At 37.7% G+C, this 72,089-nt stretch overlaps 1 protein-coding gene, 1 long non-coding RNA gene and 1 pseudogene across 2 annotated transcripts; 2 read left to right on the top strand and 1 right to left on the bottom strand.

Annotated features, from left to right (window-relative positions):
- Positions 1-30,401: 30,401 nt before the first annotated feature.
- On the bottom strand, positions 30,402-43,596 carry cmpk1.S (cytidine monophosphate (UMP-CMP) kinase 1, cytosolic S homeolog). Its single transcript, NM_001089240.2, is given in 6 exon segments — positions 30,402-31,524; positions 33,012-33,108; positions 34,547-34,623; positions 35,762-35,914; positions 39,709-39,855; positions 43,371-43,596. Coding segments are annotated over 6 exon segments (651 nt in total). The 5' UTR covers positions 43,515-43,596; the 3' UTR covers positions 30,402-31,491.
- A 1,246-nt stretch (positions 43,597-44,842) lies between these two features.
- Positions 44,843-48,820, top strand: LOC108715586. Its single transcript, XR_001935534.2, has 3 exons — positions 44,843-45,293; positions 47,428-47,535; positions 48,708-48,820. It is a non-coding gene; the product is annotated as an uncharacterized LOC108715586 (long non-coding RNA).
- Positions 48,821-49,146: 326 nt separating this feature from the next.
- On the top strand, positions 49,147-66,850 carry LOC108714988 (annotated as a pseudogene).
- Positions 66,851-72,089: the final 5,239 nt, after the last annotated feature.

Raw genomic sequence — 72,089 nt, 5'->3', positions numbered from 1 at the left:
GCCAGTTAGTCTGAAGTCAGTGGAAGGAAAGCTTTTCGAAGGGTTAATAAAGGATAAGATACTGGACTTCATAGCAAATCATAATCATATGAGTGTGTTCCAGCATGGTTTTATGCATAATAGATCTTGCCAGACTAACTTAATTTCTTTTTATGAGAAGGTAAGCAGGGACCTCGATTCTGGCATGGCAGTGGATGTGATTTACTTTGCTAAAGCATTTGATACAGTGCCACACAAAATGTTACTGGTTAAATTAAAGGGATCCTGTCATCAGAAAACATGTTTTTTCCAAAATGCAACAGTTAATAGTGCTACTCCAGCAGAATTCTGCACTGAAATCCATTTCTCAAAAGAGCAAACAGATTTTTTTATATTCAATTTTGAAATCTGAGATGGGGCTAGACATTTTGTCAATTTCCCAGCTGCCCCTGGTCATGTGACTTGTGCCTGCACTTTAGGAGAGAAATGCTTTCTGGCAGGCTGCTGTTTTTCCTTCTCAATGTAACTGAATATGTCTCAGTGAGACATGGGTTTTTACTATTGAGTGTTGTTCTTAGATCTACCAGACAGCTGTTATCTTGTGTCAGGGAGCTGCTATCTGGTTACCTTTCCATTGTTCTTTTGTTTAGCTGCTGGGGGGGAAAGGGAGGGGGTGATATCACTCCAACTTGCAGTACAGCAGTAAAGAGTGATTGAAGTTTATCAGAGCACAAGTCACATGACTTGGGGCAGCTGGGAAATTGACAAAATGTCTTTACAAAATGTCCCATGACAGTATCCCTTTAAGGAATGTTGGCCTGGAACATAGTATTTGTACCTGGATAGAGAACTGGCTAAAAGATAGACAACAAAGAGTGGTGGTAAATGGAACATTTTCTAATTGGACCAGTGTTGTTAGTGGAGTACCGCAGGGTTCTGTACTAGGTCCCTTGCTTTTCAACTTGTTTATTAATGACCTGGAGGTGGGCATTAAAAGTACTGTTTCTATTTTTGCAGATGATACTAAATTGTGCAGAACTATAGGTTCCATGCAGGATGCTGCCACTTTGCAGAGTGATTTGTCTAAGTTGGAAAACTGGGCATCAAACTGGAAAATGAGGTTCAATATTGATAAATGCAAGGTTATGCACTTTGGAAAAAGTAATATAAATCCAAGTTTTACACTAAATGGCAAAATTTAGATGAGAAGGATCTTGGGGTTTTTGTAGATAAACAAATTGTCTAATTCTGGGCAGTGTCATTCTGTGGCTACTAAAGCAAATAAAATTCTGTCTTGCATAAAAAAGGGCATTGACTCAAGGGATGAAAACACAATTATGCCTCTTTAAAGGTCCCTGGTAAGGCCTCATCTGGAGTATGCAGTGCAGTTTTGGACTCCAGTCCTTAAGAGGGATATAAATGAGCTGGAGAGAGTGCAGAGACGTGCAACTAAATTGGTTAGAGGGACGGAAGACTTAAATTATGAGGGTAGACTGTCAAGGTTGGGGTTGTTTTCTCTGGAAAAAAGGCGCTTGCGAGGGGACATGATTACACTTTATAAGTACATTAGAGGACATTATAGACAAATAGCAGGGGACCTTTTTACCCATAAAGTGGATCACCGTACCAGAGGCCACCCCTTTAGACTAGAAGAAAAGAACTTTCATTTGAAGCAACGTAGGGGGTGCTTCACAGTCAGGACAGTGAGGTTGTGGAATGCACTGCCGGGTGATGTTGTGATGGCTGATTCAGTTAATGCCTTTAAGAATGGCTTGGATGATTTTTTGGACAGACATAATATCAAAGGCTATTGTGATACTAAGCTCTATAGTTAGTATAGATATGGGTATATAATTTATGTGAAAGTATGGAGGGGTGTGTGTATGGATGCTGGGTTTGCATTTGGAAGGGTATGGAATTTTTTCAACCCGATTTAACTATGTAACTATATAACATCAAATATAATCAGTCTCTTGTATCAGCTTCTTAATCAATGGCATGAGCAGAACGGCTACAATTCCTATGATTCACTGGAGAGAACAGTTGCGGTCATAACAGTATCAGCTGAGTGTACCAAAATGCAATGCTGAGAATTTTTGTTTACATAACTATTCCATAATTCATATTAAGGCTGTAAGTCACCCATAAAAGAGTATGCATTTCTGTAGCGCCATAAAGCATTGGACCTATATAAATACATAGACATTTTAAAATTGACCAATATCTGCAAATAAAAAAATTGGTAGCAACAATTCTATTTTATAAAGGAATGCTTTCATCTCATAGATGTCTAAACAACCATGAATGACCTCTGATCCCTGCTTATAACCACTAAATCCACCGTATTCTAAATAGCTTATCCATATGCAAAGTGGATCCTCCAGTCCTACAGGACTCTACAATGGCATTAATAAATATAACATTTTTTTACTGGTTACACTGGACCAGTCTGGTAAATAGGTCTGACTGCACCAATCATGCACACCTATTCAGTATTGGGTTAGTCAGTGGCCTCACACACTTAATTTGGGAATTCACCAATGCACTTTTTTGACTTGGATCATCAACTCGAGTGCAGTCAAACCAGTAATTTCATAAGACAAATGAATTTACAAGGGCAGCCACCAAGAATTATAAAAATGACTAATGGCGCACCACCACTAGAATTCACAAGGATATTACAAGTTACTTTTGACCTGCAGCCTTATGCCTTCAAATAGTCAAAGACCTCTTTGCTGCTCTAAAAACCTACACTAGTAGATTATCCACCATATGGTATATCCCCATCGTTACATTGCGTTCTTTTACATGTTTCAGCAGTCTATATGCAAGACTTTTTGCAGTTCTTATATACATGATTACATCCTTTCTGCAGAACCCTTTTAATCGCCGCAGGTTGCACACTGGCACGAAGGGAATTGCAGGGGAGTTGCACAAAGGGAACTGAACCTTTCTGGTTTTACTGGCTACCTACATATAACTGTGTTTTCTATTGCTTGGAATTATTTACCAATGAAGAATTTCCTGTCGTGGGTCAGTGCATTATTTCTTGGTTATTTCTTATCTTTTTGCCTGACAGAATTGACAGCATTTATTCCTTCTTATCCTTATTCCACTGACCAGGAAACACAGAGCTCAGGTTTTATGTTTAAGGACAATCTTATGCTCAGGTTGTCACCTGGAACTGCTCAAGGCTGAAAAGGCCACATTCTTCACAATCTATTATGGCAAAGCAATCAGCGGTACCAGAGGCAGATATGTGGGCATCCAGTCATAGAGAAAATCTGGACCCCAGTCTTATTATTATTAGTTAGGTGACACAATTCTATAATGTAGGGTTGTCTTATCTCCATCCTACTGCTGTTGTTAAACTGGGAGTTGCAGTTGTATTTATTTAGGATTAAATACAGGGTACTGTTTTATTATTACTTTAAAATATACAGTATGTTTTTCCCCTGTATATTGAAAGCTCTTAAGGGGGTTATTTATTATAGTCCAAATGCCAACAACTCGAAAAATGTGAGTTTTTTTTTACTATAAAATTTACTATAAATTTTTTAGTGGAAAAAACCTCTAATGTTTCAAAATGTATTATACTTCGAGGATGGAAAAAATCTGAATCTGAAAATCCGGCATCTCAGACCTGCCGAGGCTGGATATAGGTCAATGGGAGAAAGTCCCTATTCTATTTGGAAGTTTATGTGGTCTGCACTGGAAATTACCCCAAAAATCCAGCTATTTCTGATTTTTCCGGCAAAAATCCTGAAAAATCTAGCGATTCCAGAAAAAACTCCTTTGCACTATTTTTCTGTGTTTGTCCCTGATCCAATTACATTTTTTAATAATAAATAAGGTCAAATCGTGGATTCTAGCTTAATCTTAATTTTTTTTATTAAAATATTCAGAAACATTCAGATTTTGATAAATAAGGACCTAAATGTATAAATATTTCATATGTTTTGTATTAGACCCTGAACAGAGCACCCTTTATGCAAAATGTAGAAACAATAGCACAATACCCTAGTAATGATAACAATAAGAGACACTATACATCAAGAAAAGCATACGATACAGCCAAGCTGATGTCATAACTGACAAAATTCCAAAGCACACTGTGAAAGTTTGTAACTAGATTGGCCATTTAAATCGAATAGTTTGTTTTCACACTTACTTATCTTGTTTCTTAGCAATACCTGTACTGATTGCAAGTTAATGGTAATTACCAGGAAGGAGATAAGTGTCTGTTGCCTGAAGCCTTAGCACACCTCTGTCTCTGTCCAATTCTATGTCTTTCCATCAGATCGACACTAATCCCCCTATTAGCAGAGTGTCTGACATAAACAATGAACTGTGAATCAAAAAATAAAGAACATGTTTCCTGACAACTTGACTGCCCCAAGCAACATTATAGTGAACTCTCTTTTGCATTTGAGGGTGTGTATGTAAATCTCGCAATACAATTAAAAAGCAGCTTATTTGGTGAAGTTGCCAAATAAGCAGATCTTTCCCAAAATATGCTCATCTAGTGTTGGGTTTTATTGGGATGTTCTGATAGCTTAGCCCTCGCGCCAGATATCAGTAAGGCAGAATGCGAGATGGCCCAATAAATGGCCAATAAGCTGCCAATTATGTCTGAAAGGACCACATTAGCAACTTTTATCAGTCCATGTATAAGTCACTAGTTTACAGTTTGAAAACGCCAGTTTCAAAAATCTGAGTGAGATAACTTTTTGTTTCTTATGTAAGATCACAAAGAAGAATCTGTAAAGTGCTCTTTTTAGAACTTTGGTAAAAAAGTTAAGCAATGCTGTTTTAATTTTTTATTTTTGTCTTATGTACAGTACATTTCTTGCAAACTAACAAAGGGTTTACATGTAATGGCTATACATGACAACCATAACATTTTCAGGATGAAGTTTGATTAAAAATGTTCAAGTTCGAGGAAGTGATTAAAGGTCTAGATTTGATATGTTTTTTAAAGTCCATAACTTTAACAGCACTTCCATAGGTCTCAGACCACTTGCTAACTATAGACCGTGCTATCAGACTGCCAAAATCCCGCAATGCTCCAGCCACAGCACCAAGAGATGTTCTAGTACGATACCATTATTTCCATATAAACGATGCTTTTCTTAAAGAGCTCAGAAACATAAAAGAACTACCAGAACAATTCAGAGCTATCCGTATATTTGCAGATTTATCTGCAGCCACTCTGGCCCAACATTAAGAATTTGCAGAAATAACCACGCTTCTGAGGGCAAATAACATAATAATATACAAATGGGGCTTTCCAACAAAACTGATAGTAACCAGAAATGGGAATACTTTTGTGTTCAATACACCAGAAGAATCTCGTGGGATAACAAGTGAATGGGAGCTAACCAACACATAATCCAATAGAGACCTTCCGGTCAAAAAAAACCCTGGATTAAAAGCAGAATGGGAAAAAACACAACGTACACCTGTAAAATGAAATACCCATCAGTGGTAAAATGGATTACAAGTAGCACAGAGACTGGTGGGATTTTTTTTTCTGGGCTAACTTTCTTTAGTCTATCTAACTGTATATATATACACAAGTTTGAACAAATACACGTCCAAGCTATAACTGCTCCAACTCATAGTTTAATGAGAAAAAATTTGAAAGCTTATATAGAAAATGTTTCATTCTGTATGGATTGCAACAAATATTCCTGATTCCCCAACCTCTCCAATTTCTACGCTCGGTGTCTGGTAGAGAGGTCGGCACCTCTCCGATATGCATGAGAACAAAAGAATCACCAGACACTCAACAGCAGGTGAAGCGGGGCAACCCCCTGCGTGTTTAATTCAAGTCTTGTGATGTAACGTTTCAGGAGCGGACCCCTTCATCAGATGTCAAACCTAACTCAATTAGAATCACAAAACAAACTTAACCCCTCTAAAAATAGAACTAAGGAAATACAACAAATTAGAGAGAAACTTCATAAAATAGATCTCTGAGTTTGAGTTTTATTTAAGGAAATTAAACATCCTACAATATTATAAAGGTAATAAGTCAACAGATCATATCGCAAACTATTTAAAAGCAAAGCAACTAAAATCAAAAATCAAAAATATTAAGTTACAGGATGGCAAGATACTCTCTAATCCATTGACCATTGCTGAAGCATTTGCAAACTATTATTCAGATCTCTACAACCTAAAAAAGGAAAATATAGTAACTCAGCCTGACCCACAAAGTATAGATACATATTTAACAACAATAGATTTACCTTGTTTAAATAAGGATCAAGTTTTTTCCCTGAAAGCTCCAATCTCTCAACAAGAAGTTGAATATACAATAAAATCATCCCCTATAAACAAAGTACCTGGCCCAGATGGAGTACCTGTAATATATTATAAAACATTTTCACAGGTATTAATAGCAAAACTCACAGAGTTATATAATTAAATTTTATGAGGAGAATATTTCCCCGAAGAAATGTTACAGGCCACGATTACAGTAATACACAAGGATGGTAAAGATCCATCAAATGTCACAAACTATAGGCCAATTTCTTTGTTAAATTGTGACTTCGAATTTTATGATAAAATATTAGCAGACAGATTACAAGATATTGTTTGAAATATCATAGACAAAGACCAAGTAGGCTTTAAGAACGGTTGCCAGACATCGGATAATACCAGGCGCTTTATAGATATAATATAATCTAATGTAATCAGACAATCCAAGGTCCCTACTTTGGTCATGTCTTTAGACGCAGAGAAAGCGTTTGACCGAATATATCATGATCTCATAAAAAGAGTCTTAGATAAGATTGGATGTGACAGCACATTTATACACGCAATTTCTGTATTATATCAAAATCCATCAGCCAGAATAATAAATGAAGGCTTGTTATCTCAAAAAGTTAATATCACAAATGGGACTCTGCAGGGATGTCCCCTTTCTCCATTAATATTTAAATTAACAATAGAAATACTTGCTCAAAAAATTAGAACCTCCAAGGAATTATCGGGTGTTCAAATTGGTCTTAAAGATCATCAAGTTAGTCTATAAGCAGATGATATTATTATTGCCTTGTCTAACCCTATAGAGACTGTAAGAAACTTACCCTGGTGGTCTAGTGGGCAGCAGGGTCCACGCCGCGTCCTTGGCGTGGACGCCCGCTGCGCCGCTCCTACCCTGCCCTTGCCGGCGCCATCTTGGATTACTAGGGTGCGCACGGCGCGCCTGTGCACCTCTTAACGTGCGCAATTTCGCGCCGTTGCGCGCTGGCGCAATCACGCCAGCGCGCAACGGCGCGAAATTGCGCACGTTTTGGCGCCAATTGGTTCCCTATTTAAGGCCCATTCAGACCTGTAGCCAGTGCCCGTTATAGGATCATATCCTGTGGTTTCCTGAGCTTTTGCTACCTTTTTCTGAATTTGCTATCCTGACTGATTATCCGTGTTGGACCCAGCCTGTTCCTGACTACTCTGCATTCTGTATCCTGACCCTTGACTGCCTACGACAACTCTTCCTGCTTAACCCCTTGCTTGATCACCTGGTTTGACCCCTTGCCTGTTTGACGATTCTGATATCCGCCTGCCTCAACCCAGCCTGTCTGACCATCCTTCAGCCTTATCCAGTCTGTCTGATTATCTGGTTTTGACCCCTTGCCTGCCTGACGATTCTGTTATCTGCCTGTCCTGATCCGGTCTGTTCCGTTTCCACCTGACGCCTTGTCCTTGACCTTCTGCCCAAAGACTCTTGCTATCCGGTCGTGCCCCTTTGCCAGCCAGAACTCCTCGCCTTGTACCCCTCGTTAAGTCCAGGTGGCACCCAATTAAACTGAGGGCTCCTCCCGAAGCCCAAAGGTGGTAACACTACTGGTGAAGCCGAGCCGAGACCAGGGTCCTTGGCATTTGTTCTGGTATTGGGTGCCGGCCGTGACAGAGACTCTCCCAAAACTTATGACAATACTTCAAGAGTTTGGGAACATATCTTACTATAAAGTAGATGAAAATAAAATCCAGGCATTAATGTTCAATATTTCCAATAAAGACCAATATATCTTGAAACGTCAATTCAAATTTGACTGGCGCAAAGATTACATATCTTATTCAGGCATAAGGTTGACAAAGGACCCTGCAAAATTACTTAATAGTAATTTTAATCCAATACTATTAAAGAAGAAACAGGCAAATGGAAACATTTATTTATTTCATGGTTGGGTAAAATCTCAGTGATAAAAATGATACTGCTTTGGTATCTTCACAGTCCAAATAGTCAGAAATAAAGAGGACCCTCATGAACACCTCTTCCTTAGATACAATACTCTGGACAAATTAAAAATTTAATCAAAGACAACTAATGAACTTACAGTACCTGCAAATGTAAAGACTGGAGGGAAAAAACACCCTATGCTCTCCGATTCCATCTCCTATGGCACCTATTTCCGTTTTGGAACCAATACTAAACATTGATTTGTCAACATGGGTTAAAAAAGCCCCATTAAAACTAATGGACTTGTACTGTGCAGATCAATTTAAATCCTTCATGTGCCTGAAGAATGAACTATACTTGGAAAAAAATGACTTTCACAAATATTTGCTGATACAGAATTACATAACAACATTTCCTTATTCTAAACTCAGACCACTATCGAGCTTTGAAAGCAACTTCCAAGATGGCTCAAGCATAAAAAAGGAATGGCAAAGATGTATGGTATTTTAGGAGAACCAAATGAAATACAGAAAATCCCACACATGATTAAATGGGAACAAAGATTTAAGAAAAACTATACAATAAAGGAATGGCAAAAGGCTATCTCCAAAACACAACACTTTACTAGATGTGTTACGCACTGAGTGCTATTACAAAATCTTATATAACTGGTATTTAACCCCTTCAAGATTATCAAAAATGTACTCTGGAGCTTCAAATTCCTGTTGGAGATGTGACAAGTACATAGGAGATATACTTCATATTTGGTGGTCATGTGACAAAATACAGAGATTTTGGCTTAATGTGAGATCTTTGATCACAGAGATAACACAACAAAATATCCCACAGTCTCCGGGAAGCTATGCTGCTGAATCTATATGAAAAACTTTCAAACAAAAATATAGAATTTCTGACTTTCCAAATACTGAATGCTTGCAGACCTTTGATTGCTAGAAATTGGAAAAAAAACAAGAAGTCCCTAGTTTTACCCAAGTACAAAGAGAGGTGACAAACAATTTAGAATATGAAGAAGCAGTACCGAGGAGTTTAGGGGGGAAAATAACTGTTTTGGAAGCTCACAGACTTTGGATGTCTAAGGTCAATATCTAGTTGATATACAGCTTATATTTATTGTATGAATTGTAATTACCCTGAGAGTCATGCAGATATAATATAGGTTACATTACCCTTTTTTCTGTTTGTTTGTTTGTTTATTTGTTTGTTTGTTTGTTTAATTGTGTGTATATTATTTTGGCTAATGTAATGAGTATGCAGTGTTTTGAACCATTATATATCATATAATGATTATATTGTTGAAAACTAATAAAAATTGTCAGAATAAAAAAAAAATGTTCTAGTCTAGAGCAGTGGGTTCAAAAATTGTTCCCCACCCCAGCGAGACCCAAATCACGAGAGGTTTCTAGTTACAGACTTAACAGCAGCAGGGTTATATCTGGAAAATACAATGTCCAAGCCTGTTGTTTGAATACTGTTGAAACACTTTAGCATTATGACCAACCCTGTTATTAGCTAAGGTGAACCTAAACATATGACTGGAAAGGGGGGGGGGGGTCTTAATTCAAGACGTCTGAAATCCTCTGGTTACTCCACATATTATTTATTTGTTATTTATGAAAAGAAAGCAAAGCATTTCTAGAGGTCACACATTTTCATAAAGTGTTTTTTTATCAAATGAATATTGCCCGAACACCAAAGTATGGAAATTTTTCAAACTGGCAATGATGTGGGAAAACGTATGCGGTGCTTTGTCTTTCCAAAGTTGCGCCATATATGTTTTCCCACTGGTGATTTCCATTATTGCTAGTGGAAAAGCATTTACAGGAGACTAGACATCCATGGTAGCAAAGGTTTACTGAGAGAGACTAATTTCCTGGTCTACCAGTACCCTTAAACTATATCGACAAGCACTGAAGATTGTTCCACTGTTCATCATAGTTTTAGATCAAATAATTGCATTTGACTGGCTATTTGGCCCTGGATTCATTTTCACTTTACTGTCATCTTGTATGAGGCCAAATCCCTAATTAATAGGAATCAAACTGAAGAAACTTGCAGCAGAACTTTTCTATATTTGAAATTTTGCTTCTGTTTCTCATTGCTCGATTTGAGGACTTGAATTGTATTAATATGCTAAAAATCCTACATGCATTATTAATGATATCATTATTTGTATATTCTGCAGTATATTCTGCAGTTCTATGGTATAATGAAATGTTTACAAATCTTGCTGAACAGGCAATGCTTTCAGTGGCTCACATATCTACATTGTAGGGCCTTGATTTCAGTAGAGGACAGTGACTAACCAGACTTCATGTCAGATGTTAACAGATTTGGACATGTGTGGGATTTCTGCAGTCTATCTTTAGAAAAATCTGATGTTGAAAGCCCCGGCTATGAGCAGGTCACCCTTAAACCTCTGAACATCCCAGGCAAAAAAAAAAAGCCTACGGCAAAATGTACTGGGCTTAATCCTTTCTGCCATTCTGCATATTCATGGAACATTGTCATAAAACATCAGGCTGTTTGGTAGGACAAAAGATCTGTCGGCACCCCTCCCTATTCCTCTGATGAAGCAGGAGACAAATGCTGAGTAAACACTTAGAAACCATTCATTGGGTCATTCTCATATTGATGAGAAAGACCTGAATCTTTCTTACAGGCCCAGAACTGCTCAGCCTAATAAAGTACGGCCCATAGCTTGTGAAAAGAGGGGCCTACAGTTGATCAAAACATGGATTATCTCATTTCACTTTCCTTGTATCAAGCAACTGCTTACATTCCGAGTGCACTTGGTCTGACACACAATTACAAAAAAACAGGAACATTTAGCATGGTAATTGTTCCTGAAATTTTACAGATGACCTTGTTCTAATGAGAAAACACTTGTTTCTGGCATTTGGCCCCTTCCCATTGTTTCAGAAAGCTTTATCCGAAAGGTTATTATAGTAACCTCTTGTCTAATATAACCTCTTGTCTACTACTACCCATGGGATATGAGAGTTGCAGTTATTTATTTAAGCACCACCAACCCACTGTAGCCACTGTCAGCCAGAAGTGAAAAAGAAAAATTCAGGGAGAAAGTAACTTGAAAAGAGAAGCAAGTTTATGGCTAATATGTTTTCAGACTACAGGTATGGCACCTGTTATCCAGAATGCTTGGGACCTGGGGTTTTTCCGGATAGCAGATCTTTCCGTAATTTGGATCTTCATACCTTAAGTCTACTTTAAAATCATGTAAACATTAAATAAACCCAACAGGCTGGTTTTGCTTCCAAAAAGGATTAATTATATCTTAGTATATTCGGATAACGGGTTTCCAGACAACAGATCCCATACCTGTATTATAAAAGCAGGTACAGAGAGAAGCCACACTTTTTTATTTGTTTTACTGAGATTATCTGTGTTACTTTCTTTTTATGAGAAGGGAAGTAGGGACCTCGATTCTGGGATGGCAGTGGATGTGATTTACTTAGACTTTGCTAAAGCATTTGATGCAATGCCACACAGAAGGTTATTGGTTAAATTAAGGAATGTTGGCCTGGAACATAGTATTTGTACCTGGATAGAGAACAGGCTAAAAGATAGACTACAAAGAGTGGTGGTAAATGGAACATTTTCTAATTGGACCAGCGTTGTTAGTGGAGTACCGCAGGGCTCTGTACTAGGTCCCTTGCTTTTCAACTTGTTTATTAATGACCTGGAGGTGGGCATTAAAAGTACCGTTTCTATTTTTGCAGATGATACTAAATTAGGAGATAAATTACCAGAAGAAGAGGAGATTTGTTGCTGGGCGACTAATCTCCCTGAATAGCCACGACCCTAAAGCCAACCAATTCAGTAATATATGTTAATATGTGAATGGGTTTATCTCTTTCCTGCCATAAAACTTGTATCACCTAATGGGGGCAGACAGAGGCTAGATAGCCCAAGGCTGTAATTGCTACATTATTCATCAATACCAGCAGCTTAAATGGTAAGGCTATCAATTTAAGTATTTCTTTGCTATAATTATTCAAATACATTAAAATAATGTTTGGCCACTGCTGTATTAGGTACACCATGGCACTGAAAAGGTTAAAGATTATTGATTCTTTTTGAAGATTAGAAAACTTAACAAACATTTGAATATGATGGTAAGCATGTACCTAGCAGATCCTTGAGTCAGGCAGGTGAAACCTTGAGCAAACAAGGGCACTTTAATCCCCTAATGCTCTATTAAAAAGCTGCCAGTCAGTGGAGGTTTGTTGTACCAGATCACACTAAACTGGGACATCTTAAAACCTTGTTTGACATGCCTCTGTTAAGTGCTGTCAGGATTTACTTTCAGATTGTGAAAATGTCTGTGCTACTTCAGCAGAACAAGAAATACCTTTATTATGTTTAAAATATGTCCGAAGCAATTCACACACACAGACACACACACACACATATATATATATATATATATATATATATATATATATATATCTATAGATATATATCTATATATATATATCTATATATATATAGATATATATCTATAGATATATATATATCTATATATATATATATCTATCTATCTATCTCTATATATATATATATATATATATATATATATATAGATATATATATATATATATAGATATATATATATCTATATATATATCTATATATATATATATATATCTATATCTATATATATATATATATATATATATATATATATATATATATATATATACAGTATATACTGTAGGTATCAAAGTCATGCGCCTAAAGGACTGGCATATGTTTCATCATATTAAAATGCCTTTTATATTTTAAAACTCATGTATTCATTCAAAGATATGTAAAATAAAAATGAGTATTAAACAATATCTAAAAAGACAGATTTTTGTTTTTTAAACTGGAAATTCAGCTTTTCTAATCCTGAGAGCAGTATTGTGTTTTCGCCACAAGTGATGTGCCCCCCCAACAGGTCCAGACTGAGAATTAAAAAAGGACCTGGCGTTTCAGGTACACAGAGGCCCAATCAGCCCACATAGAGGCCCAAACAGCCCCACCAGCCCAATAAATAGTGACTTTCTATGGCACCTTATAGCAGCCCCTCCGGCATTTGCCAGAACCCGCAGATTGCCAGTCCGGGCCTGCCCCCCAACCCTCTGTAAAGGTAAGCATTTGGGGGGGCCGCATTGCCCCTGATTGCTGGCAAGAGGGGGTTGGAACAGGCGGTTTATAAAATTGAAAAATTTAAAAAATAATTTCCCTTAAAAGTGCACCCCCCACGATTGTGCCCTAGGTGGGCGCCTACTCTGCCTATCCCTAGCTCTGGCTCTGGGGGTCGGCATCTTGGAAAGTGTCTGCCTCACTCACATGCTCAGTGGGCTCTGAGTAGCTAAGTTTAGGAGTTGACGCAAATTATCAAGCACAAAATTAAGTTGGCCTGTAATATAAGCTGATGCTACAGGGCTGATTATTAAATTCTGATGCTAGTTGCACTGGTTTCTGAGCTGCCCTCATCGTGAAGAACCACCTACGCTGCTGCATGAAAATTCTGTATTTTTAATCTAAAGGGGAGGCCTCTGGTGTGGTGTGTTGATGGGTTTTATATGGAAAATAGATTGCCCACTTTCTGCCTATAATGCCCTCTAATGTATTTGTAAAGACTAATCATGCCCCTCACAAACACCTTTTTTCCAGAGAACACAATCCCAACCTTTACAGTATACCATCATAATTTAAATCTATCATCCCACTAACTAGTTTGGTTGCACTTCTCTGCACTCTCTCCAGCTTATTTATATGGAACCAAAACTGCACTACATACTCAAGGTAGGGCTTTACCAGAGGGTAGTATACTATTAAAGGGATTCTGTCATTCTGCAAATTCACTCTACAATATAAATGTTCATTCCTGATCCAGCAAGTGTATTTTGTTTTAGTTATAATATTGGTGTGTAGGCAGCCATGTCATGTAATTTTACCTGGTCATGTGCTATCACAAAGAGCCGGCAGTTTAGGATGGAACTGATTTCTGGCAGGCTGTTGTTTCTCCTACTCAATGTAGCTGAATGTGTTGGAGTGAGACCTGGATTTTACTATTGAGTGCTGTTCTTATATCTACCAGGCAGCTCTTATCTTGTGACAGAGAGCTGCTATATGGTTATCTTCCCATTGTTCTGTTATGAGTCTTCTGGGGGGAGGGAGGGGATGATACCACTCCATCTTGCAGTACAGCAGTAAAGAGTGACTAAAGTTTATCAGATCACAAGTCACATGACTAGGAGCAGCTTGGAAACTGACAATATGTCTAGCCCCATGTCAGATTTCAAAACGAAATATAAAAAAACGTGTTTGAGAAATGGATTTCAGTGCAGAATTATGCTAGAACAGCACTATTAACTGATGCATTTTTAAAACAAAATTTTCCCATGACAGTATCCCTTTAAGCTTATTGTATGCCCCCTTATATATGTAAAGACTGTCATCATATCTTCCTTAAGCACCTCTTCTCCAGTGTAAACATTCACATTACATTTATTCTACAAATAATTTCAAATTATGTTTTTTTTTCTACAGCTTTATGCCTGAAATGCTTACTTTTTTCCTTTTACTTAAATTCCTTGTCAAGGCTTCAGCACGGTCCTTTCTGTAGCTACGAGCTAAAAATTCTCTCCTGCCATTGTGACCACTCCATTACTATGAAATCTAATAAGGTATAAATGCAGAAAGGAATCGCATAACAAATATTTGCATATCTCGATGTGATCTTTATTAGACATGTATAATATTGGGAAATGTAATTGCATACAGTGCTTTTTTAGACCTGGTTAAAGTTGGTGTGTTTTTTGACCCAAAAATAACTTTTCATTACATACACTGCATAATTTTTTTGAAAAAAATTCCACGAGCGGATAGGGTTGCAAAATATTTTAAATCTAAATACCTACATTTAAGAAATGTGAATATATAACAAATATAAAAAGTGTATCAACTTAATGTATCAGTTTAGATAAGAGTCAGCAACCCGCTTCTTCAGAAAGATACAACAAGGTCAAAAATGGAACTTTAATTTTCATCATTATATAGAAGGGTCACAAATAGAAAACAATAATTGAAAAAAGTATTTATTTCTAGTGAGCTATCTGAATGCAGCTGAATTGATAATATAATAAGTGCTGGAAGGTTAACAACCCCTTTAATAACTTCTATTACTTCCTGACCTTAAAGAGTACTAACCAAGCTCCAGCGCCTGCTAAATGGTTGTTTCCTAGTCATCTAGGGACTGCCGAAAATAGGATCATGTTGAAATCATGACTGGAGATTTAGATTTAGTAAAAAAGGCAAGGACAATTTCTGTTTCTTTTAAAATAACAATTGTATCTATAATTGTTGATACTTTGACATTCTCCTAGTAAAGATGCAGCTTAAGTACATAATGACTTTAGTAAAGAGATTCATCAGTCCCAAGCACAGGCTGCCTCTGTATTGCTAAATAGCTTTACATTTTGAAGTTAAACTTCCATCTGTTGTAACACTTGTCTAACTACAGACAATTTTTTGGAATTAGATTACTAAAATTCTAATTTATTTCATCTGACTGGCTTTGTGGAATGCCTAAAGGCTCCCATTCCAGCATCTACTGATTGCTTCCCAGACGGAGGTGATTGCTTACTCAGAGTTGTTCCCATGCTGAGCAAGCAGGACTGAGCTCGAACTTCCAACCATGTTGTTTTAGTGTCAATTTATGCAAACTGTTAAACCTAAAAGTGCAATAGTATTGAGTCTGTGGTGTTTACTAAAATGCTCTTGATTGGGTATGTGCAAATAAAAATGTTTCTTATATTTATTTTAGGGTTTAGGTATATGTATTCTGAATTCCTCTGTCTCGTTGTATTACTGAAAGTTTTATTTGCTACTTTTGAAGAGCAACACAAATGGAAGAAAGGAAAACTTGCAACATTTTTTACCAGCAATTTACCCCAGTGACTTAACAATTACTGGGGTAAATTGCTGTTAAAGAATATTGTAATACAATATATTGTAATATTGTATTGTATTGTGGGATATGTTATTACACAGTATTAATTCTGCTCTGTTAGATGAGCTCATAGAAAGGATTTTACATCTTCTTTTAGGGTTGGGGGTTCTGAGCCTTTACTATAGCTGTTTTAAGTGTTACATAGTTACATGGTTACATAGTTAAATAGGGTTCAAAAAAGACAAATTTTTTCAAGTTCAACCCCTTCAAATGAAAACCCAGCATCCATACACACACCCCTCCCTACTTTCACATAAATTATATATACCCATATTGATACTAACTATAGTGAGTTTATAGTGAGTTTAGTATCACAACAGACTTTGATATTATGTCTGTCCAAGAAATCATCCAAGCCACTTTTATATATACATATTTAAAAAATAATTTTGGATTATTTTTACTGCTTGCTGCAATATCCTTTTTAGATTGCCTGATTTGCCTGTTTTTTGCATGATTTATTAGCCTCCTTGTACCTTATAAATGATTCGGCTGTCCCAGCTAACTTGAAAGCCTTAAAAGCACGTCTTTTCTTACCCACCTCAACACCAACACTTCTATTGAACCAAAAAAGTTTTTCTTTGCAACAACGTTCCTTGCTTATAAGGGGAATATACTGACATGTTTATACTGTCAAAGTTTGCAAGTCTGAAATGTAGTGTTTTAGTTGCTTCCTAATAGAATTGCCTCTGCAACAGGATCTCAAAGGAGACCATGTTATTCACCTTATATAATACAATTACAGGAACAGGAACACCAATAAATGAAAGTGTTTTAAAGGACCAGTATCATCAAATTTTTTTTAAAAAAATTAGTTAGAATACATCGGAAAAAAACCCACCAACACAAATTAAACTTTAAAATATAGAAATAACTTACCAAAACACCTCTTGCGCTCCTCTTCAGAAAGCGATCGGGCGATCCATCATTTGGCACTCGATTTCTCCTCCCTGCCTTCCTTGTAGGAGATAATAATATGTAATATAAAAATATAATATAATATATAATATATCATAGGCACAAGTAGGCTGGTAATATGTGCTGCCATTGACAAAGATTGCGGCATTGACTAACAAGTGACAAAATTGGGTTAGATACAAAAAGATTTTACTTGGGAAAAGCAGATTCTCATTTATAGTAGAGCAGGAGAATCTAGCATTGTAGAATACAATGGACTGAAGGATGGGAGAGCTGGGCATCTGGAAATTCTAGTTAGAGGATAAGCTAAAGGCATGAATGACATCCATGATTTGTTTGAAGGCAATGAAAGTGAAGCTACATGTTGTAGCTCTTCCACCTACTCCAAAACCTTGTCTGCAAAACAATGATGTATATTTTGATAGGATTTTCTGTTGTTTAATGGCATCAATACACTATTTTCATCACTACATTAATATGGTTGCTACAACTAGAACACAGATACCTGATAAGATAAGATGTGAAGATGATATGAAATGACTGATGCTGGATCCTTTCCTGTAGGGTAGCAGAGCTAATTGTTCCTCTAGCTTTGAAATACAGAATCAGTTTAATGCAATGCATTTTCATATTGCTTTCAAACAAGGCTGATGTTTTTCAAAAAAATAATTGTCTAAGACATAGTTATAGCCAAATAAAATGCAAGTTATAGTTTTTTTTTATCAAAGTATAAACCTCTGAGACTTTGCAATGTTCCAAGAACATAATAAATAAAGTCAGTGATGTGCCAGTCTGTTAATCCTAAATACCATTGCATAGCCTCTAAAACCAGACAATGTTTAATTCTGTGCAGTTTTATGCACAAGTCCGACAGGGCCCCAGAGCTAGTTCCAAAGTAACTGTGAACTAACAACAGATCCATTCATTGAATAGTATTTCATCAAAGCCCTTTCTTTGAGTAACATAATGATATTAGTCCAGGTAAAGATGCTAATAAATTAGTGACCTCACGTCCAGATCTTTCTTCATATTCTTCAGGTGGTGAATTAGGCTTTAATTTGTGGTAACCCACGATTGAGAAAGTGATGATAGATCTTTTGCTCTTTCAGAAGGGGATGAGGTGACACATTTTGGATGTATCTACATAAACTGACGTCATTATCATGGCAACAGGCTGTCACAAGGTACTTAAAATTTCTATTTCCAGTTTGCAAAGACTATTGAAAAATGGGCAGTGCCCTTGCACCCTCCTATGCAAATAACTATATGCATGAAAATTAACAGGCACACCCAAATATGCACCTAAAATGATGCTACTTTTGGTGGGAAGTGATGATTTGGAGTTGAGTATGAAAAGGCATTGTCAGAATTTGTGACAAAAACAATTGATTTCCATGTACAAATAACACTGAGTTACTATGTACCTTTTTGGATTTGCACATTTACAATATGGGGTCTTCAAGAGAAACAACCAGGGCCAGGGATATACATAACAGGTGCCCCGAGGCCCACTGTCATTTATCGCCCCCTTCCCCTCCCTTTTATTCAATCAAATTTTCATAATAGGGACCAGAGTAATGGTGATTGGCGTACCTCCTGCACCTCCCCAGTGTTTTCGAACCAATGTGGGTGTGGTTGGGCAGCATGCCGCCCCCTAAAATCCTGCCGCCCTAGTCCCGGGCCTTGGTGGCCTCTCCACAAATCCGGGCCCGAAAACAACTATGTTCAGAAAACAGTACATATAAAGGCCATGTGCCCCCTGGAGTTATTGTGAATCTATGGATTCCTATATTATAATATTATACTTTTTATATTTTCAGTATTCATAACTGATCAGTATAATGCTGATTTAAGAACAAGGAAAGGCAGATTCACTGTGAGGTGCCAATATGTTTTTTACCAAAATGATGCTCCTTTTAGGAAAAGAAATGCACTGAACAAAAAACTAACGCATCGCCTTTCCCAGTTGTCCTTAATGCAGACATGGGGGTCTATTAAACTGGGTAAAAAAATACAGCAAATACACAGCACATAACAGTGTAAAAAATTGAATTGCATTTATCAAGCTTTGTATTAAGTATCAGCATTAATGATTTCCCATGAAAATTTCAGCATAAAATCTTTGATCACTTGAAAATGCTATAGAAAAAACAGTGATCTTCCATTGCCATTTCTTACTGCCAGAATTTACTTGAAATCTGAATTTTTCCCCACTGACTTGAATGAGTTATAAAAATAGAAAAATAATAGAGCAAAAGAATGGTGTTAAATGCCGCTTTCAGGTGGCCTTACTGAAAATGTAAATCATTTTACACAGCATGATAAACAAGTCCTCTGGATAATAAGACAAAAATGTTAGTAATGCCTGTGCACACACCTGCTGCATTCGGTTTTTCTTCAAATAAGCACTGGCTTATGGGAAACCTTTATCACTTACTGTATGTTAATTGGGGGTGCCAATATGTTAGGGGCTCTTTCGTTCATTTAATGTTAAATTATAAGGGTATTTTTTTAATTTACGTGCTAAAATGGACTTATGCAGTTAACTATGACATCAGATGTTTCTAACCTGTAGTAGACTGATTTGCTACTAATGGTAAGTGCACTGGTACAATTTGTTATATAAGAAATGATTAACCCCTGCAGGTCATATTAAGCTATATGTTTCTGTATACATCTGGAACAATTCTGGAGCACTGTGTGTGGATAAATCTGAAGGAGCGCTCTAGTTTTTTGAAATACATTTCTGTGCTGCTCAAGGGTGAACCATGATTTGTTAACGTTGCAGTAAGGCTGCAGGTGAGTTACCATCCATATTTCCAATTTCCTCTTTTGATCCGAGTGCCAAAAGCCCAATTCATGTAGGTCCTCTCTGAACTTGTTCCAGGTGCTGTTGAGAGAACTTCCCTTTCTACCGCAGATCTTTTAGCTGAAGCCCAAATTAACCTAGAGGTACACTCTTTTGTGGTTTAAAAAATGTATTCCTTCCAAGTGTAGCTTCCTGAGGAGGTCAGAACACAAACTACTGCCAAGACTAAGCACAGTCCTGGGGCCGCTCTTGTGTTTACTTTGAGCTTCTGCTTTCAGAGAAATATAATTCTGCTGAAATAATTGGCAGATACAGTAATATTTCTGTGAACTAGTGTGGAGTCATGGAATTGCTGTTCTTTCCTCTGGTAAATGGAGTTCATAGACCTCCATGAAGCAATGTAAGAAAGAAAAAGCAATGCAGCATAGAAACAAGGACATTTATACTGCTTTTTGGCCAAAGCAACACCCAGACCCCCTACCCTTGCTGAAAATGATTCAAACCACTGATTTAGATAGATGGAGAACCAGCCTCAATTCCAATGATTCATACCCCAGTACAGAGGAACAGGGCAGTCTTAGCCTTCTTGTCAGTCCAATATAAGATATTGTGCAATGGAAAAAAAATCAAGTTTTTCCAGTACAGGTATTGGATCCGTTATCTGGAAACCTGTTATCCAGAAAGCTCCGAATTATGGAATGGTCGTCTCCCATAGACTCCATTGTATCCAAATAATTTAAAAATGATTTCCTTTTTTTCTGTGCTAGTAAAACGGTACATTGTACTTGATTCAAACTAAGATATTATTAATGCTTATTGGATGCAAAGCCAGCCTATTGGGTGTATTTAATTTTTACATCATTTTGACTGACACAAGATAAATGTGTATGTATGGTCTTGAGCTCTTGTTCTTTCTGGTAGGCAAAAAAGGCTTTTTATCAGAGATTTAATGAAAGGCATGGAGGATTGCATAGCTTTCCCACTGTTTGTCTAAGAGATTTAAGCATTAGACCCTACATCTTCATAATGTAGTTTGTAAGTCTCCACTACCATTAAAGTATGCACTCTCAGCATAAAACCCTGAGCCCAAACTGACCAAAGTGAACTGGGGAATGCAGCTTATGTTAACCAAACGGCTCACTAACACAAATAATTGAATGTGGACTTGTAAAACACTTTCATTTAGACATCTTCTCTCTCTAACCTTTTTAAAAGGTGGCAATGCCTATCCATATCCTAATAATAACCATTTATACTGTGCGACAGGTTTCTGAAATAACAAACTGGAGAGTACAAAACAGATTCGCAGCAGTTTGATCATTTTTCTGACAGTTAGGAAATATTTTGGTAAATCAATCCATATATAACATCATTAGAAGGTGCTGGACCTCTATGAATAATTGAATTGAATGTACAGTATTTTTTAAGGTTATTGGTGTTTACCGTGTTTGGCATAGTTCAGCAACAGGACTGAGCACTAATACCGAATAATCAGTACAATCTGAATGTGGAAATTAAATATTTAAATGTTTAAATCCATCAACATTAACTAGTAGGCCAAAGTTTTGGCATTCTTTATCATCAGTACTGTGCTTTATAATCCACAATGCACTTTACATCCATAATCCACTTAACACACCATATTGAAATGACGTTTATTGCCACAGCTGTCTGCTAACATCTGAGATGTACATGTTTTTACATCTCATTCAAAGGCAAAAAAAAAACCCCACTTAGCATCACGTGCAATGTCCGTACATAAGGAAGACAGAAGACTTAAAATTGCAACAGGTACTGAAATGTACAGAATATAAGCATGGAGTCCAAGTCTACTTGAGTCTCATCAGAATTGTGATTTAGCCAAAGTGCTGGTTTTTGAGTCTGAATTTATCCTTGGTCCTTAGTGGTTCTCATTGTCAGGGGGCATGTACTGCGTAACTGAGAAACAGTTTGATGGTTGTAGTTTGATCAAAATGTAATTCGTCAACATTGTGTCACCCAATACCTGAACAAGTGCCAAGCACCCTGGTCTCGGCTCAGCTTCACCAGTAGTGTGACCACCGTTGGGCTTCAGGAGGAGCCCTCAGCTTACTTGGGTGCCACCTGGACTTAACGAGAGTTGCAAGGCGAGATGTTCTGGCTGGCGAAGGGGCACGGCTGTTAGCAGAGTCTTTTGGGCCGAAAGTCACGGTACAAATGGAGCAGGCAAGAGAATCGTCAGACAGGCTGGATCGAGGCAGGCAGATATCCAGGATCGTCAGGCAGGCATGGGTCAAACCGGGTTGTCAATCAAGGGGTTAAGCAGGAAGAGTTATCGTAGGCAGGCAAGGGTCAGGATACAGAATGCAGATTAGTCAGGAACGGGCTGGGTCAAACACGGGTAATCAGACAGACAAGATACAGATCAGATGCACAAGGCTCAGGAAACCACTAGAAACAAGTTCTATCACGGGCAAGGTGCTGTGGACAGAATGGGCAATTTATACTGAGCAGAACTCGCGACATTGCGCGCTGGTGCTCCTGCGCCTTTAAATTCCACAGAGGCGCGCCGTGCGTGCCCTAGAGATTCGGCGCCTGCGGCCTACGCGAGCCCACGAGATCAGGGACTGCGGCCTAACAGAAGCCGCGCGACGCGGCAGGCGTCCCCGCCGAGGGGGCGGCAGGCGTCCCTGCCGTCCCCGAACTAGACCACCAAGTATGTTTCTTACACATTGGCCCTACAAGTTCCTCTGTGACTGTAGCACTATGGTGTAGAGCAGTGATCCCCAACCAGTAGCTCATGAGCAACATGTTGCTCTCCAACCCTTGGATGTTGCTCTCCGTATCCTCAAAGCAGGTGCTAATTTTTGAGTGCCAGGATTAGAAGAAAGTTTTGGTTGCATAAAAAGTATAGTGCCAAGTAGAGCCTCTTGTAGACTGCCAGTTCACATAGGGGCTACCAAGAAGCCAATCACAGCCCTTATTTGGCACCCCAAGTGACGTTTTCATTTTCTTGTGTTGCTCCCCAAATCTTTTTACATTTGAATTTGGCTCACGGGTAAAAAAAGGTTGGGGACCCCTGGTGTAGAGCATACCTGTACATGGAGAAATGAATTGTGATTATTAAAGGGCTTTAATTAACTTTAAAGCCTAATAATCTGAAAGAGAAAACAATCAGGCACTCTTTGCAGATGACGGAGGCTGCACAGTAATTCATTGCATGTCTGGCTGGTACTACATATAAAAAAATCCTACCATGGTAATTGTACATTCCCTGGTTTCAATTTTCTTGTAATTTCCAAGTGAAAAAAATGTTAAATATTTTGCCAAAATCTATGTACAATAATAGTTCAATTATGGTACCTTATGTTACCCTCTAGCATTACATGTGATGTTAGCCCCGTTTCCCTCCACTGCTGTAAATGTGTTTTATATAAAGAGAATATGTTCGGCAGTAATAAAAAACATTCTTTAAGGATTTTTTCTGAAAGCAACAGAACAGTGTATCCTGCAGCTCATGACAAATCTCAGGGTTCCATGTTCTTATAATAAAGCCTGTGTTTGTAGCTTTGCATGGTGGGTAACATTGGCATAGACTAGCCTTTACTAGTTCCAGGCCTTGCCAGTAAAACAAGTGTGAAATGGGAAATGAAAGGTACTAAGAAACATGTAAAATCAGGTTTATTGTAAGAGAGATTATTGATCCAGAGGGTGGTCTTAGATTAAGCCTTGCTTACTAGGTTGGTGGTCCATTCAGTTTTGAGTCACCTGTTTTTTGGCAATTAAATGAAAGTGTTGCAGAGCACCAGAGGTGTGTGAGAGATTACTGAGAAACTATATTACTGTTTTTTGTAGGACAAGGGCAAGTCAGTTTGCATAGTGTCTAACCATGGTACTGAATTTCAGCTTGACAGAAAGATGTACTATGTATATAACATATTACAGGTAAGGGATCTGTTATCTGGAAACACGTTTTCCGAAAGCTCTGAATTACAGGAAGGCCATCTCCATTATAGCCATATAATCAATTTTTTAGAAAATAATTTTCCTTTTCACTGTAAACATAAAACAGTCCTTGTACTTGATCCAGAATAACATATAATTAATCATTACTGGGGGCAACACAAGCCTACTGGGTTTACTCCAGATCCCAAGTATTCTGGATAACAGGTCCTATGCTTACAGTTAGTGGGGATTCATACACTGTGCATATAGCTAGATAGTAGATAAAGTTGATCAATAGAAATATGGGGTCCAGCGGCGCAATTCCTATCACTGCATCTTGAGCAGGTAATTCATACCAGGAACATGTAATGCTTTTTAAGATCTGACTTGGCCCACAGGTGTCTAGTTCCATGGTCCTAAGGCAGATCACTCATCCATAAAATGAACATATACCAGTGGGCAGTAGTTTCCCTGTTTCATATCTTAGGGGCACAAAGAGGATCCTGGGCAATAAGGCCAGGGTCAGGGTTTCTACAAACTACCTAAGAAAAATACATACAGTACATCAACATCAGTGCTGTGTTGGAATATAAATATATATATATATATATATATATATATATATATATATATATATATATATATATATATATATATATATATATATATATATATATATATATATATACATACATTCATACACACAATGAAAATATTGGTGTTATTTTATATGAAATTCTATCTGTTCTTATGCATTATATACTTACACAAGGCAAAGGGGTTAACTACAATTCAAGTACCTGTTTTTTCTTCAGCAGAACATTTCTCAGTGTGCTTCTATCACCGCCTAGTGGCAAGGCTGATGATCTGTAGTTGACTGTAGTAAAGAGAGCTCCATTTGAGAAGTGAGTTTGAACATCCAAAACCAAAAAAACCTCAAAATTAGCCTAAGGTTTGGCACATTGTTTAAATAAGAGAACTGCACATCTTGAAATTCCACCTCATAAAAAAATACACAGTCATTATAATTTACTGTCAGTTAAAAATAAACATTACATACGAAAACACACTTTTCAAACACATTTTGAAACACATTAAAAGAGAAGAATTCTGTTACACGGAAAAGGTTGCACCCACTAATTATAGTGCTACTTATTCTGGGTTAGTCTTGGATGAAATCCCACAAAAGAATGTATAAAAAAAGGCAACTATTATGGTTTCTAGCATAAGATCTGGTTGCCTCAATTCCAAAGAAACATCTTCCCAATTGGGATCATTAATCTGTGCCATTTACACTGTAATGTCCAGTACTGTGTGGCCCCTGGTGGTATTAAAGTGCAACTATAGCAAAAATTTAATAGAAGCTTTGTCATACTGAAATAAGAAACTAAATTCAATCACTTAAATATTCTGAATCTTTTCTGAAATAATCAAGTTCATCTTCACTACCCCTCTCTCAGCATCTGTTTCTCTTTATTCTGTCTTCATGCAGCAGTTGGGTGTCAGATAATCATTGACAGTTAGATCCAATATAACTTAAAGGGGGCTCCTTTCCTAACAGATGTATTAGAGCTCATTTAAATACCTGATTTCAGTACAAACCAAAATCTAACAAAATAATTGCTTTTTGCACAAATCCTGCATGTAGAGAGACATGATGTGGTTTTAATAGAGTGAGCTCTAATACATCTTCTAGGCAAAAGGAGCCCCCCCTATAAGATATATTGGATCTAACTGTCAATGAATATCTGACACCCAACTGCTGCATGAAGAGAGAATGAAGAGAAACAGATGCTGAGGGAGGAATAGTGAAGCTAAACTTGATTATTTCAGAAACGGTACTGAAATTTTGATTGTACAGGTATAGGATCCCTTAACCGGAAACCCGATATCCAGAAAGCTCTGAATTACGGAATGGCTGTCTCCCATAGACTTCATTTTATCAAAATAATCCAAATTTTTAAAAATGATTTCCTTTTTTCTTTGTAATAATAAAACAGTACCTTGTACTCGATCCCAACTAAGATATAATTAATCCTTATTGGAAGCAAAACCAGCCTATTGGGTTTATTTAATGTTTAAATGAATTTCTAGTAGACTTAAGGCATGAAGACCCAAATTACACAAAGATCCGTTATCCGGAAAACCCCAGGTCCCGAGCATTCTGGATAACAGGTCCCATACCTGTATTTAGAACGTTTCTTATTTCAGTATGCTGAAGCTTATATTACATTTTCATTTTTGCGATAGTTCCCTGTTAAGGATGCACATTACACTCAAGTAAATGAATTAGTTGACAGTATATTAATTATATGGAAACTGTGTCATTATTTAGAAGCCTGAATATGGAAAATATACATAATAAACAACATAACAGAAAAGCTTATGGAAGAATCATTAAAAATGGCTTTGTCAGTTTTATGGTGCAGGGCTGGTGCAGTGTTAAAGGGTTGAACCTACACATAACACTTCTCCCAGGACTCAATTGTGAAGTGTTCACTGGCCCAGGGGCCAATCAGAGCAGTCTCACCATATGTGAACAGTAGAGTAGAAATAAAAAAGTAGAATCATTAACATTTATGTAGAATCAAAAAAATCTAGGGATTCAGTCATTGACTTAAATTATTGGGTGGCCAAAATATAAGAAAGAAATGAATAGGTTTGTGAATTTGCTAAATACTATCATTTTGCCTCCTCTACTTCAGGAATCAACTTTTAATGATGCTCCTTTTGGATCATGTAGTCAGCAACAATGGCAAGTTTATATCTGTCACGAGTTGTGGAGCATCTGGGGAACAGTCATTGTGGCCACCAATAAGATTATGTTGCAGTCATAATCAGGGCCGCCACCAGAAATCGCAGGGCCCCATACGAAAAAATTTCCTGGGCCCCTGGGCTGCGCCCACTACAAGCCCCACTCCCCACCACACACTAAACAAAAAAAAAACATTGGTGGCCCCCCCATTGAAAAAAACATTTGTGGTCAGGGCCCCTCCCATAAAAAAAACATTTGTGGTCAGGGTCCCCCATTAAAAAATATTAGTGTGGCCCACCTGCTGTCAGTGAGCTGCCAACTACAGAAGGGAGGAGGGGACCACAGGTGGCTGCATCTTCTTCCAATGACAGCATTTGCTTCCCTTCTTGCCCAGCTAATCAAGAAAGTGCGGCGTGGCCGGGCCCCCTACAACTCTCCCCCCTGATGGCTGCCCTGGTCATAATTGAACAAAGTAATGACAATAGGAGCCTTATACAAATGCAAGTGCAGTGTTATAACTATGAGTTCAAATGCTTAGGACCAATTTACTCTAGTAACTGGCTAATGGTTTTAATGAGACTGGAAAGTAAATAAGAGAAGGGCTGAATAAACAGTGAATTAACAATAACAACGGTATTGCAAACTCACAGAACAATCGTTTTAAAGCTGGAAAGATGCATAAGAAAAAAGCAAAAATATAAAATGAAGACCAATTGAAATGTTCCCAAGAATAGGAGATTCTATTATTTACTTAATATTGACTGAAAAGTCAACTACACCTTTAATGTGAATAAAGTACTCCCTTTTACCCCTAAAATTGGATGATCAATGGATGATCAATGATCTTTATAGATCCCAGGTAAGACAGCTTAAAGTAAATAGATAGGCTGTGCAGAATAAAAAAAATTCTAATACAGCTAGTTAGCCAAAAATACTTCCTGCTTTTGAGCTCTCTAACTCTTAGTCAGCGACTTTAAAGGGCATGTAAAGGCAAAAAAATAAATTCCCATTTTTACTTTTTTTAATTAAAAAGAAACCTATCTCCAATATCCAAAATGTGTACCGTTTTTTTACAAGAAACGTGACTGTATGCAGTGAAATTCTCCCTTCATTTACTGCTGTGGATAGGAATTGTCAGATGGTCCCTAACGGCTGAGCAGGGAAACAATCATACTTATGAACTGCAGGGGGAGCCCCCGCCTTACTTCCCAGCCATGCAGAACTCGAGCAGCTTTGTTTATGACAATCCCTAAGCAGCCCAGACCACACTGAGCATGAGCACAGTCTTAGTCTTGCAAAGATGTTTAACAAAGTTACAAGATGGTGACCCCCTGTAGCCAATTTTGAAAGCATAAATTATTTGTTTGATTAGGCTTGTGGTGCAGTAAGTTCATGTTTATATTTAGTATACAAAATACAGCATTTCTAGCATTATTCTATTTTAGACTTTACATGCCCTTTAAGGGGGGCCACATGGGACACAACTGTTCAGTGAGTTTGAAATTGACCCTTAGCATGCAGCTCAGATTCAAAATCAAACAGTTATGGCACATGTGCCCCCCTCGAGTCACTGATTGGTTACTGCCTGGTAACCAATCAGTGGAAACCAAGAGAGCTGCAAAGCAGGAAGTAGTGTCCTGGCTATTATGTTAGACATCCATTATAGATTACATTTTGGGCTAACTAACTATATTAGAAAAAAATTTTTTATCTTGCACAGCCTATCTTTTTACCCAGTTTTTACTTTTACACTGAATAATTCCTTTAAGCGTGCAGTACAGGTAGTGGTGGTATACTGTATAAGCAAAGGGATTTTTTCTCCCACTGGATTGTGCACCAAGCATGTAAAATACAAATGACATCCAAAACAAGATCAATGTGATTAATGCAAATAAAGTACTGCCTTCTAATTTTTGTACCCCTAAAATTGCATGGTTTAAAGAAAAACTATACCCCAAAAATGAATACTTGAGCAACAGATATTTTATATCAAATTAAGTGGCATATTAAAGGAAAACTTTACCCCCAAAATGAATATTTAAGCAACAGATAATTTATATCAAATTAAGTGTCATATTAAAGAATCTTATCAAAGTAGATTATATATTTAAGTAAATATTGCCCTTTTACATCTCTTGCCTTGAACCACCATTTTGTGATGTCTGTGTGCTGCCTCAAAGATGACCTGACCAGAATTACTGCATCTCTGACTGTAACATTAAGTAGTGTGGAAGCAAAATACAGAGTTCTGTCTGTTAATTGGCTCATGTGACCTAACAAGTATAGTTTGTTTAATATGTTTTTGTGCACTGTGAATCCAACGATCTCAGGGGGCAGCCCTTATTTGTTAAAATGGCAATTTTCTATTTAGAATTACCCAATGGCACATACTACTAAAAAAGTACATTATTATGAAAATGGTTTATTTAAATAGGCAGGGTTTTAAAATGAGCTGTTTTATGCAATATCTTTTTATATAGACCTACATTGTTGGGGGGGGGGGGTATAGTTTTGCTTTAAAGTCTTATCAAACTGGAATATATATTTAAGTAAATATTGCCCTTTTATATCTCTTGCCTTGAACCACCATTTTGTGATGTCTGTGTGCTGCCTCAGAGATCACCTGACCAGAAATACTTCAACTCTAACTGTAACAGGAAGAAGTGTGGAAGCAAAGGACAGAACTCTGTCTGTTAATTGGCTCATGTGACCTAACATGTATAGTTTTTCTGGTATGTTTGTGTGCACCATGAATCATACTTACACTTATTTTTTTAAAATGACAGTTTTCTATTTATGATTACCCAATGGCACATACTACTAATATATATCTTGAATATGTGGTTAGCAAATCTCCCAGTAGAAGTGCATTTCTAAATCAGCTGATGATCCTATTAAGAACTCAAATGAGGTCAGTTGCCCTGGGCACTTACTAAATTAATAAATAGTATAACTCCACTAGTGTCCATTCAAGGGAAAATGGGGGTAAGGCCTATGCTGCCCAGCATTTAGTTCCATCAGAGATTAACCAGACTGTAGAGAGTATACCAATGTGCTCCAACCAACTCTGCTGTGAAGTGATGATGATTCTGTACATGTGAAAATATGTTCAAAATTACAGTATATTTAGCTCAACCTTACTACAACAAAAAAGCTAAATTAGAAATTTAAATGGTAGAAAAGTTCCACCTGATGGATCAGCAGAAGTGTTTCTGCTACATGAAGAGATAGGATTGGCCATTCAGACATGGATAGCACCTAGAATGTTTCAACATATGTTCTGTGCAATAACACTTGGGGGCAGATTTACTAAGCTCGAGTGAATAATTCGAATGAAAAAATATTCGAATTTCGAAGTAATTTTTTGGGTACTTCGACCATCGAATTGGTCGAAATCTTTGAAGTAACAATCGTTCGACCATTCGATAATCGAAGTACTCTCTCTTCGACTTCATGCTTCGCCACTTTAAACCTACCAAAGTCCAATGTTAGCTTATGGGGACCTTCCCCAGCACTTTTCTAAGCTTATTTTGATCGAATAAAAATCCTTAGATCGATCACTTAAAATCGTTCGATTCGAACGATTTTTTCGTTTGATCAAATGATTTTTATTCGATCGAACGTTTCAATATTCGAATACTTCGAGGGTCGAATTTGAGGGTTTTTTAACCCTCGAAATCCGACCCTTGATAAATCTGCCCCATCGTGTGTCGCAATTGAGTCAGTGTGATTTGAAATTACAATTTATGAGCACCCATTTAGGGATTTACCATTAAATGCACCATCATGAGACAAGATTTTATTTCAGAATTCAAGAGATATACAGTATTTGCAGTTTAAAGCTTCCTATTATTTGAAAAGATCCTGCCCTTTCCTCGGTCCCAACAGAATAACTTTGTGCCACAGTTACATCACCTTTCCCCTGAAAATTGGCTAAAACTGAAATGTGTGCATATTGTTTTTGTATTTGACGAGCTCTACAGGTGGATTTTAGTCACCAATTGTTAAAAAAAAACCTATGGCAACTGTTATCAGATTTCTGGCATTGTGAAGGAATCTACCTCTTTCTGTCTCCCATAGAATTCAGGTGCCTGAAATGCCCAGTGCTACTTCTACATGAAAATGCTTTAGTGTACTTTTCAGGCCACAATCATCTGCCATTACTGGTACTTTCAAGCGAATGCCATTAAAGTCTATGAGAAGCAGTAAAACACAAGATATCCCCAAAATGTTTTTTCTATGCATCCTGGACTAGGAATCCCCAATCATAAGCAAACCATTTGTATTTTTGGAGTGATTTTTTTTTGCATCTCTCTAAATGTAATTTAAAATGATTTTAAAGACTCCGTAATTAATACCGGTATATTTCATTAAATAAACCAATCAATATGAACAATTTTAAATGTTTACCATGCAACAGAGGTAGATTTTTTACAATGCTAGCTAATGGCAACAGACTTATGTAGAAGCACTGAAGACTGAAGGGTTTCTCTGTCTGTTATTTATGTATTCATTTGCTGCAGAGGAACCATACATGTCCAAACTTTCTGCACTTAGAGTTAAGGACAAATGAAATAATGCAGGTTATTCCTTATGTGCCAAGGAAGCAAGCACCGCTGGGATACCTTCTCTAATGTGTAGCACAATCTGTCTCTGTGATGGTTTAAGGAAAGCAAAGTAGAGAATATAAATCCGTACCCATTACAACTGGAACATATAGAACTATAACATAATAGATATAAAGTTGACTTAAAAAAATGGAAGGAAAAAAAAATAGAAATGCAACAAATAAACATGGACAATAAAAGTGAATCCAAGGACGCTGTGGAAGATGGCCCAAAAAACGATTATTATCCTTCTCAGTATTATCCTTCTCAGTCGAAAATATTTTGCACTTTGGTAAAAACCTGAAAAATGGAGAAACAACAGGTTAAATCCTTTTAAAATATTTTTCTTGCTACAAACGTGATATATGATATTCTTGTTCTACACATTGTTATTGTCATACAGCAACAGCTTGTGCCTGAACTGTTGTGGTCTTTAAGTCACTTTGAAGTTGCATTATGAAAGCCAAGCTATAGCAGCAGACAGGGATCGCCAAGTGAACAAAAGGCTTGGTATGCAACATGGAACCACCAACTAGAACCCTGCGATGAGGCTTACTGCAAAAGTGGGGGAGTATTGTTCGAATGTAAGGCAATTAAAGGTGTCCCGGCTTTAAGTTAAAGGTCTATTTGCACACATGGCATCTAAGCACATTTGAGAAAAATGTTGCACTAGACTGATTCCTATTCTACCAAATAGACGACTGCTAAATGCGCCTGAAAATATTATTGTAACTGTTCTGGGACCACCATCCATGCTTTCTATTCAACTGAATTGAAAGTGATCTTATATACGCGGAGAACACCACAAGTCCTACTAATAAAGGAATGTACTGGTATGGGATCTGTTATCCATAAACCCCTTAATACAGAAAGCTCTGAAATTACAGAAAGGCTTCCATTCCATATTATCCAAATAATTAAAATGTTTAAAAATGACTTCCTTTTTCTCTGTAATAATAAAACAGTACATTGTACTCGATCCAAAGTAAGATATAATTAATCCTTTTTGGAAGCAAAACCAGCCTGTTTGGTTTATTTAATGTTTACATGATTTTCTTGTAGACTTAAGGCATGAAGATCCAAATAATGGAAAGATCCGTTATCCAGAATACCCCAGGTCCTGAGCATTCTGGATAACAGGCCCAATACCTGTATACCCATTATAAAGCAACTCAGAACTTAAATAGGAGAGAACAGAAAAAAACTATTATGTCAGCTATTAAAGCTGAAACACTATTCCTAAAATAGAAATACTGTGGCATGAAAATGTGGGGCAGTTTATAATTTGTCAGTAACCTGTACCAATGGGTAGTTAACATTTTATATTCCACCCATTGATGTCTGTGCAGAAATTGTACCAATTATTTCCATGACTGGATCCACTTTGTATCAGTTGGCAAGGATTTGGACAGCACACAGACCACAATGCTATTTAACTATTCAAACATATTCTAACAGTGTTACACAGGTATCTGCTTTGAGAAATGTGTCAATCCATTAAAAACTTTTATGTACATTTTGATATATTGTAAAATAAAAAAAATGTTAAGAGTCTTTTCCTTCTGTGGTCCTGCTATTAGGCCTGCTCAAGTATTCTGTAATGAGCCTAAAACTATAATAACAGCTGTGAAAGATTCATACAATCATTCCTATGCTATGCAATAAAGATGCTTTGTTAAGTTTTCATGACAATAAGGTGTGTAAAAAAATGTGCATGTACTTGTTACTGTTTGCCATTATTATCTATAAAAATATAGATGAAGTTATAGCATATTATATCAGTTTACCTCATCTACAGATTTGGAGGCATCCACTTTCCTGACCTTCCCTCTCTTTTCATAAAGGTCGATGATAGGTCTTGTTGACTGCAGGTATGTTTGTATTCTAAGAAAAGAAACATAAATAAATACAAATAAATGCAATGTACTTGGGAGTTTGTGCCATTAGAATCTAGAATATGATAAAGCGTTGCTCTCCAAAAATGTAATGTGATGAAATAATAAATATTAATAACTTGGTTCTATAGTAACATTGTGGAAGGTTCTTTAAAGTAAGAAGAAAAAAAAAAATAACAGGCTGACCACAGCACACACTGAAACCACTAAAGAGCCCTTGGCATTATTGTACACTAGAAGGAGCATATTCAGTCAAATACAATTAAATAAAATCAACCACTTGGTAAAGTATATTGACAATCTTCAAAAATTGTTTGTCATACTCAGGATGAGATTTTCTGATGGCACTTCTTTTTTTCATAGTTTGGCAGTAAAGCAGACCAAAATTCTTGCATTATTTCATTTGCCCTTAACTCTAAGTGCTTCAGTCTTCAGTGCTTCTACATTGGTTTGTTGCCCTTAGCTAGCATTGTAAAAATCTACCTCTGTTTCATGGACTGAAAGAGTGCAAATAGGCACTTGCTTTACACTTCCAGTAAAAGTAATTTTAGATCATGGAAACATACTAAGAATGAGGACTAGTTTATGGCCCATTTTACTGTTAAAATCTTGATTATAATATAGGGTGAAAAAAACAGATGTAGAGAATAACATGGGAACTCAAGTTTTACATGAAAAGGAGAAGGAAAGCTACTGAGGCAGTTTATTGCAAATAGATTATCCACAATATTGCAAGCTAGAACACTATATTTATTCTGTAGAATGCTTTACCATAACGGAGTAAACAGCTCTAGAATATCTCTGCTTGTTAGGATAGTAGCTGCCATATTAGCTTGGTGTGACATCACTTCCTGCCTGAGTCTCTCTCTGCTCACTCATAGCTGTGGGCTCAGATTACAGCAGGTAGGGGAAGAGGAGCAAACTGAGCATGCTCAAGCCCCTAGCCCTGGAGGTATAACCAGTAAGGAAGCTCGATACAAAAACCCATGTGTACACAACAGAAGGAAAGAATTGTGGTGAACAGTAGTGAGGAACGCCGTTACAGGGGGGTAGATGTAGCTTCCGGTCGCCGAAACTAAGTGCCGGTCTGGTGCGGCATTAAGCACATATCTCATGAGATACAAGCGAAGGGGAGGCGACCAGGAAAAAAATCTTCCAGAGTGGAACCAAATGTAAAGTAAAAGTTTGTCTTTATTAATCCATGTTAAAACAATTTATACAAACGGGCAGGGAGAGTAGCTTGACGCATTTTGTGACCAATATGTCACTTCATCAGAACCTTTCTTTCTCTTTTAAGGCGACAATGGACCACAGAGATAACCCAATTTTTTTTTTAGACTTGTGCCAACCATCATCACGAAGCAATGTATATAACAAAACAATCAGTAACATCATACTTTAGGTTCCATGAAAACATAGTAAGTTACCTCTTTTCTAAACTCTCCCTGTTATCATCACTCCGACCGCTGCTCTTCCCTCGCTCCAAGCATCGTTCAATACAGGTCTATTAATAATAAAAAATATAATTATCCTGCAGATATCCATAACTGTAATGAGTTTGTTATTCACATGCATACAAGTACAGTTCCTTTGAAAACATTCATACCTGCACAGAATGAGTCATACTCGGGACATAATCAAATATTAATAACATATACCAATACCATGACTAATTAATTTAGCCAGGGGCATGTTGATTTTGGAAGAATAAAATATTCTAAAAAGAGCGCACTGTATCGGGTGTGGTACCCATGTAATCTGATCATGGTGCCAGGGACCAAATGACTTGTACCATTAGTCGAGTGCCCAAATAAAGTAAATATTCCCTATTATGCTAAGCTCTGCAGTGCATTTCGTAGGAAGGGGCAATGCCAGCCTAAAACAAATAAAATGAGGAAAGAGAGTGACTGGATTATGCCACAGGCTGTGAAAAACTAACCAGCCCTGGTAGTTTTCAGCAGGGCAGGCTGCCATCTTCCCTTACCTACCCCAGCATTGCCTACTCCAAAACCAGACTTTGAGACTTGGCGCATGCACAGCACAACAAAACATTTCAAATTACACTATTTAACAAAAGTTGTTTTTTTATCTGTTCAACTTAAAGCGATAATGAAAATTTAATATAAGCTTCATCATACTGAAATAAAAAAAACCTTGTAAATACAATCAATTAAATATTCTGCATTGTTTCTGAAATAATAGTTTATCATTACTGTCCCTCTCCCAGCCTCTGTTTCTCCTCTTTTTGTCTTCATGCACCAGTTGGGTGTCAGAGAGTCAGACAGTTAGATCCAATATATCTTATAGGGGGCTCCCTTTCCTAGCAGATGTATTATTGCTCACTCAAATAACTGATTCCAGTACAAACAAAATCTAACAAAATAACTGCCTTTTGCACAAATTCTGCATGTAGAGAGACAGGATTTCTGGTGATTTTAATAAGAGTGCTCTCTAAAACATCTTCTAGGCAAAGGATCCCCCCTATGAGATATATTGGATCTAACTGTCAATGACTATCTGACACCCAACTGCTGCATGAAGACAGAATGAAGAGAAACAGATGCTGAGAGTGAAATTGTGAAGATAGTCTTCTCTTAGTAAAGTATATGGCAAAGCCAACACCGGTATAACACTGACATTACCTCATTATCACAATCAAAAAATAGCACAAAAGACACATCTGCTTTTCCATTCATTGTTCTTTCCCAGCCTTGCAAGTTGTCTTCATTTCTAGGGAATCCATCAATTAGGAATTTATGCTTGTTGGCATCAATGGCCATGGTCCGCTCCATTGCCTATAGAGTACATTAAAAAAAAAAAAAAGCAAAGATAGACATGAGACATGATAGTTTTGGTATACAAGCCACATTGGACACTTGTTATAATATTAAATTATTAAGATATGTGGAACAGTGACTTTTGGTCTTAGAATTAGATAAACCATGTTGGAGCAAATGGGCTGCAAAAGTAAGAGAAGTATACAAGTCTTGAGCATGCTGAGAACCAAGAAAAATACAAGTCTTGGACCTGATCAGTGCATATCCCTACAACATCTATAAAACCAGTTGGCGAGCATTTTAAACTAATTGTTCCATATAAAAATAGAAACTTGGTAGAATGCTAGGCTGTGCAAAATATAAAATGTTTCTAATATAGTTAGCCAAAGATTACTAACTATATCAGAAACATTTTTTATATTGCACAACCTATCTATTTACCCAGTTTTTATTTTTACATTGAACTGTTCCTTTAAACAAGAGAACTGCAGTGCCCTAAGGGGTAGCATCTAAGTACTAAAGATTACTGTGGAAGTTCCTTTATAAACTTAGACCTGGATTTATTCCAAATGCAATATTATGAAACAGTAGCACAAATAAAAACAGCAGCAAAATGTGTGGAGGATAATTATATGAAATGCAGAACTGCTATAAAAGGTAGAATAGTTTATGTAATGAGGCATTACTCTGGCAATACATGGGCTGATTTAAAAATAAAATTAGCTTATTTCCAACCAATATTTGCAGATAGTGAACCTAGAAATAAGGCCTCTGACAGATCACGCTTCAGTGCAGCCCATTTGAATAGTGGCATCCATCAGCACATGCATGGGATCATTAAAGAATCTAAACAATATCAGACAAGCGTGTCAAACTGGAATGACACAGATGGATGAAATAAGAAGGTAAATGGCATAACCTATACTCAGGGTAATGTACAGATTAACTAAATTTTAGTGCTTTACTACCAAATTTAAAGGAGAATATGGCTAGAAATAACATTTTTTATGCTGAACTTATTAAACCAAACTAAAGGTCCAGTATCTCCATAGTAATACTGATGCCACCTTCAAAGTTGTCACTGGAATTTCCCATATTGTGTTAGGAGTGTCTGTGACACACACATGCTCAGTAACAAGCTAAGCTTAGGGGTCAACGCAAATTATCAGGAAGAAAATGAGGTTGGCCTGTCATATAAAATGATGTTACAGGGCAGATTATTAAATTCTCATGCCAATTGTGCTGGTTTTTGAACGAACATGTACCAATAATCTTAAATATTTAGTAATCAGGCTTATATTGTGACATTTATATTATGTTTATATTCAGTAGCTTGTGCGTCAGTCCCTAAACTCAGTAAGTGAGGGCCACACAGAACAGAGAATGGGCAGAAAAGAAGATGGGGAGCTAGTGGGGGTGTATTTGGAGACACAGATCTTCGTCGCTAAAGGGCTGCGTATGCTTTGGGCTGGTACAGAAGCCCAAAACATAATGTACAACAGTTCTGCCCTACTGGTTCATTTAAGCTTTAGTTCTCTTTTAAGAGGTTACCAAAAATTATGCTAGTAATAGAATATGCAGTTATTTTGTCATTTTAATTAAAAAAGTCAGATAAGGGCAGAGGAACACACTTCTACATTGTGGTTCAACCAATCAGTTCCCCAGATAATCAGTCATATTGTATTTTTCTGTATTTTTTGTTGCAGTGTGATTGGTAGTCCATTCCATCGTGTCTCAGTAAACAGAGGGAGAAGCAATTCACACAAGAAATTACATAATGCCTTCTCAACTCACTGGAAAAAACATTACTTTGAGCATTGTAGTCTGTCTAGTTGCAGATAAACTTCATATGTGAAGGTAACACTAAGCCATCTTGTATAAAATAACGGCTAACTATGCTGCAATAAAACGCAAAAATGCACTTTGTACCCACTATTTAATTGCTACAATATATCTTACTGGCCGGTATACTAGAGAATGAATTCATTATATAGCAGTGGCTAGACACAAAAAACATATGAAATTGAATCTCTTACATGGCTGCACACTAGAAGATGGAAACAGGATGCAAGTGTGCTTGAAGCATTGTGCAATTAGCTGGTTGTATCTACACCTGTCAATTATATGCCACTATAAGCGTTATAAATGCTGATTAGCAACAGCTTTGCAGATTATTCATTTATACATGGTTCGAGGCATGGAAAAAGTGACTCACAATAAAAAACAGTGTAATTCCCATATTGGAACAAGCTTCATAGTGGCAGGAACTAATTCAGATCAGCTGTTATTATAGCAAACAGTACCTGACCACATTTATATAAAACAAGTTTGTTTTTGCTGAAGTCAATGCAAACACTCAGCTTGTTAAAATGATTTCTATTATAAGGCAGTGCAATTTAGACTGATTAAGCATATTTTTAGAAGTTAGATTCCTATATGACTGTTCACACATGGCTATCAGCCCAATGTTCTGAAATATAAACACCCTGCCTCTACCTAATACACAGACCCAAAATGCATCATCCTGTAAAGGAAACAAATCTAACTGAGAAACTAGTTTAAACATATAAAACGTTACCTTGACCTAGACTAGTCATACTTTTAGGGGCAGATTCACTAAGGGTCGAATTTCGAAGTAAAAAATACTTCGAAATTCGACCCTCGAATTGAAATCCTTCGACTTCGAATATCGAAGTCGAAGGATTTAGCGCTAAACGTTCGTTCGATCGATCGAAGGATTTTTCGTTCGATCGAACGATTAAATCCTTCGAATCGAACGATTCGAAGGATTTTAATCCAACGATCGAAGGAAAATCCTTCGATCAAAAAAAGTTTAGCAAGCCTATGGGGACCTTCCCCATAGGCTAACATTGACTTCGGTAGGTTTTATCTGCCGAAGTAGGGGGTCGAAGTTTTTTTTAAAGGGAAAGTACTTCGACTATCGAATGGTCGAATAGTCGAACGATTTTTACTTCGATTCGTTCGATTTCGTTCGAATTCGAACGAATTTAACCAATTCGATGGTCGAAGTACCCAAAAAATACTTCGAAATTCGAAGTATTTTTCATTCGAATCCTTCACTCGAGTTTAGTGAATCGGCCCCTTAATCTATAGCAAATGGGCAGCGTTGGACAGGGGTACTTGGTGCCCTAGTATAACACTGTCTACCCTTATCATATTTTATGTACTCAAGCAGGCAGTTTTGTGGGATGGGCTTGGACTTGCATGAGCTCGGACTCGGAGTCCTGTTTTCATTTGTAATTAGCCTATCGAGGGATTGTGCTGCACTCAGCCCAGCATGACAAACAACTCAGCAAGATGATTTAATGGTGTTGGAGGGTCGCCGTTTCTAAGGTTCGCTGGGCTTGGGGCATCTTTGGGGGCTTTTACCTGATTATATTTCATGTGCAGCTTCTATTTGTGGATACAAACACGTTCCAATTTTTAGAGGAACGTGTCAGTATCACTTTAAGCTTTCTGAAGAGTAAACATAATTTCAAGCAACTTTGCCATATACATACAATTAAAATGTGTGCAGACGTTTTATGATTTTTAATGGTCTGGAACAGTTCCCTAAGCCTAGCCCCCTGCTCTCCTGCTGATCTGTCTAACTACTTTGCTGAGCTGGCTGACTACTGTTTTATCAACAGCCATCTCTCCTTAGCCTGCATCCTTCAAACCCCACAATTCCCTGCACGTCAGGCGACTAAATCTCCCCGAAACGCTCAGTGTGACCTTACCCTAATATGTTATGCCACATGAAACTCTATCTTATCTCTGTAGAAAATAGCAGCAAATGAATTTCCACATACCCTTTGTAGCAGGCTGATTGTGATCTCCACAGGCACAATCTTCCCATCTCTTATGTAAGATTCAATAAGCTCACCATACTGGGAGTCTGGTTTCTTCCTCTCGTCCCGTAGAAGGTCTCCAGCTGAGAGGTGGGTGTACCCATACTTCTATTAAAGTAAATAGATAATTGTAAAAAACCTGTAAAGCAAAACATAAATACTATCCATTTCTAAACATACTGAGTATAATTCTTAACGGACCCATGACTACAAAAATGGATGGTAACTGTTCTTCAGCAGGCATTAATTTGAAAGAAATGTGTTCAAGGTGTATTTGGATACACATGATAAACATGTTAATACTTTTATAATACACAAAAGCCACATATATCCTGTAAATTATATCCTTATAAATGGTGACTAGTGATGTCATCAGGTGAGTAGTGATAGTCATTTTTGTCATGACAAAAGCACTCTTCCTTTGGCATCATACTTTTATATGGTACTTTATTCACTATATAAGTATGCATTAAAATGTATCCATGGAGCATGATTTTGCCCCATATTTTTGTTTGTGAGGGGGTGGGGCTTCAAAGATCCCCATAGATATTACACATTTCGGAAAATTAGTAGCTGGTAATGGGACCTCCTGATCTAGATTGATATTCTTTGTAATCTACAGTGGCAAACCAGGCACTTTTGGTACAGTATGAGCATATTACCATGTCTGTTATTACTCAGGCACTATCTTTACATCGGTTTTCCAAACCCTGAAGTAAAGAAGAGCGATAGTGCCTAAAGTAAATGAAAACACCATATAGAGGGGGTGGGGGTGGAATAAAATAAAAATGTTGCCTTATGTTAGAAAAACAGTCTGAGCAAGTTTTCAATACACACTCATTGCAGTTTTTCAGTGTTTTTTAATTTATTTGTAAATAAAATTGAAACTGAGAGTAGCATTTGTTCTGTCTGCATGGTCCCTTGTGACCTGACTGGTGATTTTTGCACAAATTATTTCAACATTAGCATCTAGAGAAATTGACGTGTGGGCCCATCAGTCCAGAGCATAGGTCAGAAATGTGTAACTGCCTTTAACCTGGTAGTACAGGTATGGGATAGTCTGGAATGCTTGAGACCAGATGGGCTGGACAAGGGGGATTTCCATAATTCGGATTACTATTTTTTAAAGGATGCTCAAAACATTTTAACATTACAAAACACCAAGCACCACGAACCAGGCACAGACTGAAAATAGGCCCTGGCATTTCAGGTACACAGAAACCCAAACAGACCCCCACAACATAGATGCATGTAGCTTATTTAACATCAATTACAAGGTGCGGTTGGATTTTTACAGAGAAAAAGAAAATTATTTAAATCATAAAAAATTGCTTGTTTAAATAGGACTCTATGATAAACAACATTACTATATTGTAGAGCTTAATAGATAATATGCTTTAGATAATACATTCCAATACCTGTGTAGCTGAAAATTCCTACCATAAATCAATGTGAGCTTGTTTGCTAGAAAGTAAAAAGTCAGGTGAGTAACAAAAAATATCTATAGTAAATGAACATCTTTGTTTCTAAAATGACACTTCTTTACACAATGTCACATTATCTTCAGTGTAAAGTAAATACTTTGTTTTCTGATGACAGTATCCAGGAGTGTAATTATAGAGGAAGCAGACCCTGCTAGCGGGCTGAGGTATCCAAAACAATCCTGTGACGTTTACCTGCTGCTACATGTACCAAAATATGTGAATGCATAAAGCCCAGAGGGCTACGGACTGAAGGCACTTTTTAAAAAAAATCATGTTAAACCTAGTATTTCATGCACCATGGAAGACCAATATAAGAAGCAAGAAACTACTTCTTTGAATGTGGAAAAGAATCAAAATTGGTCCTAAATCCTTACTAACTCTTAATTTACCCTTCCATGCAGATTCCTTCCAGCGGCATTCACGGTAGCCTTCTTCATGTCTTCGGTAATCATCGGAATGAGGCCGGCGAAGCTGCGCATGTGCAGTTGGGAGAAATTCTGTGTCACGACAACTGCGCATGTGCCGAAACTCACGAAAATTGCCAAAGCGCCGGACTCATTCCAAACATTACTGAAGCGGCTGAAGATGGCTGCCGTGAACTCCGCTGAACAGAATCTGCACGGAGGGGTAAGTAAAAAGTTAGGGGCATTTGCCCAGGGGGGGTGGGGGGCAGCTAGGCTGGGGGGGGGGAGGAGGGAGGGGAGTATATGTAGGTTTTTTTTTTTTATTAAGGGTTTGTTTAACCTTTACGTCTACTATAAAATCATGTAAACATTAAATAAACCCAATATGCTGGTCTTAGTTTGGATCAAGTACAAGGTAGTGTTTTATTATAACAGAGAAAAAGGGAATCATTTTTTAAAATTTGGATTATTTTGATAAAATGGGGATACTGCCATTCTTTAATTCATTGCTTTCTGGATAATAGGTTTCTGGATAATGGATCCTATACCTGTATAAAGTAGGACATTTTCTAAAGGAAATACAATATGTTCATATCCTGGAAACCATAATGTGTTGAATGCAAGAGTGTCCATTGAACAACACAAACATGTAGGCAGTGAATCACAGTTGGATCATGATAATCTTCAGTAGTTAATGGGCAAAGCCACTGCTCCTGAGGACAGGCTAGCATTAGAAATCTAAATCTATAGACATTTTCATTCATCTGCCACACCCAGTGAAACATGGAGTTTTAATCTACTTTCCTCCGAAGGCAAATATGTCCTAACGTCCCGCTATGGATAGATTCAAGTGTTAATTATGAATTCGTAGACCAGGTGGCCATACCATACCTCCCAACATTTTGGAAGTAAAAAGAGGGACAAAAATTTTTTTTCCGCATTTAGCACAGCAATATTTGACCACACCCCTTTCTGTGGCCACACCCCCTAATTACCATATTTGTTTTACAAAATTTGGCAGGTTATGAAAGTTTGAAAATATTTCTCCTTATCTAAACTGTGTTTTTGTGTCTCTAAATTGTTACAAAGTATCTTATTTGCACCTGTTAGTTGTTCTGGGCTCTCTGCTAAAAGCCAATTAAGTGACAAACATTTTTTTCTTTTTCTGGCTGTTCAGTGCAGAGAAAATAGGGACTTTCCAGTACAAATGAGGGACTGCGGGTTGAGCAGTCAAAAGAAGGACCGTCCCTCCGAAAAAGGGACAGTTGGGAGGTATGCCCATACACAGGCCGATAAAAGCTTCCGACAGACCAAGTTGTCAGCTTATTGGCCCATGTATGGGGCCCTCCGACGGGCTTCCCCGATCGATATCTGGCCGAAAGTCGTCCAGTATCGGACGTGACTAAAAATCCAGTCAGATCGCGGCCGCATCTGTCCGTTGATGCGGTCCGGCGATCCGACCGCCCGTTACCCATTGTTAGGATCCGATCAGCCAGATATTGGCCACCTCAAGTGAGAGATCCGCTCGTTTGGCGACATGGCCACCTAAATTGCAGACTTCATGGTACGGGCCTTGAATGACATACAGCAGTTCACTCAGCCATATACAAAACGAACACCTCCCATTGATTAAATAAAGAATTATTTGCATGTCCATCCTCAGCCCCAAATGACACGTCACTGGAGGCGCTTCTTTGTGCCCTATCAGGAAATACAATGGCTAAGCAAAGGTTACCTGCACGATCCTTTCACACTGGGTTCCTTTTCCTGCGCCTGGTCCTCCGAGAACAAACACTACCAAGGGCTTCATAATGTGTCGCACACAGTGAAAAGACGCTGCAGAAACTCGGGGCAAAGTTTTAAGCAGGCGATAAAGCATACAGAGGCGGAGGGAGCAAAAAGCCGGCAGTCCGCTGAGGTGTCACATACAGGAAGTGCCATGTAGTTTCCGGAACTCTGCTACACCCATTCCACCTCACTAGCGGATTTGCATTGAATGGGTTGCTTGATGGCACGCCAGCCATCTTTAATGTGGGCATCGAGTATTCCAAATGAGGCTATTTCCACAGCTGGAAAGCGCAATACAGTGTATTGCTGTTGGTTAAATTAGACCTGGTAGTACTGTTTCTCAAATATGTTTTAATAAGTATCCGTATTTTTCGTGTTTTCATTATAAAACAAAACTTACACCGCTCTGTACCACAGCTCTCATTGTGCTGTCTTGCCACGGTGTCCTCAGTATGACACAAAAGTAAAGAACAATAAGGAAGAAGCTCTAGCTTTATTGTGTCTATTTTCTGCAGCTTCTGTAATTGAATTGCATACTAAACACACTGTAAAACAACACACTGTAAAACAACACACTGCTCATATATACGAGTCATATTCAAGTTTTCTTCATCTTGAAACTTAGAAGGAACGTATTTCGTCTGGAGAACTCTTTGGCCTGTGCAATTCTGTCAGTACTGGAGGGGGATGCAGCTATTAATATAAAAAGACAATACAAATAAAGATATATATATATATATATATATATATATATATATATATATATATATATATATATATATATATATATATATAATGCACACAAAAAAACCGCACACACAGGTCTTTGTAGTGAAAAAACAAAGATAGTTTGCTTTATTGCGACGTTTCGGCTCCTAAACTCGAGCCGTCATGATGACGGCTCGAGTTTAGGAGCCGAAACGTCGCAATAAAGCAAACTATCTTTGTTTTTTCACTACAAAGACCTGTGTGTGCGGTTTTTTTGTGCATTACAGATTACTTCCTTTAACCAGCACCCAGGCATTATCTTTGAGTGACGGATGCACCAGCTTTGGACTGTATATATATATATACACACACATATATATACACACACACAGCATGTGGTGCAGTGAGTTTCGGTACTTCGAATTCCTTCCAGGCTTCATCGTCCGTTTATTTGAAAACCATAGGAACATTACACCGTAAGCTCAATGGAACACGGACCTACGTGACCGAGGGGCACTTACAATATACAAATAAAGTAGCGTCAGCTTGGTTGCCAGACGCTTCTGGTAAGTGATCGCTTTTCATTGAAAATACGCATGCGCCAATCTCTACCAAGCTTTGTTTCCGTTAACATTTTTTTTAAAAATGGGGGTCGGCGAAAAGATTAGCGCTCAAAGGATGGTGGCTGTGATTGGCCAGTGACTAGCTCTAGAATGTCCCTGATTGGCTTGGGGCGTTTCCTATAGGAGCGGGCTCTGACTGAGTATAGGTGCTATACTGGCTCCTCCCACTTGGGATTTAATTACAGAGGAGAGGACGAACCGGTGCCGCTACCTGATCTGCAGGTGCTACTGTTGCTGGGAGCCCTCTTACATCGCCTTTCCTTTGTGGCTTCCTGCTCTTCCTCCGGCCTCCTCAGCAGGGCGCCCCCTGCAAGTTCAAGCCTTGGTGTTCCTCTTGTGATGAAGGCAATGGGGCCAGCTCGCACTGTTTGGACTGCCAGGGGAAGAACTGCCTGCGAGCCCACCAGCGCATCCGACTTTCCAAGGACCATGGCTCCTTCACATGCTGCACATGCTGTGAGAAGAATATCGGAGATAGCCAGGGAGGAGAAATCCAGCGCAGCACGATGGATCTGAAGAGTAGCGGAAGTGGAGTTTCTGTAAGTTATTTTTTAATAAAGGCTTAATAAAGACTTTGCAATTTTAAAGTTTTATTTGGCTTGGAGTTTTTTTTTCGATTTATACTAACAATTTTTTTGTAAAAAAAAAAATTGGTTACTGGTCCTTTAAAGAGTGAATGTACCCTCCCATACAGTATTTCAATAGACTTGTACATAGACAGTGCCCAGAAAGCCATATTTGATGGCAACATTTGAAGTGTTTTATATAGACTGAAATATGAACATTCTGGTAGCCAATAGGTCACTCCCCACTTCTGCCTGGAATCACTTCCATTTGGGTACAATTGCCTGGACCAATAGGTGTACTATCTGGTCAGGCAATTACCACCCGAAAGTTTGGAACAACAAACCCATGAGTACATAGTGTGATTGCCAGTGAGGTGAATGGGAAGAGTTTATTTTTTTAGATTTTATTTAGACCGTTCTGTAGGGGCACGAGCATGCATCTAAGGTGGTATAAATTGGTGGCTTTCAAGGAGAAGGAAAGAAGTCTTGCACTTGGGTTGCCAAATGTTAGGCAACCCCAAGCAGGCCTGGACTGGGAGTCAAAATCGGCCCTTCCATTCCAAGTACAAAGAGGCCCAAACAGCCCCCTACCAGCCCACTATATGGTAACTTTCTATGGAACCATACAGCAGCCCCTCTGGCATTTGCCAGAACCTACAGATTGCCAGTCAAAGTGATTGTATTGACTTACTCAAAACCCCAGGCCAGTGCTTCTATCAGCAGAAAACTGCACTGGCACGGGGTTATTCCATCCAGCACCACAGAGAGATCCTCTTTCTTCGCATGGCTGCGTATGCGCAGTAGATCGAAAAGCCAAACTTTCACTAAAAAGTAAACTGTTTCGTTCTACTGCTCATGCGTCTGCCCAAGGAACCTTGAAAGAAGCCAGAAGAGGATCTTTCCGTGGTGCTCACTGGTATAACCCGGGCACGGTGCAGTTTTCTGCTGATAGGAGGTGGAAATAAACAGGCTCCAAAACTGCAGTGGCTGTGCTGCAAGGTTTATTCATAAGACATGTTTCGAGCTTTTTGGCTCTTTTTGAAAAAGAGCCAAGAAGCTCGAAACAACATGTAGTGTGAATAAACCTTGCAGCACAGCTACTGCAGTTTTGGAGCCTGTTTATTTCCACAATCTTTGTATGTATTCATTGGCATGAGCTTTAGTTGGGACAGAAGCAAGTGGAACAGGCATCAGGGTCATGTATCTGGTACAAACCCCCTACTTGTTCTGCTGATAGGAGCACTGGCCCGGGGTTTCAGATAAGCAAATGCAATCACATGGAGGTGCCTAACATTTGGCACCTCCAAGTGCAAACCGTCTTTCCTTCTCCTTTAACATTATTTGCAATTAGAATTGAAAGAAGTATTAGTATGGTAATATCTATTTGCTCCTGATTCTGAGAGACACCTATGCTGTCTGGAGCAGAACTGACCTCTGCTGCAGTTTCATAATAATAAAATGAAAGAGCTGTTGCACATCCTTACCTTCCTAACATATTAGCCTGGTGCTCGGTTATAAAGGCATCAGCACCTCCCCCCAAATCACATAGTACAAATTCACTGGCACACAGGACAAGTGCAGCAGGTAGATCCCTTGCAAGTTTGAGCATACAGTGCAATGTTTTTGGGGGCCATCCTCTTTTGTTTCGTGATTAAGAGAACATAAATAGATAAATACTGCTTTCAAATAAATTTTCAAAAAGTCTTAACTAACTGAAGTGTTTTATTCAATGCATATACAGGTATATGTTCCATTCTCTGGAAACCAATTATCCTGAAAGCTCAGAATTATGGAAAGGCCATTTCCCATAGACTCCATTATGATCAAAAAATGCAGATTTTTTCTCTCTAAAAATAAAACAGTACCTTGTACTTGATCCTAACCCGGAAGCAAGATCCGCTTATTGGGTTTAATGTTTACTTGATTTTCTAGTAGACTTAACATATGAAGATCCTTTCTCTGGAAAACCCCAGGTCCTGAGCATTCTGGATAACATCTGTTTATTACAAATTAAATATTCTTATTGAGTGGTAAATTGACATCGCCTGTTAAAGATGATTCAAAAATAATTGGTTAAATAATTTGCTTTATTTTCCCCTACCTTTAGGAATATGTCAAATCGTATCTTACCTGTAAATTTCCCTCCATCCAATTGTGCACTGTGGGACCCACCTCCCATGGGGGATACAGCTGGCTTACATTTCAGCTATTACAGGTACTTATAGTATCATATTGCCGATAAAATCACAGAATAGAAAAGAGGCTTCATTATTCTATGGTTGTATTTAAATCTGTATGTATATAGTGTGTGGGGCATTATGCTCCTGATGTAGGTGAGTGTTTATTAAGCTCTAAAGTCAGATTTTGATAAATCCGCCTCTTAAAATTTATAACCCAATCTGGGAATACTGCTCGATCACCAGATATTTAAACCTAGTGGCCATATTTTTTATAAAGAAGATTTGCTTGTTTGTGCCTGGTGTGCCAAAAAAAAAAGTATCTTTTAGACATTGTTTTCATTAGCAAGAAAAGTTTTGCAATTTGGTATATCGCCAATATCCTTTTAAAGGAGAACAAAAGCCCCCCCCAACCTTCTGGCATTGCCCCTCTCCCTCCCTGCAATGAGCATTAGTTTAAAAAAAACTCTGACCCTTTAAATGCAGAGAAGCAGAGCTCCCAGTCACCATCTTCCGGCTCTTCGTATTGTCTTCGGATCTCAACAACGGTTTGCGCATCTACAGTTGAAGCCTGACTTGGCCCAACTGCACATGCTCCAGCAGGCTTCATGTCGGGAAGAGACCCAAAGGCAATAAGGATTTAGTTCTCCTTTAATGCTTAGACCTGATTCTGGTGCTTCTGTCGCTAACACTGCTAGTGTGTCACTTATTAGCAGCCAGGGGTTTTAAGTAAGCTTTGTAGCTAGTGAGCTCTTCAGCAGTAGCCCTTCTAGGTCTGAATTTTCAAGCACAAGGAAGCAACTCTAGCAGTGCTAAAAAAAAAAAATGCTGCCTTATTTAATTTGCAAATCACAGACGGCAAAATGAGTTGCCATATCATCTATTTCAAAATGAATTCTTATAATATATACAGTTAATCAGCCCTCAAGCTTTTGTAAGTTCAGATCCATGGATGCCATGTGCTTGAATAGAACCTAATGATGTCTGTAGGAAGTATGTACATTAAGCAATGCTACAGATGCATTTCAGTTATATGTTTACAAAACTAGGTAATTTGTCAAATGGATTTACATGGAAATCAATATATCAAAATGTGTGTGTGTTCCTGTATGAGTTTTACCAACTTTTTAATGGCATTTCCCAAAAAGTCAGCTTCTTAAAAATTGTGTGTCAATAAACTATAAATATATTTCTTGTTCTTTGCTCCTAGAAATCCCATATTGCTTGTTTTGGGAAAGGCTTTGTGGCTTTCTTCTCGTCTTGCAAAAACAGGGAGAAAGCCTTTTTCCTGTTTCTTGCTGGGAACTTTTTCAATAGATGAAGGGTAGTTTGTATTTTTTTTCCTTTAGCCAATCTCTTATCCCACTTTGAACATGTAGTTTTCCACTTTTTTTTTTAGTTGTTTTTTAAATCATTGTTTTATATATTCCTCTACATTTGCTGAAATGCAGCCTTATTTTTAACATTTATTGGTGATTTTGTAATATCTTTTTATGTAGTCTTGCAACGTACCTTTTTGTTCTGATATGAATTCTTATACTTTGTTGATTTACTGTATTTTATTTCGACTTAAAAAATGTATAGAGATGAGCTCTGTGATCTGCTGAAATACAGCACACAGTTTAAAGGTGATTATTTTCTATTTCAGACGAGGAAGGTGTAACGCTAACAGTTTTGACCCTGGCTGAGAGAAAACAGATGGTGGGGGCAGCAAAGTCCCAACTGCACAGCTTCCTGGAGACTTTGTAATTCCTTGCACTATTGGCATAGGAAATGGCTCAAACAATGTTATAGTACATAACCCTGAAGATTTCACATCCTCTTTTATGGTTTGTTTTGATTTGTCGCTTCAGTTTGGTCATGGTGTTGTTTTTGCATTTTTCATGGAAGTACCTGTTTCTGGAGTTTTCCGTAATTCTTTACATTTGAACTAACTTGTTTCCTAGTGTTCTCAAAGATAAAATGCACTTGCTATCCATGCCTTCTATTTCATCACTTAAAAGAAGTTCTTTATATGTTCTCTCCAGTAGGGTCTTGGAACTTTCAGTCCTTTTTACTACCGTACCAACTACACATTTTGTTGACAGAAAGTGAAGATGTCGTTCATTTCCACCCTCATCCTTTTATATTCAGTTAATGCAACTGAATACCTTATACATCTGAATGTAAATCTGCCCCTTCACACACAGAGACACATTTACTAAAGTGTAAATTCTCGCTTCATCAAACTTCACCAAAGTTTTTCTCACTTCGTATTTTCACAATAAATCTCCATATTTACTAAAAATCGTAGGTTCAGTTTTTCAAGAGAAATGTGGTGAATTTTCTCCTGGTGTAAATTCTCTGGGAAAATTTGGCAGTATATTCCCTATAAAATAGTAGTGGGGAACATTCGCTAGAGATTTTTTGCCATACAGAAAATTAGCACGGAAAGAGCAATGTTGATTGCAATTTAAAACTGGATTTTCTATCTTCATAATGGAAGTTAACCAGCCTGAACCTGGCGAAGTACACTTTGGCGAAAAGGGTAACTTTCACACTTTGACAAATTATCATAATTTCTCCTGGAGAACATATGCCTGGCGAAACATTGCAAAAGTTCTCTAGCGCTGAGTTTTTTCACTTGCGAATTGTCTTGCTTACCTTTTAGTAAATTGGCCATTCGCTTGGAATTGGCATTTTGGCAATAAATGTGCCCCAAAGTCTCTTAACAGATATCTTTCAGCATGGTTGAAAATCCCACTAGGTGAGGACTGCATCAGCACATTAAGATAGTCCTCATCTCATTAGGTTAACTTTTTTTTTTGTAGTAATGTTTTTCCTACTTAAAACAGGAAGTACCCTGCTTAACTGACACTAGCAATCCAAAAACATACAAGTGCACAACTCTGAGCTCTGGTGGAAGGTGTTGAGGAACCCACAGGACTTACATTTACCTGAATTGGAAGCTACCAGGGGCAAATAAATATTGTTTTTATGTGACTCCGCATCACCAGTTGCTTGCACAGACTTCTGGGCTTAAAATGCATACACACCATATTGCACAATACACTTTCTGGAATGCTTGCAGCTAACTATTTTACATCAAAACAACTAATAAAACTCAAGAGTTGTTACATATTGAATATTTCTGTAATAATGAAAACTGATTTGCGGATGTTGGTCTCTTAAAGGGCAGCTTTACTATTCAGATATTTTTGGTAACTACTTGCATTCTGGTGCATGTTCTGGCATATATTTGCCTGAGCAAATTAGATTGCCTCATTAAGGGGCAGATTTATTAAGGGTTGAATTGAAAATTCGAATTTTCACATTTTTTGTATGGTCAAAACTGTCATATTTGACTAAGGAAAACTCAATTCAAGTTTTTTGGGTTTTTTTAAACTGTAATTCGATTCTTGATATTTATCAAACTCTGGCCCTTTAAGAATTCAAATTCGACTATTCGCCACCTAAAACCTGCCAAATTACTGTATAAGTCAATGGGAGAGGTCCAGTGACCAATTTGGAGAAAAAGCTCAAATCAAGTTTTGGTTGAATTTGAATATCAAAGTCGAATTTTCTGGTCGTTAAAATTTCAATCTTAGAAATATTTTTTTTTATTATTAATAAATAACCACCCAGTCGAATTAATATATTCGAATTCAAGGGAGTTTAAATAAAACCACATGAATTCGTAATTCGATCCTTGATAAATCTGCCTCCCCATGTTACCTTTTTCAAAAAATTTTGTTCATGCTTAATAAATATATATATATATTATATATATATAATATTTTATTGGGGGTATATTTTAACTTTCTGTTATCACCTTTTACATTCAAACCTGAGATGCTGTAGTTATTTGACAGTGTCAAGTAGGTCAACAGAACTGAATATCAGAGTTGTTGGACTTGGATTATATTGTTTTGTAGACAGAAAGAAAAAACATACTTGTATTTTTATTTTAAGAGCCTACAAAGCCATCTTCACTGCAAAAAAGCCTTGGATCTCTCTAAATTGCTCACCATGAGAGCTCATATCACTTACACTGAGAACATGGACAATCTTCACTTTGATCTTCACTGGGCGGCTGTTACTATTGCAAATACATTTGAAAGTACTCCCATAAAGCCTGTCCCAATTATACCCACAGCCTTAGCCAGGAATCTGGGCAGTCATAATAATATTGCACATCTTCAAGGAACACACAAAAGCGGGTAAGCTTCTTCCGTTTTAAGTGTGCTTTAATATACCAAAATAATGCTAGTTTTGTTTCAACTTTCAGAATGCATATTTTTTAATCCATTTTGAAATGTTCTTTTAAAAGGACTTGTTGTATTTCAATTTTCTCAGTCGCTTTAGACATTTGAAGTGTGGTAAGTGGTAGTATATTTTAACATGTTTATTGCTATCAAACTTAAATCAAAGTGCACAAACTTTTTACTTATTTCTCTGCTACTATTATTAGGCAGAAAATGTTTCTTGTAAAATATAAAAAATAGTATGTGTAAACTGTATATACAGCCTTTTAAAATGCAAATGGTCATAAAATGAATGCCTTATATAGAGAAGGATAGATTACAGATATGCACTATATTGCACAACATAGTGATGGAAATAAAAAATAGATAATATGAATTATGTTTAGAGGCATAAAAGTAGTACAGGTATGGGACCTGTTATCCTGAATGCTCGGGACCTGAAGCTTTCCGGATAACAGATCTTTCCGTAATTTGGATCTTCATACCTTAAATCTACTAGAAACTCATGTAAACGTTAAATAAACCCAATTGGCTGGTTTTGCTTCCAATAAAGATTAATTATATTTTAGTTGGGATCAAGTACAAGGTACTGTTTTATTATTACACAGAAAAAGGAAATCATGTTTAAAAATTTAGAGTATTTCAATAAAATGGAGTTTAATAGAGATGACAATAAATATGACTGACTATGACTAGAGAGATGGATAGAGAGATATACATATAATAGAAGATACTAGGAGCACTCATGGATGTAGCAATAAATGTATTTTTGAATTTAAACACCATGTGATGTCTCCTGAGTGCATCCTGACGACGGTGAAGGAGAACCGAAATGCGTTGATGTGGGGGATTTTGTAAAACCTCAAATTAATTTATTGCTACATCCATGAGTGTTCCTAGTATATTCTACTACATGTTACAAATGGTCTATTGACATATATCATTTGTGTGTGTGTGTGTACATTTGATAACTTATGGCATGCGAATAATTGGCGCAAATAGTTATCTCCCACAGAATTAGTTATAAAGCTAAAAACCAAAATGTTACATCTGACCATTCAAATCGAAATGCAGCCTATTATAGAAGACTGGAACTGCAAATAATCTGTAAATCTGCTTTATTTTTTTTTATTTTTTTTAAATCTGATAGAATATAGGCATGCTAGTTATTTTATATGCTTTATCATTTTTAATAGCAGAATACTAATTTTCTAAGTTAATGTACACCGTTCACCTTCACTTTTGCCATTTAAAATAAACAAATTAATTTTTTCAGTAAATGTACTAAATGTATTTATGTATGCTTCTAGATAACTGACAATGGACCAGACATGGAAGCTGTTGCTTGTATTAGAATCTGATCCAAAGGTGTATATGTTGCCACTTGTTGGAATGTAGGTCCAAACTGTTCATTTTCTTTAAACAGTAGTGCACTCACTTCCATGAACATCTTCACAGCTTAAACCTCTTTTACAAGATACACAAGTTCTTAGCCAATGCAAATAAATTCTAAGATGAGCCAAAAGCTGTATTTTAAATGAAGGCCTTCCAGACTGAGTTTGCTACTGCAAACCAACTACAATATAATATTGTATTTTAAGTGCCTTTCTCTCTAGAGTCGCATGTAAACTGCCCAAATTGATTTGTAACAAACAAGATGTGGCTGGGATATATGTCAGAACATAGGTCAGAGGGTTGTAATAAAGAGGTACTGGTTCAGTGGGGCTTGAAGTAAGGCAGAACTTGAACAGAAGTGCCTGGGAGCAGGTTTTCATGGACGCAGAGTACGGTATTCTTTCATATAACCAACAGATGGCGCTGTGTGATATTGCAGTCACTGTTATTCTTTCATATAACCAACAGAGGGCTCACTGTTATTCTTTCATATAACCAACAGAGGTCGCTGTGTGATATTGCAGTCACTGTTATTCTTTCATATAACCAACAGAGGTCGCTGTGTGATATTGCAGTCACTGTTATTCTTTCATATAACCAACAGAGGGCGCGCTGTTATTCTTTCATATAACCAACAGAGGGCGCTGTGTGATATTGCAGTCACTGTTATTCTTTCATATAACCAACAAAGAGCGCACTGTTATTCTTTCATATAACCAACAGAGGGCACTGTGTGATATTGCAGTCTCTCCCCAAGCGAACTGTTGGTATAGGAATGATTAAAAGTGACTGCAATCTCAGCTACTGCCCGCTGACCCGAGTATAAGCCGAGGTAGACTTTTTCAACATTTTGGATGCTGAAAAACAAGATGTGGCTGGGATATATGTCAGAACATAGGTCAGAGGGTTGTAATAAAGAGGTACTGGTTCAGTGGGGCTTGAAGTAAGGCAGAACTTGAACAGAAGTGCCTGGGAGCAGGTTTTCATGGACGCAGAGTACGGTATTCTTTCATATAACCAACAGATGGCGCTGTGTGATATTGCAGTCACTGTTATTCTTTCATATAACCAACAGAGGTTGCTGTGTGATATTGCAGTCACTGTTATTCTTTCATATAACCAACAGAGGGCTCACTGTTATTCTTTCATATAACCAACAGAGGTCGCTGTGTGATATTGCAGTCACTTTTATTCTTTCATATAACCAACAGAGGTCGCTGTGTGATATTGCAGTCACTGTTATTCTTTCATATAACCAACAGAGGTCGCTGTGTGGTATTGCAGTCACTGTTATTCTTTCATATAACCAACAGAGGTCGCTGTGTGATATTGCAGTCACTGTTATTCTTTCATATAACCAACAGAGGTCGCTGTGTGATATTGCAGTCACTGTTATTCTTTCATATAACCAACAGAGGTCGCTGTGTGATATTGCAGTCACTGTTATTCTTTCATATAACCAACAGAGGTCGCTGTGTGATATTGCAGTCACTGTTATTCTTTCATATAACCAACAGAGGTCGCTGTGTGATATTGCAGTCACTGTTATTCTTTCATATAACCAACAGAGGGCGCACTGTTATTCTTTCATATAACCAACAGAGGGCGCTGTGTGATATTGCAGTCACTGTTATTCTTTCATATAACCAACAAAGGGCGCACTGTTATTCTTTCATATAACCAACAGAGGGCACTGTGTGATATTGCAGTCTCTCCCCAAGCGAACTGTTGGTATAGGAATGATTAAAAGTGACTGCAATCTCAGCTACTGCCTGCTGACCCGAGTATAAGCCGAGGTAGACTTTTTCAACATTTTGGATGCTGAAAAACTCGGCTTATACTCGAGTATATACGGTAAATAAACTTTGCACGGCTGCATTATCCCCCAACTATATGATACTTTTTCAAATTTGAAATAGTACATCACAAATATGCCTTTAATATATTGGTTTAGTTTTTTTGTTGTTTTGGTCCTTTTCTTGTTACTCAGTAGCAGCTCTGTAAGTCTAACATCCTTTCTTTGCGTCAGTGTTTAATATTCTGTTGTATGAATTTACACTGTATTCAGGTGGATCATTGTGAACTACCCTAACTACGTGGGGGCCCATTTTTGGGTCCCCACCCATTGGTTAACAACCCTGTAGTAAAATTATTTTTCAGTAGCTCCACTGAGAATGGTCTTTGACTTAAATATGTTCTGAAGTCTGTTAAGCAACAACCATTGCTGTTTGGTTTCTTAAATCTATTTTATTAAAATGTAACAATTTAATTTAACAATTAAAAGGTTTGATGTTACTGAACAAATAAAATGTTACTATTTGTGGAGCACTATTTGAAAACTAAAAATGTTGTTAAGGCGAACTACCTATCATTGTGTGCCTTTAACATGCAGCATGAAATAATGTTTACTTGCCTCTCTTATTTTTTGTTGTTGTTTTTCATTTAGTTTTAGACAAAGTCCACTTCCCAATAAACTGTCAACAAGCGACCATGGTTCTGGAGTGGAAGATGAAGATTTTTCTCCAAGACCATCTCCTCGGCCCCATCCTTCAGTCCAGCAGGTAACTGTTTTTAGTTTTTTTGTTTGTTTTTTTTTTTAATTAACAAATGTAGCCTTTTTCTTTCTAATTAAAAAAAACATACCAGCAAAAAAATATTCAGCAAAACAAAAACTTTGTAAAATTAGCACATCGGGTCACCACTGTCTTAAAGATTTTTTTTTTTTTGTTTTTACACTAATCTGTAAATGTATATTCGTATATTCTGCCACTAGGTGGGGCATGTAGTGAAATGTAAGAGCATATCTGAAACGGAATCTAAATCCATAAACTTAACTCCTTTGCATTCAGACTGCTAATAGAAGGCATTTGCTTAAAGGAAAACTATACCCCCCAAACAATGTAGGTCTCTATTAAAAGATACTGAGTAAAACAGCTCATGTGTAAAATCCTGCTTCATGTAAATGAACCATTATCATAATAATATACTTTTCTAGTAGTATGTGCCATTGGGTAATCATAAATAGAAAATTGCCATTTTAAAAAATAAGGGCCGCCCCCTGAGATCGTAATATTCACTGTGTACACATACAAACCACATGTAAGGTCACATGAGCCAATTAACAGACAGAGTTCTGCCTTTTGCTTCCTCACTTCTTCCTGTTACAGTTAGTGTTGTAGTATTTCTGGTCAGGTGATCTCTGAGGCAGCACAGATAGAGTCACGAAATGGTGGTTCAAGGCAAGAGATGTAAAAGGGCAATATTTATGTAAATATATATTCCAGTTTGGTAAGATTCTTTAATATGTCATTCAATTTGATATAAACTATCTGTTGCTTAAGTATTCATTTTGGAGGTATAGTTTTCCTTTAACTGAGCATATTGGGGCTCACAGAATCTCTGAGCAAGTTTGCACCAATTCATTTTGTTGAGTTTAAACCCCCTTTATGATATATGGCATTGCACCAAAGGCAAATACAAGAGGTCCTCTGCACTCAACCCGTTATCAATATATTTAGGACATTGAGACATTCTGTGCCTTAAGCTACTGAAAAATGCCTTAACCTTTAAACAAAACTGGGATTGTTTTTCCATATATTGCAATATATTTAAGCTGCAAGGTGCCAGTCTTAAACTAAACTTTCATCTGATTCATTAAGAATTCTATTGCTTCATTATACATTTTACACAGGGACTAAGTTTTACCTGCAACTTACTTACTGCTTTCAAGGTTAAAACATGGTTGCTCTTTTATTGGCCTCCAGTGGGATCACCTGACTATAGTTGGAAAGGGTGGGAGCTACAACATGGAGCTGGTCACTGCTCCTGTATAATCTATTACAAACAAGGGAAAGTTGTGCTCACCACTAATTTTTAAACCATTAAGCTGGGGTGCAATGAGGCTGTGCACCAAAGATACCAGCACAATTTACATTCTATTCACTCCGTTTTCTTCTTTGCATTTTGTGCATATACTTATTTTTAGGCTGTACACTCTGCGCTTTTGTGGGTATTTTGTTACCTACATTTTGTGGCAGGCCAAAAACAGTCATTCCTTATTGATGTTACTTCAAAACAAGGCTGTTTTGAAGCAATATTTCCAAGGGAAACTCATACCACACTTTCAGGCAAGGACCAACACAGCTGAATACAGAGATTACAGGACTGGGTGTGTACTGATGTAGGCAGATGTTAATTGTAAAATCTCCATTGTGCAGAATATGGTGATATAAAGCATTAATCTTGATTAGAAACCGACTATGGTAGCTACCAGTAAAAGCAAAATTCACTCATGATGATCAATGATAATCAGTGATAAGCATGCGCCTGAAAGTCACAAGGTTTCCGATCTTTTTTTCTGAAACTTCATGACATTTGGCACATGCGCAGAAGATCCTTACCTGTAAAACACCTTTAAGTTAACTTTTAGTATGTTATAGAATGGCTAATTCTAAGCAACTTTTCAATTGGCCCTCATTTTTTTCTTTATTATAGTTTTCTAATTATTTGTCTTCTTTTGCATCTTTTCAGCTTTCAAATGAGGGTCACTGACCCCATCTAAAAAACAAATGCTATCTAAGGCTACAAATGTATTGTTATTGCTACTTTTTATTCCTCATCTTTCAGTCCCTCTCCTATTCATATTCCAGTGTCTCTCAAATCAGTGCATGCTTGCTAGGGTAATTTAGACCATAGCAACCAGAGTGCAGAAATTGCAAACTGGAGAGGTGCTGAATAAAAAGCTAAATAACTCAAAAAACACAAATAATAAAAAATTAAAGGCAATTGCAAATTGTCTCAGAATATCACTCTCTACATCATATTAACCGTTAATTTAAAGGTGAACAATCCCTTTAAAGTCACTGACTAACTCTGAGTTAGAGAGCTGCAAAGCAGGATGTTGTGTTCTGGCTATTATGTTACACATCCAGTCACTCCAGCCTTTATACTTTACATTTTTGGCTAACTAACTATGTTAGAAACATTTTTTATTTAGCACAGCCTGTCTATTTACCCAGTTTTTATTTTTACACTGAATTGTTCCTTTAAGTTATATCTTCTGTTGAATAGTAAAATGTTTTTTCAGTAATGTTTTTTTCCTTTGTTTATTCTTATTTTTTTTTGTAGTATGTATAAAGTATCTCTTGTGGATTTTATCTTTTTGGCAGATTCAGTGTTTGCTGGAAGCTCAAGCAGCCGAGTCTGAGCCTTCTAAGGCAAACTTCCCTAATAACTCCAAGCAGAAGCAAGCTGAATTTGTTTCCACGGAACATGAAATAAAAACAAGTGTTAGCATTGCCGTCAGTACAGGTACTTTTTTTAAAGCTCTGATTGTACAGATACATGCTCAATGTGCTTTAAATGAAAGTTGATGAAACTTGATTTCTTCTTGCTGTGGCAGTTTTGTACGATACATTGACCAGCAGGTGGCAGTATTCCGTAAATCAGGAGTGCCCATACTTTACTTATTCGAGTTCTACTTTAGTGATGTTGTCCCATTATGATCTACATCCATAAAAGCATTGTTAGCATAGGAAAATATCACTTAAATATTGATTTTTGAGAAAATGTATATTGTTATATTTAACAAACAAATATTTCTTATGTAAGCTTAACATAATAAATATCTGATTGAAATAGGAGGGTGATTTAGACAAGCTATTTGTTGACAGTGGGGGTCATTTATCAACAATGGGCAAATTTGCCCATGGGCAGTAACCCATGGTAACCAATCAAATTGCTGCATTCATTGTTCTACTTGCAGCTGGCTTCAAAAAGCTAATCACTGATTGGTAGCTATAGGTAACTGGCCATGGCAAATTTGCCCAGCGTTGATAAATGTGCCCCAGTGTCTTGAGATCTACTGATCACCAGCTAAAGGTCTACTGGTAGATCTACTTTTTGGGCACCCCTGCCATAAAAACTCCCATCGATTTGCACTTTATTAAGCAGTTACATTGGGGCTTAGGTATGCACGTTTAATATTTTTACATTTTAAAACTCTGAATGTCTTATTTTTGTATTTGCTGTTCACCAGTTGATTAGAACAGTTTTGTTTCATTTAAAGGTTCAAGTTTATTTTGGAACCCTCATTGTCCAGAGAAAGATAAATCAGTGGATAAACAAGATGATTCTGCTTTTTGTAATGAGTTTAGTGTTGCTGTGAACACTGAAGACGCAAGTCAAACTACTGTCACTTCCTCCTTAGGGCAGTGGACGTACACAGTTTTTCTGCAAGCACTCAGCTGACCGACCGAGGAAACTGTACTGTTTCTTTACTGTAAGTGATTTATTAAAACCTGTGCAATATAAATCTGCCAGGCGGAGCAAAAATTACATTCTGATTTTTTTAAATTGCCTGCAAACAGAAATTTATGGTTTGATTTATCTTATATGTATACTGTTGGAGAGACCCAAGGTAAAAAAATCAAATGGATTGTTTCAACGTGAAGCAGAACAAGATATTCGTAAGTAATCCATTTTAAACCCTCTGTTGTACCTCAATAGTGCTGCATTTGGCTTAAGATCAGAGCCTGACACTAGGGGGCCTATTTATCATGGTGTGTAAAAAGTGGAGAGAAATATTACCGGTGATGGTGCCCATAGCAACCAATCAGCAATTCAATTTCAACAGTTGGCAACCAATCAGATCTTTGCTTTCTTTTTCTATGAGCAACATCACCAGTAATGTCTGATAAATACAAAGTTGGCTACACGTATTCCTATGCAATCTGGTCAGTTGGCCCTGGACTTCACATGACTTAGCCCTCAATTTGTCTATTTGCTTGGCAATGTTGCAGTGATCCTAAGGTTTGGCCCATTGGCTCACATTAAGTAGGTAGTAAAAGATCTGTCTATAGTCCCATACCAATTTAGTCTTTAAATTATATGTTTTCAAAGTAGATAGTATCAGTTCTTTAGAAGGTGTTTCACTGCTTTAAGCAGTCACACTTTCATTCTACATGGGTGTCAGTACCAGCCCAGAAGCAGCACTAAAGGGATCCTTAACCAAAAAATTTTTTTTGTATAGTGAAATTTTTAAATGTTTAATTATAAGCAACTTTCCAGTATACAGTCATTAAAGATTTTAATGTCCTTAATGAACATAAAACATTTTCATATGCCCTGCTGTTTACGTCCTATGCACTTCTGACTCCTGAAGCAATGTCGTAAAAAAATCCAGCCGATTAATGGATCTGCAGTAGAACTCTACAAACAGTCCCTGATTATTTTTGATGTACATTGGAATGCTGCTTAGAATAAAAACCTTTTATTATGTAAAAAAACAGTTGCATACAATGTCTATAAATATATTGCCACACGTTAAAACCCCTGTGCACAAATAATGGTTACTTATAACTGTGTATGGTTTAGTAATGAGATGGGTTTTTTTTTCTTTCTTGGAATGTATATGTTCTTTACATGTCTTGGGTGGAGGCCCCCTCCCATTCGTAATCTTTATCCGTTAGAATCCTTATCTGCCACAAACTGTTAAAGGGTGTGTAAGAATGTGTATGCTACTTTTAAAAAAGGGGGGAAAGTTTGAAAAAAAACGCGTGTGTGTGTGTATACAGGTATGGGACCTGTTGTCCAAAATGCTCAGGACCTGAGGCTTTCTGGATAACTGATCTTTCTGTAATTTGGATCTCCATACCTTATCATGTAAATACTAAATAAGCCCACTAGACTGGTTCTGCTTTCAATAAGGATTAATTATATTTTTGATTGAATCATGTACACAGTGCTGTTTCACTATTACAAAGAAAAAGGAAATCATTTTGAAAATTTGGATTAACTGGAGTCTATATGAGACGCTTTTCCACAATTTGAAGCTTTCTGGATAATTGGTTTCCGGATAATGGATACCATACCTGTATAAAGTTGTGTTCAGAATAATAGCCGCCTGACATCACTAACCTGATCAATACCTGCTTTCAGTAGAAATTATATTTCTACATCGCAAATACTCTACTACACCTACTAGTAACTTAATAGAAAACCAACAGTCATGACATGCATGCTGCTGATTCTGTGTAATTAAATAAATTGAGGCTTCTTCAAAATAGCAGTGTGGAGTTCAGTTAGTGAGGTCTTTCATTCTGTGAAAAAAACAGGTGTTAAGTAGGGCCCGTATTTATGCAGCAAATGTTGTGCATGCTGGTTATAGTGCGTTTCTCTCTGAAAATCTGAGTAAAATGGGTCGTTCCAAAATTGTTTAGAAGAACAGCATACTTTGATTAGAACAAGACAATGACCCCAAACACACCAGTAAACGAGCAACAAATGCTGTTTGAGGCAAAAACAAGAAATGCAGAAGAATTGTGGAATGTAACAGGAGCCAGAAGTTGGTGGACTTCATGCAACACAGATGTGCAGCAGTTCTCATAAACATTATGCAACTAAATATTAGTTCAGTGATTCAAAGGAATGCAACATCTTGTGTGTGTATGTATATATAATACAAATACAAGAGTCCTCTGCACTCAACCCATTATCAATATATTTAAGACAGAGACATTTTGTGCATACTGCTACTAAAAAATGCCTTACCCTTTAAACAAAACAGGGATTGTTTGTCCATATATTGCAATATATTTAAGCTGGCCAACTACGTCAAAGTTGTCCCACATCTGGCCAGTCCTATGCACACAAAACCAGAGGATGGCACACCACTTCCAACGTATGCCCAGGTACACGATAAAATGTCATACATTATCCAAGGAGACCGACAACACCGGGACTTTTGTGCAAAAATATAATATTGTATTTATGTGAGCATATATACAGCCAACGTGACGTTTCGGTCCACTCTGGGACGTTTCTCAAGGCAACCACACCCCACACTTCATCAGGTATACATAGCCAATGATAACCATCCAATTAAGGAATGACATCACCATAATAAAAGTGACTAGTGCAATTGTAAATTACAATAAAAATCAAGGTGATTAGGATACATTTGTAGTGTTGCTCCAAAAATTCGGTATTATATTATCATATTAAACCAGTGCATTACTTTAAAGTGCATTGTGCAATAAATATAAATCATTAAAAACAAGTTCTCAATCATGAAGCAAGTCTATTACATTCATATCCTGTCTGTCTAGCTCAATATTTTGGGCCCCCCTTTTTTTTCCATTTAAGCTTAATTATCTATCAATTAACCACTGTATTATCAAACAATCATATAACCTGCATAACCACTATTTACTCAAACGGTCAATGATATATAAGCGCATAATTAACATACATGGGGTTCAATTATACAGGCTTACTAAAAAAAGCTTATACAAATTATGCCTGGTCCCAGTGTTGCTGGTCTCCTTGGATTTTATATATAAAGACCATATATATATATATATATATATATATATATATATATATATATATATATATATATATATATATATATATATATATATATATATATATATATATATATATATATAAGGATGTATTAAATAGAAGAATCAGCACACTCAAAACAAGTGTTGGTTTATTCATGCATCTCATCCGACGTTTCAGTCCCACATAAGGATATATATATATATATATATGTGTTGTGAAATAAAGGGTTTTTTCCCCTTTTTAGAAGTGATGTAGAATCCATTATTTAATATTTTGTTTTGTGTTCTCAGTGTTTCCCATGAGAATGATGATCCCGGTTACTCCTTTCCTGATTTACAACAGGACATAAACAATTCTCAAAGCTTTGACAATTAAGCTGACCACACTGAGAGCCCAGAAATTGACAGTGGAGTATCTATTGTTCCTCCAGAGAAATTTTATCAGGATTTACTGGTAAGTAAATAGCGACTTGTCCTGCATGTCAGGTCAGTATAACCAGTATAACCGTAACTAGAGTAAGGTGAACAATTTCTTTCATTCTAGACTCGGGTAAACAATCTATTAAAGACATCAGCTGAGGATGAGATGACCAGTACAAAAATTGATTCAGGCCCTATGACTGAGAAGACAGAGTCTCCCAACTGAAAATGATGACAGAAACGTGCTAAAGGCAACTCTGAAACAGCTGAAGAATCTGGGAGTAAACATTGATGTGAATACGTCTGAGCTGAAGGCAACAAAGGCTGACACTGCAGACAGCGCAAGGTAAATGTGTGGGGAAGAATATGTGGGCTTGCCACCCTTTATCCTTTTTGTTTAGATATAGTCCTGTACATAGTTTTTAGATATCATTCCAAGTAGTCATTATCAAATTGAAAATTAAACAACAATATAGGTAAGAGAAATGTCAACTTTAAAGTGGACATAGAGCATACATTTTTGCAATGCATCAAACCATGTGAAATAATGAAAATAGAAGAAAGTTTTTATTTTAATCCCTTTTGCGTCAAAAACATCTGTATTAACTTGATAACTGTGCTCAGCCCTCCCCCTTTGCAACTTCCTGTCCAAGACTTTCCACTATCTGACTGTAGAGCCACCCGCTCTTTCTGCTTAAAGGACCAGTAACATCAAAAACATTTTTTAAAAAATTAGTTTGTATACAACGAAAAAAAACCACCAAGACAAATTAAACTTTAAAATAGCAAAGCCTTTATAAAGAAATAACTTACCGAAACTCCACTTCCGCTCCTCTTCAGAAAAGGCCTGACTATTCTACTGACAGCGTGTCCTCTGTCCCCATCTATTTCTCCAGGTCTTCTTCATTCTCCTCCCGGGTGTCCAACAGCAGCAGTAGGAAGGCGATGTCAGCGGGATCCCCATTGGCTCCACAAGAGGTGCAGGAAGGTAGAGGAGTGCAGATGTGACATTGCTGACCGTGTATTGGGCAGGTTGATGCACAGGTCAGAGGGGGGCAGAGGACACGCTTTCAGTAGAATAGTCAGGCAGGAGAAATCGAGCACCGCAGAATGGATGGTTGCCCTGTCGCCTTTTCTTAAGAGGAGCAGAAGTGGAGTTTCGGTAAGTTATTTCTTAATAAAGGCTTTGCTATTTTAAAGTTTAATTTGTCTTGGTGGAGTTTTTTTCATTGTATACTAACGAATTTTTTTTTTAAAAAAAGAATTTGATGTTACTGGTCCTTTAAGCTACAGAGCAACAGCCTGCACTGTTCATTTTATCCCTCTCTTCCCTGTTCGTTTTCCTTCCCCCCTCCCTCCCACAAGAGCTGCATTTTCCCTTTCAACTCCATGCACCTGGTCATAAATTGTCCCAGAACAGCTGCACTTATTCCTTTGCAACTCCCTGCACCTGATCATATATCAATATGCAGGACAAACCTATAGCTGCTGTTATGTAATATCATAACAGTAAATACTAATGTACACTGTATACCTTTTATAATTTAATAGAGGTAGAGCGTTGCACAGTGTATAATGTGTTATGGACTATAGATTATGTCCAGCTGGGCATGCACATTTGTGACTGATGCCTATTTGATGTGGAACACATGAGCATACTGTTGTACTTTAAATTAAAGAAAATATTACTATTACAGTTTGTATTAACCTTCACATTTATTGCTTTATGTTGAGCATGTAAGGCAGGGGTCACCAACCCTTTTTACCCGTAAGCCATATTCAAAGATCAAAAGTGTTGGGGAGCAAGCTTATTTCAGCCTAGCTTCTGACCTGTAAACATCTCACTGCAGCTCTGATATAATGACTGTTTTAGGAGGTAAAATGCTTTGAATAGGTTTTTCTTTCTGCATCATTACATGTTTTGAGGAAGGATAAGTAATATATCTGAATATAAAAGTTATATAAAATGTCTCTTTTAAAACATAAACTACACACTAAACTTTAAAAAAAAAATCTGATTAGACTTCAAGGAACAGTTCAGTGTGAAAATAAAAACTGGGTAAATAGATAGGCTGTGTAAAATAAAAAATGTTTCTAATATAGTTAGTTAGCCAAAAATGTAATGTATAAAGTCTGGAGTGACTGGATGTGTAACATAATAGCCAGAACACAATTTCCTGTTTTCAGCTCTCTAACTCTCACAATATCCACTGCAGTATAAGCAACCTGCAATACCTCATAACCACGTACAGCTGGTATGGTTAATACAGGGCAACTTTTAGTTTTCTATGGTTAGCCTGCGTATGATGGGGACATCTTGCACCAGTTCAATAAACCGTTTTCCTTTTCCTTTTGACCTTCTTACTCCTCTTGACCTTTTTGAAGATGATGATTGGTTGAAGTAGGCTACTTGATCTTATAGTAGGTGTATCTGACCAGAAAAAACTTAATGAGAGCTTGATTAGGAATCAAAAGGCCATGTTTTATGTAATTCCTAGCTGACAAGAGTCTCTGCAACTTCATGTCTTCTGTTTGTAATAAATGTTTGGTTTTATTATAACACTAACTCTATTGTTTTCTTCATACAGTGTACTTGCCTGTATCAACCTAGATGCAGTTATCCCTAGACTAAACTACATGTCATTCTGGAATATTGGATTGAGTGGGTTTGTCACTAATGGGGTGGACTTAATCATGGAGGAAAATGCCATTGCCCTGAAGTACCTAAATGAAGTCCCAGCTTTCCCTGAGCCATGCAAATAAGAGCAAGCAAACTGATTCTATATCTTACAACAGTCTCTTACCTGGAACTACTACTGAGAAAAGCATTGTTTGGCTTAGTTTGATTTCCCCGAGTAACATGTCTTTTGCAACCAAGAAATATATGAAGCGTCATGGCTTGATAGAAAGCAGCAACAGCAGCATGGATGAACCTGATTTACAGAATGCCATCAGCTTTGCCATTACCCCTTTGCCAATTGATCCCATTATTGAAAATAAGAGACTGTTCTTTAATGATTCATGTAAAGATGACAACTTTGTTACTTGTGAGGCGCAGAAAAGGAAAAGTGCTGATGTGGTCTCTGCTATTGGATGGGCTCATCATCCAGTGACTAATAAATTGAGAAACATTACGGATGAGATCTCAGGGAAGTTTATAAACGTATCTCCTCTGCAGGAGGATAAACCTGTGCATTTCCTAAAAGACTTAAAGACCAAGACAAAATTGTCAACCGGAAAAGCACAGCACCCAGAAAAAGAGAATATGAAAAACATGATGGCTTCTCTAGAAAAGTGAATCTCAGTGGCCCAAGTACAGTTGGTGATATTTTAGATGTTAACAGACTTAGGCAGCTTCCCAAACTGTTCTGAATGCTTTTTTTTCCCCAGTGTTTTAATTTTGATCTATCCATTCCTTTCTGTGGGAGATGAGCTCTAATGGGCAAACTCAGAACTGGTTTTGTTGATGCAGTGCTATTGTCACATTGTGATTCCTGCACCATTTCTGTATTGGATCTGGCTACATGCAATTTCTATTTCTTTAAGGTCTACTGGCGTCCCTCCATTTTTCTTATATGTCCATAAAAGGACCAGTATGATGTTGTTGTGAAATACACAAGTACGCCTGTACTGCTTTAAATGAAGCTGATTACTTTATATGTAATTCCAGTTTTTTTAATAATGCCAGATGTTTCTCTAGCTATCCTTTTTATTAAGAGTTTACATTTTGCACTTACTGCATGTCTTTTTATTGTGTGTGTGTGTTTGTCTGTCTGTGTGTGTGTGTGTCTGTGTTGTAGAACCTGTATGGAATGCAGAAAGCAGGTAATCTTTCCATGGTCGTTTGCTCATTCTAATTGATCTTGGAGAACTGCTACATTTACTGTTTTTATTGATGTATAACTGTTATATATTTTATAATTTATTAAAAGACAAACTTCTCACTATTCGGTAGTATATCATTAATTGCAATAACCAAAATCAAAACACAGAAGGGATTTGCTATGTTCCAGATGAGGAGACCAGAAAGCATTAAAGTGAATATTGTTCTGGGTGTACCTGCATGATCTGAAATGTTAATTATTTTATTTATTTTTTTAAACATTCTCCCCCCCCCCCACGCATGCTATAGCTAGTTGCTCCAACCAATAAATACGCAGTGGCATAAATTAAAGCGTAAACTGGCATTGTAAAGCTTTGATGGCAGCAATCCGGTTTGGCACAAACCATGTCCTTGGAAAATTATATTGCTGCAGAGTTCCAAACATAGCTGAAACCAGCCCTCTCAACATTATGATAACTACAATCCCTCAGTACGGATTAGCTACATAGACTTTTTGCTGCAAATCTGGATCACTTTTACACACACATACATACATACATACATTATATCTAATTTTAAGAAGAAACCATCTATGGGAATATATGGTCTGACAAAGATGGACCATTTCCCCACCTTCCCCTTAGACTTGTAATCATTCAATCTTGATCAGTTTCTGGCTCCATCACAAGATATTGCTTAATGCTGTTCTACCTGTGGGATGGTAAGTATTTCCGGTAGGTTCTTACATCCCAGCCGAGCGCTATTATGAAACACCTCAGGTTGTGTAGCTGCTTGCTATAGCTCTCTACTTATCAAGTATTTGTCTAGCTCTTGTGTCATACACATTTGGCTCTGAATCTATAGTTCTATGTTAGCCAATGGTAAATATCCTACGTCTAAAGGTGGCCATACACGGAGAGATCCGCTAGTTTGGCGATGTCGCCAAACGAGCGGATCTCTCCCCGATATGCCCACCTTGAGGTGGGCAATATCAGCCTGATCCAATCGTGGGCCCTAGGGCCCAATGATCGAATCCTATCGGTGGCTTTACGGGCGGTCGGATCGCGGGACCGCATCAACGAACATGATGCGGCCGCGATCCAATGGGATTTTTAGTCTCGATCGGGGAAGCCCGTCAGGGGGCCCCTTACACAGACCAATAAGCTGCCGACTCGGTCTGTCGGCAGCTTTTATCGGCCCGTGTATGGCCACCTTAAGTGTTACAAAATAGAAAAAAAAACATTCTGTAGTAAGATTCTATTCTTCTCACAAACCTTATAAACAGTGGAGCTAGGGTGATGTTTGTTTGTTTACACAGATGTCCTCACAGTGGACTGCATATTTGTTTTGATTGTGCTAAACTAACTAATTAAGGAATAACAAAAGAAGTAGGCTAGAAATGTTGTACATTACGTTTTGGGCTTCTGTACCAGCCCAAGGAAACCACAGCCCTTTAGCAGGATGATCTGTACCTCCAAAGATGCCCCAGTAGCTCCCTATCTTTTGTGGTGATAAGGCTGTCCAATACTGAGCTTAGGGATCGACTCAAAATATACAGTACACCTAGAATATAAATTTCACCGTATAAGGCAGATTTGATCCAAAATTATATTCAGGAAACTTTCCTTAGTGAATCAATTCATATTTACAAATATTTAAGAAAATTACAGTTGAAATATACAAAAACTCCAACTTTTCCATGGAATGGTACTTTTAAATATTTACAAATCATTTGCAAAGGCCAGATTATGTAGCCAAAACACAGCAATGTTGGCAAATATAATTGCAAAAAAATAAGAGAGCAGGTGAATCCAAATCTGAAAACGAAAGCAAAAATCTTCTGCTCTCCAAATAACTAAGCTGCCGGAAATGTGTTTTCCCAGTGGCTCTTTGGAAGGACACCCGTTCTGTTGTGCTAATGGGAATCTATGAGACAGGCGCAGCTTGCTGTAAATAGAGAGGTTCTGGAAAAAGTCCCAGTGAAACCTCTGAATAGTGACCGTCATCTTGTAAAGACTTTTAATCTAAAAATAACAGTCCCTTTGCCAAGTCTGTTCCATCTCTTGCATTTCCTGTTGGGCAGAGGAAGTGGGCTGAAACCGATAGTGTTTCCTGGATGTAACCTAAACATCACAGAGAAGCCGTGGTGACCATGCTACATACTGTAAATATCCCTTCCTGCTGCTCGGAGTTGGCCTGTGAGGGAACAATAATAATACTGATAGTTAATGGCGTGTCTGAGAGAAATGTCACCACAGCTCCAGAACTGAATGACATCATATTAATGGCACGTAGGGGCGGCTCCTAGGGAAAAGGGCACCTAATGGCCACACTGTCTTTCACTTTCAGTCACTTTGGCCCTTGTTGATTTACTGTATTTTATGTTGTGTGTATGTAATTGTATCACTGTCGCTGGCTGGGGGGGCTCTTTTTAAATGAGCAAATTATTTTCACTATTTTCCTATTATGGAACATACCTAGTGTTATGCCTGCCCCCAGCATATAACAGGATAGGAATTAGGGGCTTTGTCCTTATCTTGGTCCTGTAAATACTGTTTTTCTTCTTTTTTTAAGCCACTATTCTAGGTATTTTATGTCTACTGGTTTATGATGAGAGCTCCAAATTACAATTTACTAGGTTTAGGAAGCAGCCAAAGGCATGAGCACAGTTAAAATGGCCCCCCTGCTTGAAAATACTGTGCCCTGTCCCTAGACATGTTTGTTGTACCAAATAATACTAAAGGCATAATTAAATCACTCCCCACCCCTATATACAATGGCAGAAACAGACCCTTTAATTGCTGAGGGCACCCATCCTACCTTATAATGTCCTAAGGGCAGGATAACTGTAAATGGGCCCTCCCCTAGCAATACAACATAAGGACTAATGGCTACAAATATGCTGGATCTTATTATCCAGGGCAACTGTCATAAATTAGGCTGACATTTAACATTTTGACAGCAGCTAAGCTAATGCTGAGTGTGAATGAATGCCTCTTGAATGCCTCTTTTCACCACAGGATTAATTGTAGGTTTGTATGAGCTTTCTAATGCCACTCAAACCTCAATAAGAACTCCAGAGCACCTGGACTGATCACAGTACTTCTTGCATAAATTGCAGCTGCTTAACCTGTTGCATTACTTATGTATGGGTTCAGTATACTTCCACCATTGGGGCGAAGTGATTAACTCGCCAGCGTGACGTCATTTCGGAACTTCGCCGATTTACTAACGGTCGTAACTGGCGTAACTTCGCTAGTGAAGAAGATAGACTCTAGCGGTACTTCGCTCCCTAACACCTGGCGAATTTGCGCTCTGGCAAATGGACGTAACTCCGCAAATTCACTAAGATGCGGATTTTACTGAACGTTACCTCTTGCAATAGACTTGCCTTCGCCACCTCAGACCAGACAAAGTGCAATAGGAGTTCCGAAAAAATAGTTGAAAATTTTTCTAATACACAAAAAACACTAGTCTTTTCCTTTTTTTCAGGGTGATAGGCTGCAAAAGAGCGTTCATTTTTTTTTTTTGGATAACCGGCTTCCCCCCTACATTTCCTAACATATGGCACATAAACTATACACTGGGCTCATGTGTAGGGCAATATAACAACTCTATTTTATATTATGGTTTCCCGGACTTGTGTAGTGTAATGTATTTGCTGCAACATACCGGTATACGTCCATTCAACTGCCATATGCATATTTGGCAACAATATCGTAACTTCGCTTTGCTTGACGCTTGACTCAGTAACACTAGCACAACTTCGCCAGCATTCGGTGCCCTGGACCCAACATCGGATTTTAGAGAATTAGCATTGTCCTGGCGAATCTACACCTGGCGAAGTGTTGCGCTGGGAGCGAAGCTGTTGCTGGCAAATTTTCGGAGGTTAGTGAATTTGCCCCATTATCTGTGAAGTGGAGTATCTATGAGATCCTTTCAATCCTTAATAACTGCTGGAGCTGCCAGTGGGATATTTTTAATTAACATTTCACCAAACTGCTTACCCAACACTACACATTGCTCTTTTTTTAGGCCTGAAATATCACTCCCATGGCAGGGCCGGGCCAAGGTATTTTGGCACCCTAGGCAAGGGCTTTAATCAGCACCCCGCCCCCCCACCCAGTCCTGCATTACCATTTCCCACCTTACCATTCATATTGCCCCTGTACCTGTGCCACCAGACATCATGTTGCCCCATGTACTGAACCTGTGTCAGCACCTATCATATTGCCCCCATTTGTACCTGTGCCAATGGCAGCCAATCCCTCAATCTGTACCTATGCCAGCGGCAGTCAAAAAAATCCATCATATTGCCCCCAAATATGTATATGTGCCGGCAGCAGACAAAAATCCATCATATTCCCCCTAATCATCTGTTTACCAAGCAGCAGCCAAGATATTGCCCACAAATATGTACCTGTGCCAGCAACTGCCAAGAGGGAGGTGGGGAGTGCTTCTGCTGCACTACGAATCACGGGCAAGAGGGGGTTGGAACAGGCAATTTATAAAATTGAAAAACAAAAAAAAATTCCCCTTAAAAGTGTGCTACCCCCCCATGATTGCGCCCTAGGCGGGCGACCTACTCTGCCTGCCCCTAGTTCTGGCCCTGTCCCATGGTAGCAACTATCCGCATGAAAGATAGCACAAATTTATTACCATCTGACCGAAAAACTGTGATTTTCCATCTTCCTTACCAACAATAGCCCAGAGCTACAATTTATCCAAGTAGGGGTGTTCAGTACAGGAATGTGATCTATTATCTGGAAAGTACAAGTTTTCCAAAAATGTGGTATTTCTGTAATCTAGATCTCCTTACCTTACGTCTTCTAAAACAACATTGTACCTTGAATAATCCCAATTGATTGATTGGTTTGCCACCAGTAAGGGTTCATTCTGCTTATTTAACATCAAGTACCAAGTACTGTTTTATTATTCAGAGAAAAAGGCATTATAAAAAAAACAAATATTGAATTGTTTGCATTAAATTGAGTCTATAAGAGAAAGCCTTCCTGTATTCAGATCTTTCTCGATATTGGGTTTTTGGATAAGAGATCCTGTACTTTTATAGCTCAAACAACAATGCCTTCATTTTTTTTCCACAAGATACCTTAAACATCTATAAAGTCTATAATAATGTGCTTGCACAGTAGTATACTATTCCACCCACTGCATCTGCCCATTATCACTTCATCTCACAGCAAATCCTAATGTTCCCTTTAACCTATCCAACATCTGAATGCAATAGAATTCAAGGTGCACCTTGCCCCCCTATTAGGTTGAAAAATAATTGAGTGTTACAGTTCATTACTATTCATTGCTTTTTAGTGGAATATCTGCTAGGTCAGGCATACTAGAGAATG

This window comes from Xenopus laevis, chromosome 4S (assembly GCF_017654675.1).
Source record: "Xenopus laevis strain J_2021 chromosome 4S, Xenopus_laevis_v10.1, whole genome shotgun sequence".
Classification (NCBI taxonomy): Eukaryota; Metazoa; Chordata; class Amphibia; order Anura; family Pipidae; genus Xenopus; species Xenopus laevis.
Note: the sequence above shows the minus strand (reverse complement) of the source record. Positions and strands in the feature narration are given on the sequence as shown.